Below are 70871 nucleotides of genomic sequence, written 5' to 3'. Positions count from 1 at the left end.
CACATCAGCTGAATGACCGAGACGCAAGGCTCTGCCGCCTCGTGTTCTAACTCGCGCCCAGTCCCGTTCACCCATCGCTGCTTGGCTTCGTTGGCCTATACCGGCGCCCAGTGCCAGCAATTCTAAAAACTCTCATCCTTCTTTTCCAACCCCTCACCCCTCCCTCACTCAGTGACATCCCTCCAACCCCCTCAATCCTCCCAAATTCCTCTGCTCCTCCAATTCCGGCCTCCTGCGCGCCCATCGCTCCACCATTGGGCGGCCGTGCCCTCAGCTGCCTGGGGGTATCCTAAGCTCTGGAATTCCCTCCCTAAACCTCTCCGCCTCTCTCCCATTCTTTGAGACGTTCCTTAAAACCGACCTCTTTGACCGAGCTTTTGGTCGCCTGTCCCTCATACCTCCTGATGTGGCTCAGGGTCAAAGCCTGTTGGATTACACCCCTTGAGATGCTTCATGACATTAACGGTGCGAGATGAAGGGCAGTTGCTGTAGCTGTTGCTGACAAGAAATTGGCCCACCATCTACAAGGCACAAGTCAGGAGTGTGATGGAATACTCCCCACTTGCCTGGATGAGTGCAGCTCCAACAACACTCAAGAAGCTCGACACCATCCAGGACAAAGCAGCCCCGCTTGATTGGCACCCCATCCACAAACATTCACTCCCTCCACCACCGACGCACAGTAGCAGCAGTGTGTGTACCATCTACAAGATGCACTGCAGCAACTCACCAAGGCTCCTTCCACAGCACCTTCCAAACCCACAACCTCTACCATCTAGAAGGACAAGGACAGCAGACACATGGGAACACCACCACCTGCAAGTTCCCCTCCGAGCCACTCACCGTCCTGACTTGGAAACATATCGGCCGTTCCTTCACTGTCGCTGGGTCAAAATCCTGGAACTCCCTCCCTAACAGCGCTGTGGGTGTACCTACACCACAGGGACTGCAGCAGCTCAAGAAGGCGGCTCACCCCCACCTTCTCAAGGGGGCAATTAGGGATGGGCAGCAAATGCTGGGCCTTAAGTGAGGCCCCACATCCCAGGTATAAAAAGCAGCCACTTGGGGATGTAAGTTACGGAGAAATAAAAGACAGACGGTGGGATTCAGCAGGACAGGCCTTCCGAAGGGCCAGCACAAGCCCAAGGGGCCGAAAGGCCTCCTTCTGCTCTGTAAGTCCCTATGATTGTGAGAAGGTGAGCGGGGATTAGAGGTGAGTGGCCTAGCGTGCTGGAGAAGGTCACAGGACACGCTTCATGCATCATAGTGTCCTTCCTGGACGCAGGTCCTGCTCCCTCACTGGGCCTAGGCTGAGGTCACGTGACATTGAGAAGCAGCATTAACAAAGACAATGGGCGGATTTGAGCTGTGGAGGCAGATTTTACAAGCTTTCGATTTGTTGTTAGATTCTCCAGCTCATCTCTGGCCCTAATGATCCAAGACCATCTATCCGACGTGTTGTTTTGTTACCATCGTTTGTGAACAAAATAGACGCAGTCTATCAATGAAGATGAAATCGTTTCATTTAATCAAAGATGCGCAACTCCAAGTGGGCACAGAGGCTGCAAATGAGGAACATTCTCGTTGGCCTGCGCAGCAGTTGTTTGTGGGGTAGGGGGTGGTCGGGGGATGGGGTAGGGCAGGTAAGGCAAACCCCCTGCTTATAAAGTGTGAGGTTCCGCGTGTGTAGTAACGATCGCGCCACACAAGTGCCAGGCAGTGACCATCTCCAACAAGAGAGAATCTAACCATCGCCCCTTGACATTCAACCATCGCTGAATCCCCCACTATCAACATCCTGGGGGGGTTACCATTGACCAGAAACAGAACTGGACCAGCCATATAAATACTGTGGTTACAAGAGCTGGTCAGAGGCTGGGAATCCTGTGGTGAGTAACTCACCTCCTGACTCCCCAAAGCCTGTCCACCATCTACAAGGCACAAGTCAGGAGTGTGATGGAATATTCCCCACTTGCCTGGATGAGTGCAGCTCCCACAACATTCAAGAAGCTCGACACCATCCAGGACAAAGCAGCCCCGTTTGATTGGTACCACATCCACAAACATTCACTCCCTCCACCACCGACGCACAGGGGCAGCAGTGTGTGTACCATCTACAAGATGCACTGCAGCAACTCACCAAGGCTCCTTCCACAGCACCTTCCAAACCCACGACCCCTACCATCTAGAAGGACAAGGGCAGCAGGCTCATGGGAACACCACCACCTGCAAGTTCCCCTCCAAGTCACTCATCGTCCTGACTTGGAAATATATCGGCCGTTCCTTCACTGTCGCTGGGTCAAAATCCTGGAACTCCCTCCCTAACAGCGCTGTGGGTGTACCTACACCACAGGGACTGCAGCGGTTCAAGAAGGCGGCTCACCACCACCTTCTCAAGGGGCAATTAGGGATGGGCAGCAAATGCTGGGCCCACCAACGACACCCACATCCCGTGAAAGTATATTAAAAAAATCATGCCATAGGGATTCTCGAGATGTCCTGAGTTAATAAATTGGACACAAAAAAAGGGCTGGATTTTCGGTTTGGGAAACTGGGTTTGGTGCTGTCTCCGGATCCCGGATGCACCCCTGGAGTGGACACGGCCAAGCCTTTGGGATTTTCACGGTTGTGCCCCCTTTAATTGTCACGGAAACAGGTTAAACTGCCCAAGTAAGGCTCTTGAAGCAGGAGGACCAATCAGAGGCCTTCGAGCTGGTGAGGAGCAGCAGCCTGCAGTACAGGGTAAGTAAGAGAGAGGGCGCTTCAAAATGGAGGCTGACCTTTGGCCGCACCCACACCCAGGCAGGCTGGGAGGGCCTGTTCAGTTGACCTGGAGTGCTGTCACCCGAGCCTGCCAGTTAAACTGTACCCCACCTCCCCCACCCCAACCCCAACCGGCCCCCCGGATCAGATCAGGAAAGTGGAGGCTGGCTAGAAAATCTCAGGTTGACGAGTCTTTTGAAAAGCCTAACTGAGTAGGCCGGACAGCCTCGAACCTACCTCGAAGAACAAAATGGCCGCCACCGGGACCTGGGTCGGGGAAGGGAAGTGACATGCCGGCCGTCGCCGGTATCCTCGGTCCTGACCCGCATATCCGATTCTCGACCTCGCGGGACCGGAAAATTCAGCCCGGAGAGTCTGACGTTTTGGGTTAGGGTTAACAACCAAACCCCGGTGCGGACAGTCCGCATTCGCCTTTGGCTGACCCCCCCCGCCTTGTCGGGTCAACGTGTCCCCGGCGGGAAGCGGGACTGGGTTGGGGGTTTTTCCCTCACGTTACGGCGGGGGGTAGGGGGTGGGGCTGAAATGGGAGAGCTCCCCGCTCCTCCGGTGCTGCTCCGGGGGAATGTTTAAGCATCCATCCCGAGGGAAAGGCGCGTGGGGGGCCTTGGTTTCGACGCCCTCGTCTGACAGGCGGTCCCGAGTCCCGCCCGAGCTGACTACTCGTCCCTCGCTGCCCTAGAGGAGGTGGCGGTGACACCTACTGCAGTTGAGCGGCCTGCTGAGTCTTCCATTTCGGAGGCCAGACGAGGGCCAGGAGTTACGCGTAGGCCAGACCGGCTCAGCACGGCAGATTTCCTTCCCTAAAGGACGTCGGCGAGTGTGATTTTTTTAACGGCAGTCCGGCAATGTTACGGTCCCCGTCACCGAGACTAACTTTTTTTTTAATTCCAGACTTACTGAACAATTTAACTCCCCCAGCTGCCCTGGTGCAATTTGAACTCATCTCTGTGAATCATCAGCCCCGTGCTCCTGGGTTACTCTCAAACAAAAGCTTGGTGGGTGGGGGGTGAGAGGTCAGCCATTCCCTGGTTCATTCCCCACGGCAATGTCTCGACCAATCGGAGTCGACCTGCCTGGCTTGAATTTAAACAAGAGCTTGGCGGTTCACTGTTCCCCTGGCGCATTCTCCATGGCAATGCCTCTACCGGGTCACAGAGTCCACTTGCCAACGAATCAGCACTCTCCTCCCAAGCGGTGCAAATTGTTGTTCCCTTTTACGATTGGTATATCTTGCGGGTAGTCCCGATGAGTGCAAGACCAAAAAAGCTTTGACAGCAAGTCTCTTTTCTTCGCAGTATTCAAATCCTGGACTACCAAATGACTATATTAACCTTGGCGGAGACCCAGGAAGGGCAAGGCACAGTTTATCCTGTAAACCCGGCTGGTCAGAATCATTTGTACGGCTTTTCTTATTTAAGCTGCAGGACCGCGTTTAGAAGTCAAACTCAGCACATCAAAGCAGCTGGAGCATCCTGTAAGACAGATGCTCTCTCCAAGGGGTTGGGGGGATGCTCCAGCTCGTCACATTCCTCTCGATGACAGCCACTGTCTGCAGCGCTCCCAATTGCTTTTGACTCCCACGGGAAAAGGGAGGTTAAGGATCAAACAGTGCCTGAGATTGCCCCGTCAATCCTCTTCCTCCGGGTGCTCTTTCCTTCATTCGATACCTTCCGTCGTTGCGTGACTGGGAGTCCCGCCGGATAAAGAAAGGCAGACTTGCATTCGCATAGCGCCTTCCGCGGCCTCCGGACGTCCCAAAGCTCTTCACAGAGACTTTTGTCACTGTTGTAATGTCGGGGACGCCGCAGCCAATTTGCCAACAGCAAGCTCGCGCAAACAGTAAGGATGGGCAGATCATCCGCTTTCAGTCTTGGGGGGAGAGAGGAATATGGCGGCCAGGTCAAAATGGTGGATTCCCTGCAAACCTTCATGCCGGGTCCGGTGATCCCATTCCCCCCATTGATGCTCTGCCGTCCTGTGTGGCATCAGTGGCTTCTCAAGGTCCAATCTGGCACTCAAAGTGTCAGTACCGAGGGAGTGCAGCACTGTCGGAGGGTCGGCACTGAGGGAGTGCTGCACTGTCGGAGGATCGGTACTGAGGGAGTGCTGCACTGTCGGAGGTTCCGAAATAAGGGAGTGCTGCAGAGTCGGGGGTCAGTACTGAGGGAGTGCTGCACTGCCGGAGAGTCAGTACTGAGGGAGTGCTGCACTGCCGGAGAGTCAGTACTGAGGGAGTGCTGCACTGCCGGAGAGTCAGTACTGAGGGAGTGCTGCACTGCCGGAGAGTCAGTACTGAGGGAGTGCTGCACTGCCGGAGAGTCAGTACTGAGGGAGTGCTGCACTGTTGGAGGGTCAGTACTGAGGGAGTGCTGCACTGTCGGAGGTTCTGTACTGAGGGTGTGCTGCACTGTTGGAGGTTCTGTACTGAGGGAGTGCTGCACTGTTGGAGGATCGGTACTGGGGAGAGCTGCAGAGTCGGGGGGTCAGTACTGAGGGAGTGCTGCACTGTTGGAGGGTCAGTACTGAGGGAGTGCTGCACTGCCGGAGGGTCAGCATTGAGGGAGCGCTGCACTGTCGGAGGGTCAGTGCTGAGGGAGCGCTGCACTGTCGGAGGGTCAGTACTGAGGGAGTGCTGCACTGTCGGAGGTGCTGTCTTTTGGTGCGAGGCTTTAAATCAAGGCCAGTTCTGCCCTCTCGGGTGGATGTAGAAGATCCCACAGCCACGATTGGAAGAAAAGTGGGGTGGGGGGGAGTTCTCCCCCGGTGTCCTGGGGCTAACATTTATCCCTCAACCAGCGTCCCGAAAAAACAGAGGGCGGGAATTTCCAGCCCCTCTGGCCGCCGGGATAGTCCGGTCTCGCTGATAGCCGCTGGACTTTTAGCTTGGCCTCCGGATCTCCTGCAGCGGCGCCTGTCAGAACAGGGGCTGGGGAACCACAGCCAGGATAACTGCTCATTACCACCTTGCTGTTAGCGGGATCTTGCTGTGCGCACAAACGGCGGCCGGGTTTCACAACCGCAAAGCTTCAAAAGCGCTTTCTTCGGCTGTAAAAATGCTCTGGGGCCTCCAGAGGATGTGAAAGTCGCTATCCAAATGCACCTCCTTTCTCTTGCTTCCTGATGGGGGGTTGGGGAGCGAGAGAGCCCTGTGATCTGCGAGGGGCGGGGGTAAAAGATTTGGCCCTGAGGTGATTCGAAAAGGCTTCCCAGGGTCGCCCGCCCACAGGGTCGTAAGATGTCCGGCACGGAGGGAGGCCATTCTGCCCGTCGTTTCCGGCCGTGGTGGTCATCCCGGCCTAATCCCGCTTCCCAACTCTTGCTCTGTTCCCCTGTAGGCTGTAGAATTCCCCTCGAATCCCCTCCAAACCTCTCACCCTCAGTCTCTGCCCTCTGGTTTGTGGACCCCCCCCTCAGCCAAGGGGAAATAGGGCGGCCTCCCTGTCCTCGCTATCCAGACCCCTCGTCATATTGTACACGTCAACGAGGTGACCGCCCCCCCACCCTCGGCCTCCAGAAAACGACCCCAGCCCATCCAATCTCTCCTCAGAACTCAAACCCTCCGGCCCTCGAATCCCCTCTCTCGTGCAGGCCTCTTGTCCGACGCGTAGGCCCGATGCAGCCCCCCCCACCGAAGCCATTCCCACGTTGACCCCTGAACCACCGCGGTTCAAAATGGCGGCCGGGCGGGTCGGTCAAATATCCTGCAAAGCGGCTGCTCGTCCAATCACAGGCCACTCCTCTCCAGGCGTTGGCTGCTGATGGGCTTGCAAGTGCGGGCACGTGTCCAATAGCGCGGTGACCACAGCGACGCGGAGCACGCTGCCCGCAGCCTAACGAGTGGTTGACGCAGTTCCAGTAGGTGTGGTTCCGCTGTGTACCCGGCATCTCGACAGAGAGTAAGCAGACAGCAGAAGTGCCCAGCTTTTTGTCATAATGGGGCTCACAGGTATGGAGCACTGAAAGTCTCACCAACAGTTGCGATCCAGGCTTCCATCATTTTAACTCCAGCTGATGATGTTACAGCGCTCTGGGAGTGATTGATGGGGACGGCGTAGAGGGAGCTTTACTCTGTATCTAACCCCGTGCTGTACCTGCCCTGGGAGTGTTTGATGGGGACAGTGTAGAGGGAGCTTTACTCTGTATCTAACCCCGTGCTGTACCTGTCCTGGGAGTGTTTGATGGGGACAGTGTAGAGGGAGCTTTACTCTGTATCTAACCCCGTGCTGTACCTGTCCTGGGAGTGTTTGATGCGGACAGTGTAGAGGGAGCTTTACCCTGTATCTAACCCCGTGCTGTACCTGTCCTGGGAGTGTTTGATGGGGACAGTGTAGAGGGAGCTTTACTCTGTATCTAACCCCGTGCTGTACCTGTCCTGGGAGTGTTTGATGCGGACAGTGTAGAGGGAGCTTTACCCTGTATCTAACCCCGTGCTGTACCTGTCCTGGGAGTGTTTGATGGGGACAGTGTAGAGGGAGCTTTACTCTGTATCTAACCCCGTGCTGTACCTGTCCTGGGAGTGTTTGATGGGGACAGTGTAGAGGGAGCTTTACTCTGTATCTAACCCCGTGCTGTACCTGTCCTGGGAGTGTTTGATGTGGACAGTGTAGAGGGAGCTTTACTCTGTATCTAACCCCGTGCTGTACCTGTCCTGGGGGTGTTTGATGGGGACAGTGTAGAGGGAGCTTTACTCTGTATCTAACCCCGTGCTGTACCTGTCCTGGGAGTGTTTGATGGGGACGGTGTAGAGGGAGCTTTACTCTGTATCTAACCCCGTGCTGGACCTGCCCTGGGAGTGTTTGATGGAGACGGTCGGATGTTGTATTGAAAGACGACCCAGCCCTCAAGGATCGACACCTGAGGGGGTGTATAAAACATCACTGGGCGGGCAGGTAACAAAAAAGGGACAGTTTTCTGACAACAAACGTTTCTCCCGCTGACCTTGCGTGCCATTGCTGATTCAAGTCCGCAATTGATTGATGAATCAACAACTTAACATCGTGTCAAAAATGCTAATGGCTCAGTAAGTGTTCTTCAGCTCAGACCTATTGATACGATCAAGAGTGTTTGGTCCTAATTGCCAGTTAAAATGTCGCACCGGTTCTAATTGGCACTTCTCTGTTCTAGCTTTTAGGTTTTATTAGCTGGTCATCACTGAGTGAAGGTGACACTCAAATCCCCTAAAGTGACACACTCCTTCCAGTCGCTCTTCATCTTCCTCGTAGCAAAGTGCCACAACTTACCTTTTTTTTCTCTCAGTTGGAGTACCCACGCAATGTATTATTCTGTTGCAAAAGGCAAAGCTGTGTTTACAGCTTGCGTGCCTATTAATAAGACATATCGTCGTTAACTGAGGCCTATTAGAGTTCAATTGGTGTCAACTGTGGGCAGCTAGAGTTGAATTGTTATTAGTTGAGGGCAATTAGAGTTCAACTGTTGTTAACTGTGGGTAGTTGGAATTGAATTGTTATTAACTGAGGGCAATTAGAGTTCAATTGGTGTTAACTGAGGATGGTTAGAGTTGAATTGTTATTAACTGAGGGCGCTTAATGTTCAACTATTGTTAGCTGAGGGTCGTTAGAGTTAAATTGTTGTTAACTGAGGGCAGTTAGAGTTGAATTGTTATTCACTGCAGGCAACTAGTGTTCAATTGTTGTTAACTGAGGGAAGTTAGAGTTCAATTGTTATTAACTAAGGGCAACTAGAGTTCAATTGCTGCTAACTGATGGCGGTTAGAGTTGAATTGTTATTAACTGAGGGCAATTAGAATTCAATTGTTGTTAACTGTGGACAGTTAGAGTTAAATTGTTATTAACTGAGGGCAATTACAGTTTAATTGTGAGGTGGGCAAGGAACTTTACAGATTGGAATGGACTTGCCAATTTCAGGAGCACTGAGCATTTTAAGATTGTAATACTATATAACTGAAGCAAAAACAAAGTAGTTACAGTACAGAAACACACCATTCAGCCCAACAGGGTGTTTATGTTCTACATGTGCCTCCTCCTGCTTTCGTCATCTCCCACCATCAATATATCCTTCTATTCCTTTCTCCCTCATGTGTTTATCCAGCTTCCCCCTTAAATGTATCTACACTATTCCCTGTGGGAGCGAGTTCCACATTCTCCCCACTCTCTGGGTAAAGAAGTTTCTCCTGGATTCCCCATTGGGTTTATTCGTGACTGTCGCATATTGTCGGCCCCCTAGTTCTGGTCTCCACCACAAGTGGAAACATCTTCTCCATGTCTACCCTTTCATATCCTTGAAGACCTCAACTGATGAATCAGTACCCCTCCATGTTGAATACCACTTGGGGGAAGAACTTCTGGTGGCAAGGGCACAGAATGAGGCATGGATTTCAATGTCCATCACCAAGAGTGACTCAGTGGCATCACTACTGACCAAGCTGGCCAAGTCCTGAAGAACATATCTGCCAGTCTGGGCCTGTGCCAGGTGATGAAGGGGCCAACAACAGAGAAAAACCTACTTGACCTTGCCCTCACCAATTTATCTGTCGCACATGCGTCTGTCCATGACAGTGTTGGTATGAATGACAACCGCACAGTCCTTGTGGAGACAAAGTCCTGTCTTCGCAATGAAGACACCCTCCATTGTGTTATGTGGCGCTACCACCGTGCTAAATGGGATATGTGCAGTACAGATCTAGCAACTCAAGACTGGGCATCCATGAGGCGCTGTGGGCCATCAGCAACAACAGAATTGTACTCGACTACAACCTGTAACCTCATGGACCGGCATATCCCCCACTCTACCATTACCAGGGGATCAACCCTGGTTCAAGGAAGAATGCAGGAGGGCATGCCAGGAGCAGCACCGGGCACATGCATATCTCATTGCCTTTGGTACTCAGCGTTCCTTGGGTTATAGATAGAGGACAATACTTTCCCCTAGACAGGCTCAGGTAGCTAGGGGCAAACTTAAAGGGTCCTATGAACAAACACAGGGGCACAACAGACGCTGCAGTTCTTGGAGCAAGTCTATAAATAATTTGCATTGATATAGCGCCTTTAACATAATAAAATGTAGTGCTGAAAAAAGAGACAGGCTGAAGCTTATCGCCTCGCACTCATCAGGACACTTTAGCAAGAACGCCCATGTAAGGGGAAAACAACAATTTACACCATACATGAAGAGAGTGCTGATCGGTCGGCGGGCGGACTCCGAATGGTGGAGGTGTTGCCGTTGGAGAATGCACCAGTGATGGTGGCTGGCAGTTAATTGCCAAGCATTCTGCATGGTAACGCCTCCACCAATCTGAGTCCACTTGCCAACCAATCAGCACTCTCTCCACGTGCGGTATAAATTGTTGTTTTCCCCCTTGTGTTGGGGTTCCTGCGAAGAGTCCTGATGAGTGCGAGGCAGAAAGCTTCGACATGTCTGTTTTTTTGCAGCAAGTTCGATACCGCCAAACGAAGTCTAACAAAATGTCCTCAGGCACTTCACGGGAGCGTTTTCAAATGAGCTTTGACCCCCCCAAGCCACATAAGGAGGTCATTGGACCATATGAACTAAAAGATCGGTCAAAGAGGTCGGTTTTAAGGAGCGTCTTAAAGGAGGAGAGAGAGAGAGAGAGAGGGAGGCGGAGAGGTTTAGGGAGGGAATTCCAGAGCTCAGGGCTGCCCCCTCCAGGCAGCTGAAGGCACGGCCGCCCAAGGTTGGGGCGGGGTGGGCGCTGAAATAAAAACAGAAAATGCCGGAAAGACTCAGCAGGTCTGGCAGCAGCTGTGGAGAGAGGAACAGAGTGAACTAGAGCGGAGCGATTAAAATCGGGGACGCTGGAGGGGACAGGGTCGGAGGGGCACAGAGATCTCGGAGGGGCTGAAGGGATTACAGAGAGAAAGTAGGGGGAGGTTTAATGACCCTCGTCATTGTAAAACCGCTCCGCTTAAACCTCCTCGGCTCGAAGGAGAATAATCCCAGTTTCTCTCGTCTCTCCGCACAGAGTAAATCCTCATCTCCGTCCCCTCCGATCTCTCAGTCCCGCAGCCTGACCTCCAACACGCCACTCCTTTTCCCCACCCCACCCCCACTCCGCCTGCGCCCTCCGCTGACCTCCAACACGCCTCGCGCTGTTTTCTGCCCCAACTCGCGCTCTCCAGAGCTCCCCCAAAAGCCCTCACCTCCCTTCCAACAGCTCCAAGAAGGAAAGAAAATCAACACCTCAGCCTTATTTGCTGGATCGTCCAACCCTGCCTGTACTTCTGCTGCCACCCTGTGGTTTAACGTGGTTTTGACGAGCATGGGTCTTTAACACCACCATTAACACTCCTTTTTTTGCCTTGTGTCCGTGACATCTCTGTCAATCTCTCCTGGGCTCCCACCTATCCCTGACCTTCTATCTTGCTCCACCTGCTCCACCCCCTCTTACAACAGTATAAAAGTTACGGGGAGAAGGCGGGAGAATGGGGTTGAGAAACTTATCAGCCATGGCTGAATGGCGGAGCAGACTCGATGGGCCGAATGGCCTAATTTCCGCTCCTACGTCTTATGGTCTTTTGGTCTTAAAGCCCATCACATTTCCATTTCCCTTTAGCCCTGAAGGAGAGTCATAGGGACTCGAAACGTTAACTCTGTTTCTCTCTCCACAGGTGCTGCGGGACCTGCTGAGTTTTTCCAGCATTTTCTGCTCTTATACCAGAGGACTTGCATTGCTATAGCGCCTTCCAGGATGCTCCACTTACAGCCAACGAAGCGCATTTTTTGGAGGTCCGGTTCCTGCTACAATGTGGGAAACGTGAATCGGTGCACAGCAAGATCCCGCAAACTGCAACGTGCTCACGACCAGATCATTTTTCTTTTGAAGTGATGTTGATCGATGGATAAATGTTGGCCCCAGGACACCGGGGATAACTACCCACCCCACCCCCCACGCCACCCACCCCTGCTTTGAAATAGCAGCCGTGGGATCTTTTACAAAGATGGTAACTTCAACTGGATGAACTGGATTTTTAGGGACACCAGTCATATAGCTATCCACACTTTGTGAATTGGGTAGGAAGGATTTGCAGATCTTAGGAGCATAGAAATTTACAGAATTTACAGCACAGAAGGAAGCCATTCGGCCCATCATGTCTGCACCGGGCAACAAGTAGCCATCCCGCCCAATCCCGCTCCCCAGCTCTTGTAAGGTAGCCTTGTCGGTCACAGCACTTCAAGTGCATTTTAAACGTGATGAGGATTTCTGCCTGTACCACCCTTTCAGGGAGTGAGTTCCAGACTTCCACCCCGCCCCCGCCCACCCCCTCAATCCCTCACGGGTGAAAAAATTCCCCTTGAAACTCCTTGAAACAGACGAACGTACGAATTAGGGGCAGGAGTGAGGCCACTCGGCCCCTCGAGCCTGCTCCGCCATTCAATAAGATTGTGGCTGACCTGATTGTAACCTCGACCCCACATTCCCGCCGACCCCCCCGATAACCTTTCACCCCCTTGTTAATCAAGAATCTATCCAGCTCTGCCTTAAAAATATTCAAAGGCTCTGCTTCCATTGCCTTTTGAGGAAGAGAGTTCCAAAGACTCACGACTCTCTAACAGAAAAGATTTCCCCTCATCTGTCTTAAATGGGTGACCCCTTATTTTTAAACAGTGACCCCTAGTTCTAGATTCTCCCACAAGAGGAAACATCCTCTCCACATCCACCCTGTCAAGACCCCTCAGGATCTGATATGTTACAATTAAGTCGCCTCTTACTCTTCTAAACTCCAGCGGATACAAGCCTAACCTGTCCAACCTTTCCTCATAAGATAACCTGCCCAAACCAGATATTACTTTAGTAAGCTTTTCTGAACTGCTTCCAATGCATTTATATCCTTCCTTAAATAAGGAGAGCAATACTGTGCACAGTGCTCCAGATGTGGTCTCCCTAGTGCCCCGTATAACTGAAGAATAACCTCCTTACTTTTGTATTCAATTCCCCTCACAGTAAATGATAACATTCTATTAGCTTTCCTAGTTACCTGCTGTATCTGCATACTAGCCTTTTGTGATTCATGCACTAGGACACCCAGATCCCTCTGAATCTCAGAGCTCTGCAATCTCTCACCACTTAGATAATATGCTTCTCTTTTTTATTTTTCCTACCAAAATGAACAATTTCATGCTTTCCCACATTTGCCAGATCTTTGCCCACTCACTGAACCTGTCTATACCCCTTTGCAGCCTCCTTATGTCCTCTTCGCAACTTACTTTCCTTCCAGTCTTTGTGTCATCAGCAAATTTAGCAACCATACCTTCGGTCCCTTCATTGAAACCATCTACGGCTTACCCTAAACCTATGCTCCCCCTTGTTATGGACCCCTCAACCAATAGGATCTTCTTATCCTTTATCTAGACCCTCATAATTTTAGAAACTGCAATTAAATCTCCCTTTGGCCTCCGCTGTTCCAAAGACAAAAACCCCTGACTATCTGATTTCGCCTCAGAACTAAATTTCTCCAGTCCAGGAGACATCCTCGTGAACCTCCTCTTAGCCTCTCTAGCGCAATCACATCTTTCCTACAGTACGATAACCAGGATTACACGGAGTACTCCACCTGTGGCCTACCTAGTGTTTTTGGAGTCACAGAACTGTTACCGCACAGAAGGAGGCCATTCGGCCCAACCTGTCAGCACCGGCTCTCCGAATGAGCAACTCCCTCAGTGCCGCTCCCCCACCTCCCCTCGTAACCCTGCACATTCTTCCTTTTCAGATAACAGCCGCATTCCCTTTCGAAAGCCTCGATTGAACCTGCCTCCGCCACGCTCTCGGGCAACGCATTCCAGATCCTAACCACTCGCTCCGGGAAGAAGTTTTTCCTCATGTCGCTTTTGCTTCTTTTGCCCAGTTACCTTAAACCTGTGCCCTCTCGTTCTCGATCCTTTCACAAGTGTGAACAATGTCTCCCTGTTTATTCTGTCCAGGCCCCTCGTGATTTTGAACACCTCTATCAAATCTCCTCTCAACCTTCTCCTCTCCAACCAAAACAGTCCCAACTTCTCCAGTCTATCTGCACAACTGAAGTTCCTCATCCCTGGAACCATTCCCCTGAATCTTTTCCGCACTCTCTCCAACGCCTTCACACCCTTCCTAAAGTGCGGCGCCCAGAATGGGACACAATACCCCAGCTGAGGCTGAACCAGTTATATCCAGTTCCACCACAAAACCACCAACCACCGCCCCCAGCCTACCCCGATTTTGCATTCTATGCCTCAGCTAATAAAGGCAAGTATCCTACATGCCTTCCTGACCACCTTATCCACCGCTCCAGCCACCTCCTAGGATCTGTGGACATGCACGTCAAGGCCCCTCTGTCCCTCTAGCTTCTTGGCGTTCTATCATTTATTGTGTTGTTCAAATTTAAATACAGCGTGGTTAAGAAGCATTGGAACATCAAATTCCTGAGGACACATGTCTTGCCCATCCTCCCTGCTCCCACGGGCATTGTCCCCGATAGTGTGGGGCTGATTCCAGTCAGGCCATTAGGACATGGATTGATTTGCCACTTGGGGCTACTGGGAGAGAGGCGAGGTTGTGAAGGAAGGGGTGTTCGAAAAGGAAGGAAACTGTTCGGACTGCGCCTGCTCTCGCTCTGCTGCAGCGGCGCTGGGTGCCGGAGCTTGGCGATGCCGCACTTCCCGGCCTGGGTCACGCTCCATTCCTGCCAGCTGCCATTCTCTCCTGGTGAGCCACCACGTTCCAAGCGGGAGCAACTTGCCTACATTTTGTCCAGCACGTCCCCGGGACAAGGGAAACGTTTCCTTTCTGCCGGGTTTTCCACACTCTACTCCCGCCCTGCTATTCTGCTGCTGCCATTGGCACCTCCTCTAGGACCCTCTTCTCTTTGTGTACCTGTGCCAACCTTCAGGTACCAGGCCTTAAGGGGGCGTTGGTGACCCCATGGCCCTCCATGTTAATCTAGCTCTGGAGGCGTGGATCAGCTTCGTTGGAGGTACATTCATCCAGTTTGTGAGGCTCTTTAGAAGGATGGTTCTGTGTCTACCCTCGATCTCTTTTACCATCAATCTTCCCCATCAGCATCAGACTTCTTCAATCGTGATATCTCGTTACGTGCCCAAGAAATCCCGACTGTCTCTTCCTGATCTTGGTTAGCAAAGTTATTTTGGTCTCAGGTAAGGCCGAAGCATTTGCAAACAATCTTCAGCCTGAAGCGCCGAGTGGATGATCCATCTCGGCCTCCTCCGGAGGTCCCCAGCATCACAGATGCCAGTCGTCAGCCAATTCAATTCACTCCACGTGACATCAAGAAATGGATGAAGGCACTGGAGACTGCAAAGACTATGGGCCCTGACAACATTCCAGAATTAGTACTGAAGACTTGTGTTCCAGAACTTGCCGTGCCCCCTAGCTAAGCTGTTCCAGTACAGCTACAACACTGACGCCTACCTGGCTATGTGGAAAATTGCCCAGGTATGTCCTGTACACAAAAAGCAGGACAAATCCAACCCAGCCAATTACCGTTCCATCTGTCTACCCTCAATCATCAGTAAAGTAATGGAAGGGGTCATCAACAGTGCTATCAAGTGGAACTTGCTTAGAAAAAACCTGCTCACTGACGCCAAGTTTGGGTTCCACCAGGGCCACTCAGCTCCTAACCTCATTACAGCCTTGGTCCAAACACAGACAAGAGCTGAACTCCCGAGGTGAGGTGACAGTGACTGCCCTTGACACCAAGGCAGCATTTGACCGAGTGTGGCATCAAGGAGCCCTAGCATGACTGGAGTCAATGGGAATCAGGGGGAAAACTCTCCGCTGGTTGGAGTCATACCTAGCACAAAGGAAGATGGTTGTGGTTGTTGGAGGTCAGTCATCTCAGCTCCAGGACATCTGCAGGAGTTCCTCAGGGTAGTGTCCTCGGCCCATCCATCTTCAGCTGCTTCATCAATGACCTTCCTTCCATCATAAGGTCAGAAACAGGGATGTTCGCTGATGATTGCACAATGTTCAGCACCATTCTTGACTCCTCAGATACTTAAGCAGTCCATGTTCAAATGCAGCAAGACCTGGACAAAGGCAGTTGGTGGAAATTCAGTGAATAAAATCTGGAATATAAAGATTATTTCAATAATTGTGACCATGAAACTATCATCAATTGTTGTAAAAACCCATCTGGTTCACCAATGTCCTTTAGGGAAGGAAACCTGCTGTCCTTACCCAGTCTGGCCTAAGCAATGTGGTTGACTCTTAACTGCCTAGCAAGCCATTCAGTTCAAGGGGCAATTAGGGGTGGGCAACAAATGCTGGCCTTGCCAACCATGCCAACACCCCATGAAAGAAAAAAAGAAATTGGAACATTTAAGGCACCAATTAAGGTTCCAACGCTTGTTACATTCGTTCCTGCCTAGTTACAAGGGTGGGGCCCTCTTGGAGTGTTTTGATAGGCCACCGCATCAGTTCAAGTGTCGGTGTGGAGCTTCTTGAGTGTTGTGGGAGCTGCACTCATCCAGGCGATTGGGGGGGGTATTACGTCACACTCCTGACTTGTGCCTTGTAGGTAATAAATTAATTAAATTGAACTTTTAACGAGTTTTTAAAAATTTAATGTAACGATAGCGGTGGGATTTTGAACCAGTGCCCTCCCCAGGGCATGAGCCTCCAGTACAGTCGCACTGCGCCACGTTGCCCTTTGGTATGACGGGGTGGAGGGAAATGGTGCAGGGCACGGAACCGGAAGTTGGCGGGCTTCCGGTCCAAGATGGCGGATGTGAAAGTGCCCTATTGCCGGCGGTCTCCAGGAAGTGACGTCAGTGCTATGGCCGGCCGCGATGTGGGGCTTCTTCTCCCGGGATCCGGTCAAGGATTTTCCCTTCGAGACCAGCGGGGCTGCCGAGGCCTCGCTCGGCCTCTGGCAGCTGCACCAGGGCAAGAAGAAGGTAACCTGATAACTGTCCCTCGGAGCCGGGGGGGGAGTCGGTCTGAATAATCCCGGGGGCGGAGCCGGGCTGCTCTAGGCCCCGCCTGAAGCCTCGGGCTCGCGTAGCGCCGCCAGCCGGCTCGGGAGGCCTCCTCCCCCCCTTCGGCCGCCGCCAGGAAAGACTGAGGACTGGAATTCAACCGCAGGCCTCGCTGGCGGCTGCATCTGTCTCCTCTGTAACCCTGAAACTAAAACTCAAATCAGTCGCCCTCCCCCCTTCCACAGCCTCACCCCCTCCCCACCCTCACCCCCTCCCCACCCTCACCCCCTCCCCACCCTCACCCCCTCCCCACCCTCACCCCCTCCCCACCCTCACCTCCTCCCCACCCTCACCCCCTCCCCACCCTCACCCCCTCCCCACCCTCACCCCCTCCCCACCCTCACCCCCTCCCCACCCTCACCTCCTCCCCACCCTCACGCCCTCCCCACCCTCACCCCCTCCCCACCCTCACCCCCTCCCCACCCTCACCTCCTCCCCACCCTCACCCCCTCCCCACCCTCACCTCCTCCCCACCCTCACCTCCTCCCCACCCTCACCTCCTCCCCACCCTCACCCCCTCCCCACCCTCACCCCCTTCCCCACCCTCACGCCCTTCCCCACCCTCACGCCCTTCCCCACCCTCACGCCCTTCCCCACCCTCACGCCCTTCCCCACCCTCACGCCCTTCCCCACCCTCACGCCCTTCCCCACCCTCACCCCCTCCCCACCCTCACCCCCTCCCCACCCTCACCCCCTCCCCACCCTCACCCCACCCCCTCCCTCCCCCCTCCTCTCCCCCCTCCTCTCCCCACCCTCCCTCCTCCTCTCCCCACCCTCACCCCTCCTCTCCCCACCCTCACCCCTCCTCTCCCCACCCTCACCCCTCCTCTCCCCACCCTCACCCCTCCTCTCCCACCCTCACCCCTCCTCTCCCCACCCTCACCCCTCCTCTCCCCACCCTCACCCCTCCTCTCCCCCACCCTCACCCCTCTCCCCACCCTCACCCCCCCCACCCTCACCTTCTTCCCCCTTCCTCTCCCCCTCTTCCCCCCCCCTTCCTCTCCCCCTCTTCCCCCCCCCCCCTTCCTCTCCCCCTCTTCCCCCCCCCCCTTCCTATCCCCCTCTTCCCCCCCCCTTCCTCTCCCCCTCTTCCCCCCCCCCTTCCTCTCCCCCTCTTCCCCCCTCTCCCCCCCCTTCCTCTCCCCCCCCTTCCTCTCCCCCCCCTTCCTCTCCCCCCCCCTTCCTCTCCCCCCCTTCCTCTCCCCCTCTTCCCCCCCTTCCTCTCCCCCTCTTCCCCCCCCTTCCTCTCCCCCTCTTCCCCCCCTTCCTCTCCCCCTCTTCCCCCCCTTCCTCTCCCCCTCTTCCCCCCCTTCCTCTCCCCCTCTTCCCCCCCCCCCTTCCTCTCCCCCTCTTCCCCCCCTCCCTCTCCCCCTCTTCCCCCCCTCCCTCTCCCCCTCTTCTCCCCCTCCCTCTCCCCCTCTTCCCCCCTCCCTCTCCCCCTCTTCCCCCCTCCCTCTCCCCCTCTTCCCCCCTCCCTCTCCCCCTCTTCCCCCCTTCCTCTTCCCCCCCTTCCTCTTCCCCCCCTTCCTCTTCCCCCCCTTCCTCTTCCCCCCCTTCCTCTTCCCCCCCTTCCTCTTCCCCCCCTTCCTCTTCCCCCCCTCCTCTCCTCCTCTCTCCTCTCCCCCCCCTTCATTCCCATACTCTTCGCCCCCCCCCATTCCTTTCGCCTCCCCCATTCCCCTCTCGCTCCCCATTCCCTTCACCCCCCCCCAAAACTCCCTTTCTCTCCCCCCCCCCCAAACTCCCTTTCTCCCCCCCCCCCCCAAAACTCCCTTTGCCCCCCCCCAAACTCCCTTTGCCCCCCCCCAACTCCCTTTGCCCCCCCCCAACTCCCTTTGCCCCGCCCCCCCCCACTCGTTGGCGTGCCCCCCCCCCAACTCCCTTTGCCCCCCCCCCCCCAAAACTCCCTTTCTCCCCCCCCAAAACTCCCTTTGCCCCCCAAAACTCCCTTTGCCCCCCAAAACTCCCTTTGCCCCCCCCCCCAACTCCCTTTGCCCCCCCCAACTCCCTTTGCCCCCCCCAACTCCCTTTGCCCCCCCCAACTCCCTTTGCCCCCCCAACTCCCTTTGCCCCCCCCCCCAACTCCCTTTGCCCCCCCCAACTCCCTTTGCCCCCCCCAACTCCCTTTGCCCCCCCCCAACTCCCTTTGCCCCCCCCCCCAACTCCCTTTGCCCCCCCCCCCAACTCCCTTTGCCCCCCCCCCCAACTCCCTTTGCCCCCCCCCCAACTCCCTTTGCCCCCCCCCAACTCCCTTTGCCCCCCCCAACTCCCTTTGCCCCCCCCAACTCCCTTTGCCCCCCCCAACTCCCTTTGCCCCCCCCAACTCCCTTTGCCCCCCCCAACTCCCTTTGCCCCCCCCAACTCCCTTTGCCCCCCCCAACTCCCTTTGCCCCCCCCAACTCCCTTTGCCCCCCCCCCAACTCCCTTTGCCCCCCCCAACTCCCTTTGCCCCCCCCAACTCCCTTTGCCCCCCCCCAACTCCCTTTGCCCCGCCCCCCCCACTCGTTGGCGTGGCCCCCCCCCCCCCCCCCAACTCCCTTTGCCCCCCCCCCCAACTCCCTTTGCCCCCCCCCCAACTCCACCGCGTGCCCCCCCCCCCACTCCCTTGGCGCCCCCATTCCCTACCTCATAGTTTCTGCCTGCTTGTCAAAGCCATGGATTCCTTCCCAATCTGACCTGCCACCTTCAAAGATTAGTGAGTGTAAGCCCCCCACATCTCTCTGTTCCTGTAGCTCCTTTTAAAATTGCTCCATTTTGTTTCCACAGTGCCTCATGTCTCCTCCACCTCACACTACACTGCGTTCAATTTATAGCCCAATAGCGACCCCTCCCAGGGCACAGCTGTCTCCAGTGCTTCCCTCCAATCTGAAAAACCACCGTTCACCCTCTGCTTTCTGTCCGTCCTTGGCTGTGTCTCCACGCAGCCAATGTCCTTTTCATCCTCCTTTGTCCCATTTTTCCAGCAAGCCTATTGACTTTTTGAAAGTTCTCATGCACAATATTGACCGCACTCCCCTCATCAATCTCCTTACTTCACCAAAGACCCCGATCGAGCTGGTCAAACACGATTCACCTTTGACAAATGGCTGTCATCCACTAACTCAAGTTCTCCCAATGGAAAAATTTAATTTTCTCCCAGGTTATCCTCAGCACAAATTTCCCCACCGTTGCTGTTCCACTGACTGGCCTTTACTTACTCGTTTAGCGAGTGTGACATTGGCAGCATCCTTTCCTCCAGTGAAGACAGGTGCAAAGTGCTCATTTTGTACCTCAGCCAGGTCCTCTGTCCGCACAAGGTGATCTGCTAGATTTGCCCCATCATTCCTTTGATTGTCCTTTTGCTATTTGTATGTCTTTTTTTAAATTACTGGTGCTCACTTGATGGTACTGGTATTTGTCAACTGCTCTGTTATTGATTAACTTTATGGGTCGCTCATATTATGAGTCCTCGCTGTCTGTTCTGTCTGGTGTTTACCAAGAGGGCTGCTGCCCTTTAAAGATTAAAGATCAGTCAGTAATATTTCAGTATTGCTGAAAAGAGAGACGTGTTGTCGAAGCTTTTCATCTTGCACTCATCAGGACAAATGCAAGAATGCCCAATTTCAAATGAATCACAACAATTTTTACTACAGGAGAAAAGGATGCAGATTGGTCGGCAATGTGACTGATTTGCTGTGGAGAAAGCAACAGGGTCCCCAAGCTCCTGGGTAATTCAGAAAAGGTGCAAAGGCTTGAACAGGTTCCTTTTGTTGCCAGAGAATGGAAATGTGTATGAATGCATATCACTTCTAGCAAGTGTAAATGAGCCACATTTGTGAGCTCAACTGATTATCTTAAATTGGTTGTTAGTGTAGCTATTAGCGCACTCAGGATAGTTCAGCAAGTACTGCCCAATCGGGGAATCACATCTAACAGTACACGTTCTGTTTTGGGTTTTGCAAACACGAGCTGGTTGAGTACAGTCTGTACTCGGCCCATTACGAACAATCGATGAATCAAACAGCATGTTTGTATAAACCAATCACTGGAACATACAGCCTAAGAACCTGGCATTACACCAGCACTGAAATCCATACACAACGTTGCTCACTTGTGTGGTGGGCAGCACGTCTTTATGGACCGACGGCAGCATCCTGTTGGTGGAAAATACCATTCGCTTCGCCACTGCGTAGGGGCAGCGTGAAACAGCTTGCTTAACCTGTTCAAATTTTTGAGTTATTTACTTTCCCAGGGTAATCTGAGGTAGACTGGACACTTTTCAGGTCTGAAAATAGTGGCCTTTGGTCCGTTTGTGAATGTTTGCGATATGCAGTGAACAATGAACAGATCACGATGGGCATTGTCCCGTGGGATAGTTTTGACGGGCTCTATTTCTGCACCAAGGATTATAAGGTGAGCCAATGGTTAGGGCCCTGATAAGGCCAGTCTTCAGCACATGAAGCTATATAAATCCCAGCGTCTGTATTGACTGGTGAAGGTAGGCTTGTGGTAGACAGTAGTGGAGAAACCATTAGCGGATTTCTCAACTAGCATAGCGAGGAAAGGAAAGTTAGACTGCTTTATCACAAAAGTGAATTTGAGTGAGGGATGGAACATATTAAGGTGTGTAAGGAAACCCTTGCACGTATCTGCAGCCTCAAAGAATGTGAACATATCATCTACATATCAGAACTATGTAAGTGGTAAGAGGTTAGGGCTCATTAAAAACATATTTCTTGTGAAAATGTTAGCGAGTGCTGGACCTAGAGGGGATCCCATCTATTTGGGCCGACACAGTGTCATTAATACTCAGTTCAACTGCAAGAGTTGCTAAGTTCATAAGTTCAATGAATACAGGTTCAGAAAATGGCGGCATGTCTATTGCCATGATATAACAATACGTCACACATCTTGTATTTTGGTTAAACCTGTTGAATACATGCCTGCTCCTGTCTTGTCCTGAAGCCACACTCTCTCATGGCTGACTGGATCCACAGGGAATGGGGACAGAGAACTTCCTGAGTGACCATCCTTTACCTGCAGGCACAAGCAACGAATGAATGCCCCAGACTATTTGACTATGGGGGCCTCAAGATATTCCAGCTTTCGCTGATCTCCAGGCTGCCACTGGTGACAGGAGTTAGAGTTGCAATAGGGGCCAGTTTTTGTCCCTCCTGAAAAGGGGGCGACATTTTAGTGATCTAAGTGGCGAGCACTGGGAGGTGAACGTCAATCAGCCATTGACTGTGGTGGGTGAGGGGGAGGCATCGCAGCCAAACCCAGTCCTGTGCTGGGTCAATACCCCTACATGCACACTGGACAAGGAGCAGGAGCCTTTGGAAAAACTTTCTCCCATCTCTCTACCTGATCCCGCAGTTGCTCTGGAAAGCTATGGAGTCCGGTCATCGTGACAAGCCAGGCCTCTGTCTAACATTCCTCCCTCCCTCCCAGGGCACCAGTGAGCCGGTCTCTGTATTCGTATATGATATCAAGCCCAACTCTGATGAGCAGACACAAGTGGCGAAGGCGGCATTTAAGCGGCTGAAGACTCTCCGACACCCGAACATCCTGTCCTTCTCTGATGGGTTAGAGGTAAGTGGTCACCGTTGTTTAGCTGCACGACATTTTGATGGGGGTAGTGGCTGGGGTATTGGGAGGACAAAAACAATACCTTGAATAGGCGGTGAGAACCAGACTGATCCCAAGTGTAACAGGGGTGTATGGTGTGAGGAAAAATAGGAACATACAGACTTAGGAGCAGGAGTAGGCCATTCAGCCCTTCGAGCCTCCTCCACCATTCAAGAAGATCAAGGCTGGCCTGGTTGTGGTCTCAACTCTACTTTCCTGCCTGTCTCCCCCCCCCTATAAACCTTGGAGCCCTTGTCTAACTCAGTCTAGAATATATTCAATGACCCAGCCTCCACTGCTCCCTGGGGAAGAGAATTCCACAGACCTTTGAGAGAAATAAAATTCGCCTCATCTCCGTCTTAAATGGTAGCCCTCTTATTCTCAAACTGTGCCCCCTGGTTCTAGTCTCTCCCACAAGTGGAAACAACCTCCCGGGAGCCACCCTATCAAATCTGAGAAACGTTAACTCTTTCTCTTTCCACAGATGCTGTTGAGTATTTCCGACGCTTTGTGTTTTAATTTGAGAAGGTTAAGCTTTTTATTTAGAGAGGAAGGATTGGATCAGGGCGATTTCGCTAGCGGGGGGTGGGGATAATTAAAAAAATAATAAACCGGAGATGTTGACCCATAACGTTACTGGAGAATTGGATTAACCTGTCTGACAGCTTAAAGAGCGAGAGACTTGAATCTATATAGTGTTACTATCTCTCTCTCAGAAGTCTCCCAAAGTGACTTGCGTAGGGACAGGAGGGGAGCCCATCAGCTCCTTGAGCCTGCTTCACCATTCAGCTACATTTAAGCTGATTTGTGGCTCTACTCCACTCTGCCCACTTTTGTGCCATATCCTACGATACTCTTACCCACTATATATTAAAAAAAAAGCTGTCCATCTTCTTTTCCAATGTCTGCAGCCTTTTTTTTTGGGGGGGGGTGGGGGCGTGGGAGAGAGAGAGGGGTCCTAATTTCCACCATTTGTGTGAAACTCTGAATTCAATGCCTCCGTATTGAATACTGCTCCCTCTCTCTCTTAAAAACATTGACTCTTAATGGGGCACAGTGGTAAGTGAACCTAAGCAGTGAGTAGAGAATGAGGTGGTCAACTGTGGAGAGCTTCGCAGCCACTCCCAGAACCACCCCCGTTCGGTATTCACTCACACGCTCTTTGCTATCGGGTTAACAACATCGGGGCTGACCAAAAGCAGGAATCCTGGCTGATTCCCTTTCTCCAGGTCCAACCCAGTGACACTGATGCTCAGCTGCTGTCCTACCTGAGAGAGTTAATCCAGCTGTGCTGCTGGTCGATTGGGCCTCATTGAAGCCTTGGGGAAATCTCAGTTTTTTTTTTAAAAAAAAGGTCCTTTTAAGAGTCGGGTTTGGCATCGCGAGGTTTTAACCGGTTTTGGTTGCCTTCTCGAACGTCGGTGTTAGGAGTAACCCTTTCTTGTTTTAAGGCCGAGAGATGCCTGTATATCGTGACGGAGCCGGTCACTCCGCTCGGCATCTACTTGAAAACAAAAGAGGCAGCAGGAGAACTGAACGAGCAAGAGATTTCGTGGGGGCTGCATCAGGTTGTGGTAAGATTGCCCAGCTCTGACATTCCGGAGGGTGACGGTGGTGGGGAACTTGGGGCGGCACTCCCACGGATCCTAGTTGGCAGCCAGCGGGATCTATGTAAACAGTCTACACGCTACAGCGAACATAACTCGTGACTAAAACGACAGCAAAGTCTCCTGAGCATGGCAGGATTATTTCTCCGATCAAAATGTAGTGAGGAAGGATAGCAAATCGATCCCAGTCCCTTATGGCAGGCGTGATCAATGGGGGGAATTACCCAAAAATCTGCATTCTGCCTGGGACTCGTACTTTCTCGATGGGCTGTCGTAATTTAACAGGAAGCTTGCACAGATATCATTCTAGTCAGCTTTTATCTTCCTCAAAACCTCATCTGTGCCTTTGTCAGCACTTGACTAGTCCAATGCACTCCAGACCAGCATCTCATGATCCGTCTCTGTAAACCTGAGCCCATCAAAAGCTCTTGTTTCCCTTGTCCTAACTCTCACCAAGCCCCAGTCATCCATCTCCCCTGTGCTCACTGACCTTGGTTCGTGGCTGAGCAACATCTCGATTTCAAAATTCTCATCCTTGTTTCCAAATTTAACCCTCCCTGAAGAAGCTCGATACCACTCGGCACAAAGCAGCCCCGCTTGACTGGCACCCCTTCCACAAACATTCACTCCCTCTATCACCGATGCACAGTGGCAGCAGCAGTGTGTACCATCTACAAGATGCACTACAGCAACTCACCAAGGCTCCTTCGACAGCACCTTCCAAACCCAGGACCTCTACCACCTAGAAGGACAAGGGCAGCAGATGCATGGGAACACCACCACCTGCAAGTTCCCCTCCAGGTCACTCAACATTCCTGATTTGGAACTATATCGCTATTGCTGGGTCAAAATCCTGGAATTCCCCCCTCCCTTAACAGCACTGTGGGTGTACCTACACCACATGGACTGCAGCGGTTCAAGAAGGCAGCTCACCACCACCTTCTCAAGAGGCAATTAGGGATGGGCAATAAATGCTGGGCCCAGCCAGCGATGCCCACATCCCATGAATGAATTTTAAAAATATATATATAAAAATGCAGGTTGCTGTTGTTGAAATGAGGCCGACTCTCTTGTGGTTCGCTTGCCTTGCAGAAAGCCCTAAGTTTCCTTGTGAACGACTGCAGCCTCATCCACAATAATGTCTGCATGGCGGCGGTTTTCGTGGACCGTGCGGGTGAGTGGAAGCTCGGCGGATTCGACTACATGTACGCGGCGCAGGGGGAGCCGCCGACCCCACCACCTTCAAAGGGTTTCCCCGAGCTTGATAAGTACGACCCACCGGAGAAAACAGACCCCAACGCCAGCAGAAGCGGAGTGGAGAAATGGTAATTATATGCCGGACACTCTGACATTTTTTGTACTCGCTGTAGGCACATTACACAACACGGTGCTTGGGGAATCCAGCTATAAATAAATGATGAGCTAAATTTGGCAGCCTTGTTTTATTCAGCATGGGAACAGACCAACACTGAGCTGTCAATTGACAGGGTGGGTGATGGAGACTATCATGAAAATATAATAATTCTCATAATATTGTGATTTATTGTAAAAGAAGGTTAATGGTGGCGTTTGGATAGTTTGTGTGTGGGGGTATGGGGAGATTTAATTGACTTGGAGACAGCTGGTCTGGAGGTTTTGACTCATCAAAAGAAGCTAGGTTTGAAATGCTAAATAGGTAAACATGGCTGAAACCTTGGCATGTGAGGTGAGGAGAATTTGCACTTTGAGATAAATCCGGGGCAGTTTGAATTTCAAAGAGTCGGTAGGACTAGCAAGAGAAGCTAGGCCGAGCAGTGTGTTTATTTTTCCCAAAGGTTACTGACAATATTAGCACCATGAAAAGATTTATATTGTGAGAAAGGTGAAATTGCAAAGACCTATGGGAACAATGGAATTAACATTAAAAGGGAGAAACGTATATAAAGGAGAATGAGGCTATGTGTCAGGGAAGGCGTTGTAAGATCTAACAGAAGTGTGAGAAGCCTCCAGTATTTGTGCGTTAAGTCTGCTGTCTACAGAAACTGAAGCCAGGAAAAGTCACTTTGATTTCCATTGTTCAGGGTATTGTGTTGACTTGCTTGGATCTGTTTAAAATCTTTTTTTTTTACTGTTTCCTTAACTGGGGTATAGCTGGAAGCCAGATTAAGTAGGGGTTTTAGGAATTATTATAGTAGTAACTTGTAGACCTATCTTTGTGCATGAAATCTTTTCTTTTGTTAATAAATGTTTAATTTAGTTTTCTAAAAAATCTCAAGTCTTGGTGGACTTTTATTTTATTCATTCATGGGATGTGGGCTTTGCTGGCTGGGCCAGCATTTATTGCCCATCCCTAGTTGCCCTTGAGAAGGTGGTGGTGAGCTGCCTTCTTGAACCGCTGCAGTCCGTGTGGTGTAGGTACACCCACAGTGCTGTTAGGGAGGGAGTTCCAGGATTTTGACCCAGCAACAGTGAAGGAACGGCCGATATATTTCCAAGTCAGGATGGTGAGTGACTTGGAGGGGAACTTCCAGGTGGTGGTGTTCCCATGTGTCTGCTGCCCTTGTCCTTCTAGGTGGTAGTGGTTGTGGGTTTGGAAGGTGCTGTCTAAGGAGCCTTGGTGAATTCCTTATTACTTCTGAATTCAGGACATGCATCTTGAAATAAATACAAATTGCAAAACCGTTGTGATAGCAGTGATCTAGTTTTCCCTGTGGATTTGATCTGCCCGGCACACATCATCTGCCTCATCATAAAGACAGAACATCACACTGGAGGAATACCACCCTCCCTCAGCTGATGAATCAGTGCTCCTCCATGTTGAACACCACTTGGAGGAAGCACTGAGAGTGGCAAGGGCACAGAATGTACTCTGGGTGAGGGCCTTCAATGTCCATCCCCAAGACTGGCTTGGTAGCACCACTACTGACCTAGCTGGCCGAGTCCTAGATGACATAGCTGCTAGACTGGGTCTGCAGCAGGTGATGAGGGAACCAACAAGAGGGAAAAACATACTTGACCTCATCCTCACCAACCTGCCTGCCGCAGATGCATCTGTCCATGACGGTATTGGTAGGAGTAACCCCTGCACAGTCTTTGTGGAGACGAAGTCCCACCTTCATATTGAAGATACCCCCCCATCGTGTTGTGTGGCACTACCACTATACTAAATGGGATAGATTTCGAACAGATCTAGCAACTAAAGACCGGGCATCCATGAGGCGCTGTGGGCCATCAGCTGAATTGTACTCAAGCACAACCTGTAACCTCATAGCCTGGCATATCCCCCACACTACCATTACCATCAAGCCAGGGGATTAACCCTGGTTCAATGAAGAGTGCAGGATATCATGCCAGGAGCAGCACCAGGCATAGCTAAAAATGAGGTGTCAACCTGGTGAAGCTACAACACAGGGATACTTGTGTGCCAAACAGCATAAGCAGCAAACAATGGACAGAACTAAGCGATACCACAACCAACAGATCAGATCTAAGCTCTGCAGTCATGTCACGTCCAGTTGTGAATGGTGGTGGACAATTAAACAACTCACTGGAGGAGAGGTTCCATAAATATCCCCATCCTCCATGATGGAGGAGCCCAGCACATCAGTGCAAAAGATAAGGCTGAAGCATTTGCTACAGTCTTCAACCAGAAGTGCCGAGTGGATGATCCATCTCGGCCTCCGGAAGTCCCCAGCATCACAGATGCCAGTCTTCAGCCAATTCGATTCACTCCACATGATATCAAGAAATGGCGATGGTACTGGATACTGCAAAGGCTATGGGCCCTGACAATATTCCAGCAATAGTACTGAAGACTTGTGCTCCAGAACTTGCCGCGCCCCTAGCCAAGCTGTTCCAGTACAGCTATAACATTGGCATCTACCCAGCTATGTGGAAAATTACCCAGGAATGTCCTGTACACAAAAAGCAGGACAAATCCAACCTGGCCGATTACCGCCCCATCAGTCTACTCTTGATTATCAGTAAAGTAATGAAAGGGGTCATCAACAGTGCTATTAAGTGGCACTTGCTTAGCAATAACCTCACACACCCAGTTTGGGTTCCGCCAGGGCCACTCCACTCCTGACCTCATTACAGTCTTGGTTCAAACATGGACAAAAGAGCTGATCTCCCGAGGTGAGGTGAGAGTGGCCACCCTTGATATCAAAGCCGCACTTGACTGTGGCATCAAGGAGCCCTAGCAAAACTCGAGTCAGTGGGAATCGGGGAAGACTCTCTGCTTTTTGGAGCCATACCTAGCACAAAGGAAGATGGTTGTGGTTGTTGGAGGTCAGTCATTTCAGCTCAAGGACATCACTGCAGGAGTTCCTCAGGATAGTGTCCTAGCCCTAACCATCTTCAGCTGCTTCATCAATGCTCTTCCTTCCATCATAAGGTCAGAAGTGGGGATGTTCACTGATGATTGCATGATGTTCACTGTTTGCAATTCCTCAGACACTGAAGCAGTCCATGTCCAAATGCAGCAAGACCTGAATAATATCCAGGCTTGGGCCAACAAGTTGGCAAGTAACATTCGTGCCACACAAGTGTCACGCAATGACCATCTCCACCAAGAGAGAATTCAACCGTCGCCCCTTGATGTTCAATGGCATTACCAACACTGAATCCCCCACTATCAACATCCTGGGGATGACTATTGACCAGAAACTGAACTGGACCAGCCATATAAATACTGTGGCTACAAGAGCAGGACAGAGGCTAGAAATCGTGCAATGAGTAACTCACTTCCTGACTCTCCAAAGCCTGTTCACCATCTACAAGGCGCAAGTCAGGAGTGTGATGGAATACTGCCCACTTGCCTGGATGAGTGCAGCTCCCACAACACTCAAGAAGCTCAACACCGTCCAGGACAAAGCAGCCCACTTGATTGGCACCCCATCCACAAACATTCACTCCCTCCACCACAGACGCACAGTAGGAGCAATGTGTGTACCATCTACAAGGTGCACTGCAGGAATTCACCAAGGCTCCTTCGACAGCACCTTCCAAACCCATGACCACAATCGTCTTGATGGACAAGGGCAGCAGACACATGGGAATACCACAGCCTAGAAGTTCCCCTCCAAGTCACTCACCATCCTGATTTGGGAATATATCGGCCATTCCTTCACTGTCACTGGGTCAAAACCCTGGAACTCCCTAACAGCACTGTGAGTGTACCTATATCACATGGACTGCAGCAGTTCAAGAAGGCAGCTCACCACCACCTTCTCAAGGGCAGTTAGGGATGGACAATAAATGCTGGGCCCAGCCAGCGCAGCCCACATCCCATGAATGAATAAGAAAAAAGTTATTCTGAGGCAGGGCCAAAGTTTGTTCCTTTTTCTAACTGCTGTACCTGTCCTGGGAGAGAGTTTGTTTGATGGGGGCAGTGTAGAGGGAGCTTTACTCTGTATCTAACCCCGTGCTGTACCTGTCCTGGGAGTGTTTGATGGGGACAGTGTAGAGGGAGCTTTACTCTGTATCTAACCCCGTGCTGTACCTGTCCTGGGAGTGTTTGATGGGGACAGTGCAGAGGGAGCTTTACCCTGTATCTAACCCCATACTGTACCTGCCCTGTTTGATGGGGACAGTGTAGAGGGAGTTTTAATGCCTGACCCACGTGTTACATTCTTAGGAAGCCCCATTTTGACTCTTGGTGCCTTTAATGGAAAGTGTTCTGTTCCCCATCGCTAAGATCCTTCAACTCGTCTCATGTCACGTTCTCCAGGTGGCAACTTGTTGGCCGTGTTTTTTGCCTGTTTGAATTGCTGCCTGATGTTTACAGTCTCGGCCTTCACCTCAGCACTGGAGTGTGGCTGAGCCTAGTGGAGCCGGACCCCAACACATTCAGCGTCTTCAGGCATGGAGGAAGATGGAACACATTCTCAAATAAAGATGTGGGGATTTGTGTGCGTGTTGTGTCGCGAGTTTTCAAAGTGCAGGCCGTTTCTGAATTAGAGGAAACCTCGTCGAGACTGACGACTTTCTCCTGTTGCAGGTCAGCGGACATGTGGCGCCTGGGCTGCCTGATCTGGGAAGTTTTCAATGGATCCCTGCACAGATCCTCCTCCCTCCGCTCCCTCGGAAAGGTCTGTTCTTGTCCTCCTCGTGCATGTGCGGGCGGGGCCTTTTGAGTGGACCTCCTCTGACCAACGGGGCTTTACGTAGCGGTGACCCGTGGAATGATTTACAGCTTGGCTCAGAGGGTAGCGCTGTCAGAAAGCCGTGGGTTCCAAGTCCCGCCCCCGCCGCTTGAGCCCATAATCTAGGCTGGCGCCCGTGCAGCACCCAGGGAGCCCTGCCCGACGTTAAAAGGTTCCGCAGCGTTTGGAAGCGCGGGAAGGGTGAGGTGAAAGCCGAAGGGAGGATAATCCTTCCGCCGACGCTGCCTGACCTCCTGAGTGTTTCCAGCATTTCCTGCTTTTTATCACCGAACGCAAAGCTCGCGGTGACCAGTCCCGTCGCTTTCGGATTGTAGCACGTCGCTAACTGCCGGGGTTTTGCTAAGAGGTGTTAAAGAGAGTTTGGAAGGAAGGTTCAGAGTTGGTCCTCCCACCACTCGATCACTGCTTCGCGAGCTGATCCTGATCTAAACAAAGGCCAAACCCCTAGAGTTCCTGCTGATCGCTAGTCACTTACTGCAAAGCGCGTGGGTCTTGGTCTTGGGTGAGGGTACAGCTGACCTGCTCCTGGTTAAACTCCAGCCTGGTGAGTTGGCGAAGGCCTGTTAGTGACCTTCAAGCTGAGCTGCAGCGAGGATGGGCATCAGGGCGTGGGGGAGGGGAATTTGCCGCCGGGAGTTTGAAATAAAGCAGCTAAGATTGGCTTCCTTTTCCGTTGTTTATAGGCTGCTGTTGCTCATTGTTCCTCTGCTTGTTTTCTGTTTTTCTAGATCCCGAAGTCTCTCGTGCCTCATTACTGTGAACTTGTTGGAGCTAATCCCAAAATCAGACCCAACCCGTCCAAGTTTCTGCAGAATTGCCGGGGACTTAATGGCTTCATGAGCAACAGGTTTATAGAAACCAACCTTTTCTTGGAAGAGATTCAGGTCAGTCCAGCCTTCGAGGCACACGCTTGTGGTAAGCCAGCTCTCGGTTTCCCGGGAGAATATTTCCGGTGCGATTGTGCTGCTCTAGTTCAAGGACTCTCGGCCCGGGGCTCTGCTCCTTGCTCCCTCCCGGCTCCTCGCTTGCTCTGCGGTGAGGGTTTCTCTGCCAGTTCCCCGCACCCTGTTTGAACTGCTGCGTAAGGGAGCTCCTCGTATTGCAGATCTGAAAAGAAAGACCTGCGTTTCGGTGGCATTGTTCACCACCTCCAGCTGCCTCAAAGCAACTTTACAGCCGCTGAATTACTTTCTGAACTCTTGTCACAGCTCTAACATAGGAAACGTGGCAGCTAATTTGTGCACAGCAAGCTCCCACTGATGATGCCCAGATAATCTGCTTTCTTTAAAATTTTGCAATGTTGCTCTCGAGGGGCCAGGACACCAAGGAGAACTCTGCCCCCCTCTCCCCCCCAACCTGGTGATCGCTAACACCACCCCCCTCCCAGGAGAGCCCTCAGAGAGACGGCATCTCCAACAGTGTAGCACTCCCCCGGGATGAAAGCAAAATACGGCAGATGCTGGAAATCTGAAATAAAAACGGAAAAATGCTGGAAAAGCTCGGCAGGTCTGGCAGCGTCTGTGGAACAGGGTTAACATTTCGACCCTTCTTCAGGGTGTGTGCGCGTGCGAGTGTGCTCTAACATTGATTATGTCGACCTCTCTCTCTCTCTCTCACGCATCTGCAGATCAAAGAGCCAGTCGAGCGGCAGAACTTCTTTCTGGAGCTGAGCTCACAGCTGGACGCCTTCCCTGAGAATTTCTGCAAGCACAAGGTCTTGCCGCAGCTGCTGACGGCTTTTGCGTTTGGCAGCGCCGGAGCCGTCATCCTCACTCCACTCTTCAAAGTAGGTCCCCACGCCTGTCTTGTGAATACCTGTGGGATGGGAGTCGAGTACCTGTAACAACAATGGTTCTAGTGCAAGGCGGGGGGCATGTATCCTAACACTGGCTGCCGTCGTTATGTGTGGGGAACAAAATTAGAAGGGCTGATTTGAATTGGGAACCAGTTATGTTTCGGTGCTGTCTCCACAGGTGGGGAAGTTCCTGAGTGCGGAGGAATACCAGCAAAAAATTATCCCTGTTGTGGTCAAAATGTTTTCCTCGACAGACAGAGCGATGAGGATTCGTCTGCTTCAGCAGGTCTGTGATTCTGCCTCAGTTTGAAACTTGCCTGTTCAGACCCTCCACGGCCTCCCATTCCCCTCCCGCCCGCCCTCCGATCTCTGTAACCCCCTCCAGCCCTGCAACGCTCCGTGATTTCTGCACTCCTCCGATTCTGGCTTCTCACTTGTCCCCGATTCCCTTCGCTCCGCCATTTGGCGGCCGTGCCTTCAGCACCCTCGACCAAGCTTTTAATCATCTGCCCTAACATCACGCGTCAATCGTTGGTTTGATTGTTGCCCCTGTGATGCACCTTTGAGGCGTTTCACTAGCTCGAAGGAGATGATGAGCCTTTTAATTGCCAGCTGATGTTAACTGCGGCCGATTTAAATGCACAACAAAATAATCGTTTCAGTCAATGTTACCATTTAGGCGTATCTTCACAGCGCTGAGGCCAGGCCTGTTTAGAGCACCAGTTGGCCTTGCTGCCATCGCTCGTGGTTAAGTCGGAGGTTGCACAGTGTTTTAATCACTCTGCGAAATGTGTGTTTTTAATCATTCTGGGAATGTGTGTCAGCAGAACTGTCCTTTTAAGGTGTGAAAAAAGAATTACTGGAAATAAACGTGATTTAAGGTCCATTGAAGTACTTAGGGGCAGGAGGAGGCCATTCAGCCCCTCAAGCCTGCTGCGGCACCACATTGAGACCGTGGCCGATCTGCAACCCAACTCCGTACCCCCGTCTTTGCCCCATGTCCATCTATACCTTTGGCCAGCAAATATCTATCCATCTCCGATTTAGAATTAACAATCGACCCAGTATCACTTGCCGTTTGCGGGAGAGAGTTTCCAAACTTCTCCCACCCTGTGTGTGAGGAAGTGTTTCCTGATCTCACTCCTGAAAGGCCTGGCCCTCATTTTTAGACTCTGCCCCCTCTTCCTAGACTCCCACAACCAGCAGGAATAGTTTCTCCTGATCAGTTTCCCTTAATCTCCTGTTCTCTTTGGGTTGGTAGAAGCTTGTTAACCACCTTGCCCCCCACCCCTCACCCAAACGTCAGAAGGAGCCGGCAATAAATGAACAGCTTTCTGGCTTCTTTCTAGTCTGACGCGCGAGCTGTCATCCTGCGAATGGGGTGTGATGTAAGCCCAGCTAAAAGCCATCGGAGTTGTATTGTCGTTTGGTCGGGGAATTGTGCGTCATTGGAATGTTCTCATCGTTTTCAGGCTGAGCTTGGCATTCTCTTTCTTTCCCCCCACCCCTCGGCCTCCCTCCCACCATGATCTCTTCGTTTGTGCAACATTTTATAAAATCGCTTGGGCTTCCCAAAATGGCTGCCTCTAAGAAGGGTGGAAGAACCTGCATTTATATAGCGCCGTTTATACCCGAAACTGCTTGACAGCAAATGAGTGGCTTTCGAACTGTAGTCGCTGATGTTGTGCAGGAAGTTAGAGCCACCAGTGTTTACAGAGCAAAGCAATCTTCTACATCCCAGCCTAGCACGAATCTTGAGTTAGGAATATAAGGACAGAGAAGGGAGGCCATTCAGCCCCACCGGCCTGTTCCACCATTCAATTAGATCATAGCTGATCTGTATCTATCTTAACTGGGGGAGATGGTGGTGTAGTGTTAATGTCACCGGACTGGTAATCCAGAGGCCCAGGCTAATGTTGTGGGGTCAGGGGTTCGAATCCCACCAACTGCCTTTAAACTTAAATTCAATTAATAATCTGGAATTGAAAAGCTAGTCTCGGTACTGGTGACGCCGAAACCATTGTCGATTGTCGGGAAAATCCCATCTGGTTCACTCGTGTCACTTTAGGGAAGGAAATCTGCCGTCCTTACCTGGTCTGGCCTACATGTGACTCCAGACCCACAGTAATGTGGGTTTAAACTGCCCCTCTGAAATGCCCCTAGCGAGCCACTCAGTTCAAGGGTAATTAGGGATGGGCAACAAATAACTGGCCTTGCCAGTGGCGCCCACATCCCATGAAAGAATAAATTACTCTATGTACGTGCCTTAAATCCAAAACCCTTAATCCCCTTACCCAACAAAAAACATCAATCACAGTTTTATGGTTTTTAATTGATCCCTCAGCCTCGACAGCCTTTTGGGGGAGAGAGAAGTGCTTCCTGACATCATCCCCGGCTCTAATTTTAAGGCCCTGTCACGCTGTTCTCTCTTTTCCTCCCTCCCCCTCCCCCTGCCTCTCCCACCCCAAAGGAAATAGCTTCTCTCTAACGACCCGATCGAAACCTTTAATCATCTTAAAACGCCTCAGTTGGATCGCCCCTTAATCTTCAGTGTTCCAGAGAGCGCACGTCTAGATGATGCAACCTGCCTTTCGTAATTTAACTGTTTTAACCCCAGCTTCATTGGAAGAATAGCCCCTGCGACAGTGCAGCACCCGCTCAGCACTGCGCCGGAGTGACGGCGGGGGTGGGTGGGGTTATGGCCCCAGGTCCCGGACTGAGCCTGTGACCCTCCTGGCTCGAGCGGTTGCTGTTAATTAACGGGGAAGGCAGTCATCGTAGGCAAAATAAGGCAGCGGGCGTTTTGCGCACAGCAGGATCCCACGAGCGGCAGCGAGGCGAATGATTTGCGTGCGCTGTTGTTTCAGATGGAGCAGTTCATCCAGTACCTGAATGAAGCGACGGTGAACGGCCAGATTTTCCCTCACGTCGTCCAAGGCTTCATGGACACGAACCCCGCCATCAGGGAGCAAACCGTGAAGGTCAGTGCTGTCGGCCAACTCCCGCACGGCAAGGGCAGGGGCTGCGGGAGAGAGGAGAGCCCCTTTGGTGGCCGGGACTTCCAGGGCGGTGGCGGAGACGGGGAATCGGGTCAACCCTCGGCGGCCGCCTGTAGTCGGGCGGCAAGGCAGGCGGCTCCACTGCACTGCAGGGCTCTGGTGCTGATTGACCAGCCAACAAGGGGGACTTGGAGGGGATGGGCAGGTAACTGTGGGCCACTGGCCACATGGGGTTAATTGGCTGAACACCCGGAGCACCCCCACCCTCGCTGAATCCTCTGCTTATTTCCGATTCCAGTCGATGCTGCTGCTCGCCCCGAAGCTCAACGATAGCAACCTGAACGTCGAGCTGATGAAACACTTTGCGCGGCTGCAGGCGAAGGATGATCAGGGCCCCATTCGCTGCAACACCACCGTCTGCCTGGGCAAAATCTCCTCCTATCTCAACGCCAACGTAAGTGCGACGCTTTCGAATGAGCTGGGTTTCGCCGCTCCCCTGCTGAAGCTGCATTCTGCTGGAGGAGCGGCCTCCGCTAAGAGAGAGAGAGACATTTTTCGCGTGGAGGCCTTAGACCATGAGCCTTGGTGGGGCCATGCAACCATGGGGTGACTCATCAAAGCCAATCTGAACCCTCTGCCCACACTGGAATCGGGCGTTCCACTGGTGGAGGGCGTGGTAAGGCAGCAGCCAGGAGCATGAGACTTGGCTGAGTGTCCCGCCTGCAGCCTAAGTACTGCCTGGCTGAAATGAGCTACCTGGGGCCCTCCAGTTCAATATTTAGAGGGTAATCTCGAGAGTGTGTCAGGATTTGTAGCGGGAATTCCCCAGGAAATGCGTCCGGATTTTTGGGTTGTTCTCCGGGAAGTGTGTCAATATTTGTAGGGGATCCCCTAGGAAGTGTGCCGTATTGGTAGGGAATTGACTGGGAATTTGTCAATACTTGTCGGGGATTCTCTGGGAAGTGTCAGAATTTGTCAGGGATTCTCTGGGAAGTGCGTCAGAATTTGTCAGTGATTCTCTGGGAAGTGTCAGTATTTGTCGGGGATTCCCTGGGAAGTGCGTCAGTATTTGTCGGGGATTCTCTGGGAAGTGTGTCAGTATTTGTCGGGGATTCCCTGGGAAGTGTGTCAGTATTTGTCGGGGATTCCCTGGGAAGTGTGTCAGTATTTGTCGGGGATTCCCTGGGAAGTGCGTCAGTATTTGTCGGGGATTCCCTGGGAAGTGTGTCAGTATTTGTCGGGGATTCCCTGGGAAGTGTGTCAGTATTTGTCGGGGATTCCCTGGGAAGTGTGTCAGTATTTGTCGGGGATTCCCTGGGAAGTGTGTCAGTATTTGTCGGGGATTCCCTGGGAAGTGTGTCAGTATTTGTCGGGGATTCCCTGGGAAGTGTGTCAGTATTTGTCGGGGATTCCCTGGGAAGTGCGTCAGTATTTGTCGGGGATTCCCTGGGAAGTGCGTCAGTATTTGTCGGGGATTCCCTGGGAAGTGTGTCAGTATTTGTCGGGGATTCCCTGGGAAGTGTGTCAGTATTTGTCGGGGATTCCCTGGGAAGTGTGTCAGTATTTGTCGGGGATTCCCTGGGAAGTGGGGCTGTATTTGTCGGAGATTTATTGGGAAGTGCGTCAGTAAGCATTCCTCGTGCAGGTTACCCGAGCTACTGCGTGGTTTAACATCGACCTATCCAGCCACACATTCAGATTTCAGGTTTTTTTTTTTCCTTCTTTCCTTACAGACCCGGCACAGAGTTCTCATCTCCGCCTTCTCCCGGGCAACCAAAGATCCGTTTGCTCCCTCCAGGGCAGCTGGTGTCCTGGGTTTTGCCGCCACCCACAATTACTATTCAGTCAGCGACTGTGCTTATAAAATCCTTCAGGTGCTCTGCCCCCTGACGGCGGACCCTGACAAGAATGTTCGCGATCAGGTACGTGGGATGACTGAACTCTACGAGAGATCGAGCAGACTGGGCTTTATATTCTCTGGCGCTTAGAAGAATGAGAGGCGATCTCGTCGAAACATATAAAATTGCGAGTAGATGCTGAGAGGCCGTTTGCTGCTGTTTGGAGGGTCTAGAACGTTGTGGGGGGGTAGCCACAGGCTCAGGAGAAAGGGGTCGGCCATTTTGGACTGAGATGAAGAGAAATTTCTTCGCTCCGAGGGTGGTGAACCTTCAGGAATTCCCCACCCCAGAGAGCAGTCGTTGAGTATATTTAAGAGATTCTTTGGACACTGGCCAGGGTTTTCTGGCCCTGTCGTAGGTGGGGCCCACCGGGGTGGGGTGAGGTGGTGCCCCAGCCAGGAGGCCATTGACTTGCGGCGGGACTGGAGGATCGCGGGCGGTGGGCGGGTGTGGAAAATCCCACCAACTGAGGGAATCGAGGGGTGGGGTGGGAAACCTTACTGAACAGCGGAGCACGGGACGTAACCCTCGTGTTCTTCTTAGGAGAAGTGAGGTCTCGCGCTGGGCGAAAATGGGCCGGGGAGGTGTTATTGAGGCATCTTGGGCTGGACTCCCAGCTATCGCCACCAGCAGCCCAGGCAGCTGAATCCAGTCTGCTCTCATCTCCCTCCCTCATTGGCACCTCCTGTTGGAGCGCTGGGGGCCTGGAAGGGGGCTGTTCTTGGCACCGTTACTGGATAAACCCAGTCATCGGGATCTACTCGTATCAACGACCGGAGGGAATCGGGGAAGTTCAGGGGAACCGGGATCGGGGAAACTGGCAGTGCGGAAGTGGGGGAGGCCCACTGTCCCTGCGCAGGATGTAAACTTTGCACGTGGGTACACATGAACGGAGCCCCAAAGGCTGGGACGCCTAGTCTAAAGGGTGGACAGTCTCTCACCGATAAACGACTGAGCAAAAGCCACATGGCAAGGTGAGAGCTTAAGTGGCAAGAAATGGATCACTTGAGTCACACGGCAGCACAGTCACTGACACGGATACCCTGCAAAATATCCCCTTTGTCCAAATCACAAGCCCTCACAAGAGGGAGGCAGGCAGCCGGGAGAGGGAGCTCGGGATTTCCACCTGCAGTGAGGCTGGGCGACTATATGGAACAGGCTCATTCAGCCATCTAGAGGGGGTGGGTTGGATGGAGGAAATGCCCGAAACGAGCGTGTGGCGGGTGGGCGCTGGCACTGCCCGGCGGCTTCTGCAGTCGGCTTTTACACTCCTCCTTCCCCCGACCCATTTTTCTCCCATGTCCTTTCAGGCCTTTAAAGCGGTGCGGAGTTTCCTGGCGAAGCTGGAGATGGTGTCGGAGGATCCATCCAAACTCCCCGAAGTAGGTAAGTGGAAACGTTGGCCTGGTTTGGGGCCGGGGGGAGGGGTTTGAGAGAAGGGGTGTCATAGGCAAAACGACAACCACTTGATCTTTGTATCCTTCTCCCCCCCACCCACCCCACACCCCTGCCAGCACCTCACTTTCCGTCAATACCCGACTGCTTTTGAGACCCCCCACCCCGAGCTTGGCTGGATCCACAGAAAAGCGCCTGAAGTTTCCCTGGCCGCCATCAAAGAGGCCCCTCAGCACTTGAGTCCAAGTGAACTGCGCGTCCACAACACGCTTCTCCCGCTCATACCCAAGTAATGCAATCGGGAGACCTAAGAGCCAGCGTCAGGCACGGCCAGGTTGTGTGCAGGCGCTGGCTGTGCCTCTGGCTAGCGCTCTCACATCTCAGTCAGAGGCTTATGAGTCTATAAGGCCCCACTCCAGCATATAACCAGGCTGACACTGCAGGAATGAGGGGGTGCTGCACTGTCAGAGGGGCCGTCTCTCATACCGCACCCCGCCAGCCCCTCAAAACAGCATAAAACATTAACTGACCATTTACTTTATTGCTGTCTCTGGGACCGTGCACAAGGATCCCGAGTTTTTGCGAGCGTTTGCTACCTCGGCTAAGCACTTGTGTTCCTGTTTTGTAGAGAGCGATGTCAACTCTGCTTCGTCAAGTCCCACGGCTGCCCTGACTGGGAGCTGGGCTGGGTGGGCCGTCACCGGCGTCTCCACTCTCACATCGAAGCTTATCCGAGGAAACCCGGTGACAGGAGGGCAGCCAGCAGGAGGACAGCCCACTGCAGTACCAGCCGCTGAAGCTACCCCTGCAACAAGAGAAGGTACACTTCTTTCTGGCTGTGGATTCCCGCTACATCTTGCTGTCTGTGCCTGACTTTGTTCAATCGTTTTTATATATCTATATGTATGCACGCACACAGGCACGCGCGTGTGCAGGTATAAACCCTCTCGCTCTCTCTCTCTCGCGCTCGCTCTCACTCCCGCGCTCGCTCTCACTCCCGCGCTCGCTCTCTCTCTCCCGCGCTCGCTCTCTCTCTCCCGCGCTCGCTCTCTCTCTCCCGCGCTCGCTCTCTCTCTCCCGCGCTCGCTCTCTCTCTCCCGCGCTCGCTCTCTCTCTCCCGCGCTCGCTCTCTCTCTCCCGCGCTCGCTCTCTCTCTCCCGCGCTCGCTCTCTCTCTCCCGCGCTCGCTCTCTCTCTCCCGCGCTCGCTCTCTCTCTCCCGCGCTCGCTCTCTCTCTCCCGCGCTCGCTCTCTCTCTCCCGCGCTCGCTCTCTCTCTCCCGCGCTCGCTCTCTCTCTCCCGCGCTCGCTCTCTCTCTCCCGCGCTCGCTCTCTCTCTCCCGCGCTCGCTCTCTCTCTCCCGCGCTCGCTCTCTCTCTCCCGCGCTCGCTCTCTCTCTCCCGCGCTCGCTCTCTCTCTCCCGCGCTCGCTCTCTCTCTCCCGCGCTCGCTCTCTCTCTCCCGCGCTCGCTCTCTCTCTCCCGCGCTCGCTCTCTCTCTCCCGCGCTCGCTCTCTCTTTCCCGCGCTCGCTCTCTCTTTCCCGCGCTCGCTCTCTCTTTCCCGCGCTCGCTCTCTCTTTCCCGCGCTCGCTCTCTCTTTCCCGCGCTCGCTCTCTCTTTCCCGCGCTCGCTCTCTCTTTCCCGCGCTCGCTCTCTCTTTCCCGCGCTCGCTCTCTCTTTCCCGCGCTCGCTCTCTCTTTCCCGCGCTCGCTCTCTCTCTCTGGCGCTCGCTCGCTCTCTCTCTCTCTCTCTCTGGCGCTCGCTCGCTCTCTCTCTCTCTCTCTCTGGCGCTCGCTCGCTCTCTCTCGCTCTGTCTCTCTGGCGCTCGCTCTGTCTCTCTCGCTCTGTCTCTCTGGCGCTCGCTCTGTCTCTCTGGCGCTCGCTCTGTCTCTCTGGCGCTCGCTCTGTCTCTCTGGCGCTCGCTCTGTCTCTCTGGCGCCCCCTCTGGCGCTCGCTCTGTCCCCCTCTGGCGCTCGCTCTGTCCCCCTCTGGCGCTCGCTCTGGCCCCCTCTGGCGCTCGCTCTGGCCCTCCCTCTCTCTCTCTCTCCCCCCCCCCCCCCCCCCCCCCCCCCCCAGGCGCTCGCTCTGGCCCCCTCCCTCACGCTCGCTCTGGCCCCCTCCCTCGCGCTCGCTCTGGCCCCCTCCCTCGCGCTCGCTCTGGCCCCCTCCCTCGCGCTCGCTCTGGCCCCCTCCCTCGCCCTCGCTCTGGCCCCCTCCCTCGCGCTCGCTCTGGCCCCCTCCCTCGCCCTCGCTCTGGCCCCCTCCCTCGCCCTCGCTCTGGCCCCCTCCCTCGCCCTCGCTCTGGCCCCCTCCCTCGCCCTCGCTCTGGCCCCCTCCCTCGCCCTCGCTCTGGCCCCCTCCCTCGCGCTCGCTCTGGCCCCCTCCCTCGCGCTCGCTCTGGCCCTCGCCCTCGCTCTGGCCCCCTCCCTCGCCCTCGCTCTGGCCCCCTCCCTCGCCCTCGCTCTGGCCTCCTCCCTCGCTCTGGCCCCCTCCCTCACTCTGGCCCCCTCCCTCACTCTGGCCCCCTCCCTCACTCTGGCCCCCTCCCTCACTCTGGCCCCCTCCCTCGCCCTCGCTCTGGCCCCCGCCCTCGCCCTGGCCCTCGCCCTGGCCCCCTCCCTCGCCCTCGCCCTGGCCCTCGCCCTCGCCCTGGCCCCCTCCCTCGCCCTCGCCCTGGCCCCCTCCCTCGCCCTCGCCCTGGCCCCCGCCCTCGCTCTGGCCCCCTCCCTCGCCCTCGCTCTGGCCCCCTCCCTCGCCCTCGCTCTGGCCCCCTCCCTCGCCCTCGTTCTGGCCCTCGCCCTCGCTCTGGCCCTCGCTCTGGCCCCCTCCCTCGCCCTCGTTCTGGCCCTCGCCCTCGCTCTGGCCCTCGCCCTCGCTCTGGCCCCCTCCCTCGCTCTGGCCCTCGCTCTGGCCCCCTCCCTCGCCCTCGCTCTGGCCCTCGCCCTCGCTCTGGCCCTCGCCCTCGCTCTGGCCCTCGCCCTCGCTCTGGCCCTCGCCCTCGCTCTGGCCCTCGCCCTCGCTCTGGCCCTCGCCCTCGCTCTGGCCCTCGCCCTCGCTCTGGCCCCCTCCCTCGCCCTCGCTCTGGCCCCCTCCCTCGCCCTCGCTCTGGCCCTCGCCCTCGCTCTGGCCCTCGCCCTCGCTCTGGCCCTCGCCCTCGCTCTGGCCCTCGCCCTCGCTCTGGCCCCCTCCCTCGCTCTGGCCCTCGCTCTGGCCCCCTCCCTCGCCCTCGCTCTGGCCCCCTCCCTCGCCCTCGCTCTGGCCCCCTCCCTCGCCCTCGCTCTGGCCCCCTCCCTCGCCCTCGCTCTGGCCCCCTCCCTCGCCCTCGCTCTGGCCCCCTCCCTCGCCCTCGCTCTGGCCCCCTCCCTCGCCCTCGCTCTGGCCCCCTCCCTCGCCCTCGCTCTGGCCCCCTCCCTCGCCCTCGCTCTGGCCCCCTCCCTCGCCCTCGCTCTGGCCCCCTCCCTCGCCCTCGCTCTGGCCCCCTCCCTCGCCCTCGCTCTGGCCCCCTCCCTCGCCCTCGCTCTGGCCCCCTCCCTCGCCCTCGCTCTGGCCCCCTCCCTCGCGCTCGCTCTGGCCCTCGCCCTCGCTCTGGCCCCCTCCCTCGCCCTCGCTCTGGCCCCCTCCCTCGCCCTCGCTCTGGCCCCCTCCCTCGCCCTCGCTCTGGCCCCCTCCCTCGCCCTCGCTCTGGCCCCCTCCCTCGCCCTCGCTCTGGCCCCCTCCCTCGCCCTCGCTCTGGCCCCCTCCCTCGCCCTCGCTCTGGCCCCCTCCCTCGCCCTCGCTCTGGCCCCCTCCCTCGCCCTCGCTCTGGCCCCCTCCCTCGCCCTCGCTCTGGCCCCCTCCCTCGCCCTCGCTCTGGCCCCCTCCCTCGCCCTCGCTCTGGCCCCCTCCCTCGCCCTCGCTCTGGCCCCCTCCCTCGCCCTCGCTCTGGCCCCCTCCCTCGCCCTCGCTCTGGCCCCCTCCCTCGCCCTCGCTCTGGCCCCCTCCCTCGCCCTCGCTCTGGCCCCCTCCCTCGCCCTCGCTCTGGCCCCCTCCCTCGCCCTCGCTCTGGCCCTCGCCCTCGCTCTGGCCCCCTCCCTCGCCCTCGCTCTGGCCCCCTCCCTCGCCCTCGCTCTGGCCCCCTCCCTCGCCCTCGCTCTGGCCCCCTCCCTCGCCCTCGCTCTGGCCCCCTCCCTCGCCCTCGCGCGTGCGCTCACGAGGGACAGAAAGAGTGCTTCTCAATCACGGGCACACACTCACACAACACAGACAAACTCTGCCTCCAGATTATAGATACTATGTAGAGCCCCTGCAGGAAGTACAAAACAAAATTACTGGAAAGACATTAGAACTGCGAGATTAACCCCATCGGGAAAGGTCGAACAGACTTCAGGCCTCTTTCTCTAGAAACAAGGAGTGACCTGCGAGAGGCCTTCCAAATTCTTATGAAAGGGTTTGATGGGGTGGCGATAGAGAAGATGTTTCCACTTGCGGGTGAGACAATTCAGGGCCATCGATATCGGACACTCGCTAACAAATCCAGGTGGGAATTCGGCAAAACCCCCTCTGCCCCGAGAGTGGGGGGAATGTGGAACTCGTCACCACAGGGGGGGAAGCGCATGAGCACGATATTGATGGGGTTGTATGAAGCTGGGTGAGACGTGGCTTTTGTGGACCTGTTGGTCTGAGTGGTCTGTTACTGAGCTGTAAATACCTTTCTGTAATGCTTTGTACTGTGTACAATCTTGAATTGGCAGAGGACAGACACAGCCCTGCAGCCACGCCTGTAGCACCAGCTCCCACTAAAGAGGCAGCCGATAAGGATGAACCGGCAGACAGGTGGGACGATGAAGACTGGGGCAGCCTGGAGGTGAGTACGTCAGCGCTGCTGGGGTCGTACCCCTCGGCCCGGGCGCGAGCACAGGGCGGGGGCCACAAGCAGCACGTGCGCTGCCGGTAGGTGAGGGCGGCACTGCACCGAGGTCGATCGATGTTGCCCTGCCCCCTGGGAAGCCCTCGCGCAGAACCTGCAGCCATGCGTCTGCCACAGTCGGTGTGACTGTTCACCTGCAGTGAGACCGGCTGTGTGCATGAGGAACAGAGTGACGGGGCTGGAGGCGGGGTGGGGAGAGCCTCGCAGAGCTGATCTCTCCTGCCCCTTGGGGTGACCGGCTGCCCCTGCATTAGGGGGTTAGGCTTGGAAAGAGCGGCTGTCTGTGACCGAGGTGCGGTTTGCCTCCTGTGACCATTGTGTGACCAGCTGCCCTCGTGATTTGATTGAAAACAGGAGACGGAGCAATCGGAGGGACATGACGGGAAGGAGGACTGGAGCAGTGCTGCTGAATGGTCACTGGGTGTAAACAGCAAGAGAAAGACCCGTGAGAGAACGGTGAGTGCCTCTGTCCTTGCGCCTGGGGTTGGTTGAGTGGGGCAGTCGCGCAAAAGGAGGCCATTCAGCTTATGGAGGCTGCACCAGCTCTTAGCAGAAGCTGTCCCAGTGAGACCCGCTTCCCTGTTGTTGTTGTTTTCGATGATGCTTCTGCGAGGCGCCTTGGCACCTGGGTGAAAGGCGCTACGTGAATGCAAGTTGCCAATGCTGGCGGCTAATAAATCCCAACGGGAATTCGGGAGAAACTCCTTTACCCGGAGAGCGGGGAGAATGTGGGACTCACCCCCACAGGGAGTGAGTGAGGTCAATCCTATAGATAGATTTAAGGGGGAAGCTGGATAAACACACGAGGGAGAGAGGAATAGAAGGATATGTTGATGGGGTGAGATGAAGAGGGGGTTAGGAGGAGGCCAGTGTGGAGCATTGACACCAGCACAGAGCTGATGGCCTGAGTGGTGTCTCCCTGAGCTGGACGGACTGTGTGATATAGCCCTGCAATTTGTTCAGCTATAAGTAGTGATTCAGTTTCATTTGGAAAGCCCCTATTGAATCTGCTTCCGCCTCCCTTTCAGGCAGCGCCTTCCAGATCACAGCAACTCGCTGTGTAAAAAAAAAAAAAACATTCTCCTCATCTCCCCCTCTGGTTCTTTAACCGATTCTCTTCAATCTGTGTCCCCTCTGGTTACCGACCCTCCCCTCACTGGAAACACTTTCCCCTGATTTACTCTATCCAAACCCCTCATGGTTTCGAACGCCTCGATTAAATCGCCCCCTTAACCTTCTCCGCTCTAAGGAGAACAATCCCAGCTTTTTATATGTAACAGTGGTATGAGGGAAAAGTGGAACCGGAAGCAAGTCTGACAGTTGCAGGAGCTGCTTGCTCTCTGCAAGACCTTTAGTAGCAGTGGTATTACACTGATTGTGCTCTTCCACAGCAGAGAGCAAGCGACACAGCAACTGCGCGCCATACGTAAGCAAGGTGTTTTTAATACACTTACCCATTTTCAGAATATCTCCACCGCTGAAAACAAAGAGCCAAGTCCCATAGCTCCTGAGTGGGACAGCGCTGGCTGGGGCCTGGAGGACAACTGGGAACCCAGGGCTGAAGCAGCTCCGGATCAGACGTCCACTGGCGACGACAACTGGAACACGGACTGGGACAATGAACTTACACTGAGTCAGAGCCATACCCTGAAGGTCAAAGCTTCGGCAAACCAGCAGGAGGTGCGGCTCGCAAGTGAATACAACTGGGATGGAGCGAGCAGCACCGGCAGACAAGAGGACTTCTTTACCACGGCCGTTCAGGCACCTGCTACAAACCAGGTAAAATGTAGGACACTGTCTGATCAAAAACTCCTAGGACAGGTACAGCACGGGGTTAGATACAGAGTAAAGCTCCCTCTACACTGTCCCCATCAAACACTCCCAGGGCAGGTACAGCACGGGGTTAGATACAGAGTAAAGCTCCCTCTACACTGTCCCAATCAAACACTCCCAGGGCAGGTACAGCACGGGGTTAGATACAGAGTGAAGCTCCCTCTACACTGTCCCCATCAAACACTCCCAGGGCAGGTACAGCACGGGGTTAGATACAGAGTAAAGCACCCTCTACACTGTCCCCATCAAACACTCCCAGGACAGGTACAGCACGGGGTTAGATACAGAGTAAAGCTCCCTCTACACTGTCCCCATCAAACACTCCCAGGGCAGGTACAGCACGGGGTTAGATACAGAGTAAAGCTCCCTCTACACTGTCCCCATCAAACACTCCCAGGACAGGTACAGCACGGGGTTAGATACAGAGTAAAGCTCCCTCTACACTGTCCCCATCAAACACTCCCAGGACAGGTACAGCACGGGGTTAGATACAGAGTAAAGCTCCGTCTACACCGCCCCCATCAAACACTCCCAGGACAGGTACAGCACGGGGTTAGATACAGAGTAAAGCTCCCTCTACACTGTCCCCATCAAACACTCCCAGGACAGGTACAGCACGGGGTTAGATACAGAGTAAAGCTCTGTCTACACTGTCCCCATCAAACATTCCCAGGGCAGGCACGGTGTCAGTAAAAGATAACTGGCCACTAGGAGAGATTGAGCAGAATGGACCTGTATTCCCTGGAGTTTAGAAGAATGAGGGGTGATCTCATTGAAAGGTATAACATTTTTCAAGGGCTTGGCAGGCTAGATTCTGGGACACTGTAGGAATTGAGGAATATGACTTTCTTTATTCTTTCATGGGATGTGGGCATCGCTGGCGAGGCCCAGCATTTGTTGCCCATCCCTAATTGCCCTTGAACTGAGTGTCTCGCTTGGCCATTTCAAAGGGCAGTTAAGAGTCAACCACATTCGTTGTGGGGTCTGGAGTCACATGTAGACCCAGACCGGGTAAGGACGGCAAATTTCCTTCCCTAAAGGGGATATTAGTGAACCAGATGGGTTTTTATAACAATCGATGATAGTTGTCATGGTCACTGTGACTGAGACTGACATATTGAATGGCAGAGCAGGCTCGAGGTGCCATATGGTCTGGTCTTGCTCCTGTGTCTTATGTTGGTGGCCTCACCCCTTTCTGCCTCTAAAACCTCCTCCCGCCTTCCAACATCTCTCCAGCCCTCCAGCACCAGAATCTTGTGCAGCCATGCATGCCTTCGCCCCCATCATTTGCTGCCACGACTTGTAAGTCGTGTAGAACCCTCACTCCAGAATTCTCTACCGAAACCCCCTCGGACTCCACCTTTCCCCTGTCAGACCCTCCTCAAAAGCACCCTCCTGGTCAGCGTCCCTTCTTCCCCTTTCATCTGTCGCCTCAGCATCCATTTTGTCTGATTTACACGTCTGTGGAGCATCTTGGGACCCCTGTCTCTGTTTGAAGTGCTTTATAAACAGCAGTCGTGACAAGTTCTGACACAACATAACACTGCGTTTGATAACCATCCCAGTGGTTGCGAAGTAAGTGCCCTGAGGATGTGACGGAACAGTGCCCTGTAGAGCCCAGCTTTTTTTTTTTCAATCTGAAAATAAAGACCTCACAAAGGGCAAAGACAATTTTGCGCGTTATTGTCCATCCCTCTCGTGCCGTTTATTCCTCATGAAAGCCTATCTGCGCTTAACCAAACCACATCGTTGTTGGGAAGGTTTGCGTTCCCCTCGCAATAATTAGGTGGATTTGGGAACCTTACTCGCACTCTGGCCCAGTTAAATTAAATATCAGCTCTTGGCTCACGTGGTTGTTGGGTTCAAGGCCCCACCCCCCCCCACCCCGAACACCCCTTCCAGAGACTTGAGCGCACAATTTATGGCCTTACTCCTGTGTGTCAAAGGTGCCATCATTCAGGTGAGACTAGAGGAGTTCTTCTCTCTCTCCTTCACCGCCCCCCCCAACCCTCACAAAGTGTCCTGGAGCCAATATGTATACCTCAACCAATGTAACTTAAAAACGAAGCTGATCTGGGTCATCTGTTTGTGGGATCCTGCTGTGCGCAAACTGACTGCTGTGTTTCCGACATCACAACAGAGACTATACCCTCCATAAAGCATGGCATTGGCTGTAAAGCGCTCCGAGGCGATGAAGCGAGCATTGTATTGAAAGGTGCCTCACAGTTTGAGATGAGTTTGTATCACCTGTTGTGACTTCCCCACAGAAGAACGAGGATGCGTGGAATGCTGAAGCCACTGCCGGCTGGGACACGGAGGACAACTGGGAGTCGGTGGAAGCTGAGCCAGGTCAGTTTGGTCTTTGTGGAGGGGAACGTGGAGAATTGAGCTTTTGTAGTTTGTCCGTTGATAGACTATCACGCCCGAGAAATTCTGTGACTGATGCTCCAGGTAGCTTGCAGTTTTAAAGTGATCACACGAGTCAGTTCCGAGGATTCCAGGGTCCTCAAAGCCCCTGATACAGGTCCGCACCTTGTGAAAATCGAAATTCACCCCCCCCCCCCCCACCCGATGAAAGTTTCATGAGGTGGGTGTGTGACTGTGCAGCAGCACGAAATCATGTTTAAAATATCCCCAGGCTCCTGAAACCGGGCCATCCTGGACAAGGTCACTTCATGTCCCAGCCCAGAGGTTAGCTACTGCAGCATCGACTGGCTCCCCCACCACCCCAATCCGAAAGAAGGTTCTCGCTTCTTTGTGAGATTCATCATAGGAGGTTGGGTTACAAAATAAAACCAGATCTAGAACTGAACTGGACCAGCCATTTAAATACTGTGGCTACAAGAGCAGGTCAGAGGCTGGGAATCCTGCGGAGAGTAACTCATCTCCTGACTCCCCAAAGCCTGTCCACCATCTACAAGGCACAAGTCACAAGTGTGATGGAATACTCCCCACTTGCCTGGATGAGTGCAGCTCCCACAACACTCAAGAAGCTCGACACCGTCCAGGACAAAGCAGCCCCACTTGATTGGCACCCCTTCCACAAACATTCACTCCCTCCACCACCGACGCACAGTAGCAGCAGCGTGTGTACCATCTACAAGATGCACTGCAGCAACTCACCAAGGCTCCTTCAACAGCACCTTCCAAACCCACAACTAGTACCATCTGGATGGACAAGGGCAGCAGACACATGGGGAACACCACCACCTGCAAGTTCCCCTCCAAGTCACTCACCATCCCGACTTGGAAATATATCGGCCGTTCCTTCACTGTCACTGGGTCAAAATCCTGGAACTCCCTCCCTAACAGCGCTGTGGGTGTACCTACACCACAGGGACTGCAGCGGTTCAAGAAGGTGGCTCACCCCCACCTTCTCAGGGGGCAATTAGGGATGGGCAATGAATGCTAGGCCCAGCCAGTGATGCCCACGTCCCGTGAATGAATTAAAAAAAAGTTGATCTGTCATGATCTGGACGCATTTTCCTTCTCTGGTCCCTGCTTCCAGCTATATACTGTTCCACCTTAAATCCAGCAACAAAGCACGGTATTGACATGGAGAAAGCTGGCTTAATGCCTGAATGCAGGCTTCGAGGCTGACCCATCTTGCTGCCTTGCGAGCGGCCTGGCCTCCCAGTCCCAGAGTAGTGAGGCGCAGGGAGGGTGAAGTGCTGGACATCAAGTTACTGGCTGCCTCCCTGGCACCAGGGTTTCGTCGCCTGCTGCCTTGAGATTAGCGACGGTGCGTGAAACCGCTCAAAGCACGGGACCCTTTTCACTGGGAGACAAGTAACACACTGCTGGGAGTTACTGAGGTACCAGTGCCTTTGTCTTGGTGCGGGTCAGTTATAGTGGAATAAAGGGGTTAGGTCAGTTTGGAAGATTACCCTAAATTTGAGGCCAATCTCAGTTGGACTGTGCAGGTCATTAGGCGCAATCTGACCTGAGAGTTATCTCGCTGTGACTTATTGATGGCACTCAGGGTTACCATTAAAGCTGATCAGAGGGAGGGAGCTGCGTTCAATGAAGCTTGACTCAATTGATTCTTGCCCTGTGAGGTGAGATTAAGCAGACTTGGTCTATATTTTCTGCACTTTAGAAGAACGAGAGGTGATCTCAATGAAGTCTAAAGGGCTCCAGGTCCAATCTTGGTCAGGGCAGCATCTGTGATGCTGCAGTGTTTCTGCACCCCTTGGCTCGGGACAGGGAAGGATCAGTCACCCTTGGTTGTGTTGTGGAGATAAGGATGGGATCAGGATTTAGAATAGTCATTCGGCGAGGTGATGGCTTGTGTCAGCCAGTTGAAACCGGTGACTTCGGAGGACAGGGGGAGTTGGGCCCAGTTTGTCGGGAATGTTTGGCTGCAGCCCGTGGTTTACCAAACTTTTGATTTCCCGCTTTTCTCCCAGGATTAAGTAAATCAGAAATCGCCAGAAAAAAGCGGGAGGAGCGCAAGAGAGAAATAGAAGCAAAGCGAGCTGAGAGGAAAGCGGCCAAAGGACCACTGAAGCTCGGTGTCCGAAAATTTGACTGAATAAAGCGGCGAATTCCAGACTGGTCATTCTACAACAGTGCAGCTACGTGCATTCCGTCATTCCCTTGAATAGGCCAGATCCCCCTCATCTGGACGTTGCAAGGAGCCTGGTGCACTTCTGTCGAACTCAAAACTTCTTTTCTCTTCAACAGTCTTCTTGAGCTGATCTGTTTTCTTCTGGAGCCCCTACTCGCAACTGAATCCTGTGCTATGCCATACGTTAAGGGATGATGAGGAAGGAAAAATTGCACCCGACAGGACACGAAAGTACTGTGACAAGTGCGTTCTGCGTATATCACTGCAGTTGCTGGTTTCATGATATATAGCTGGCTCTTCAGAAACCTGGGACCTTAAAATGACAAGATCGTGCCCTGATGTTAGAATGTTCATTGTGAGATTATAGTGCAATTACATGGCTGTGTATTAAGAGAAATCTTTTATTTGGCTAACCGAGGGTGGTGAGACGTTTCACTTTTATGTATTTTACTGTTGGAAGCTGGATATGTGATTGCAGGAAAATACATTCATGTACATACTGTGTCATATTACGTTGACATTATCAACCGTGTATAATTTTCTGGGGGGGGGGGGTGGGTACAGGTTGCTAACTCCGCTTTCTCCCCCTCAACACTGAAGCAGCCAGAATAGGCCTGCCTCTCTACCACACCCACACACACAAACCGAGAACCGCAATTGAGGAAGAACATGTTGTGATATCAGCGGTCATTTGGATAAAATGCCAACTTAGCTAGGAGCGGCTTGTTTTTTTTTTAAATTAAAGGTACCTTCAGACAAAACGCTTATGCCGCATTGTTCCTGGTGTCCTGGATAGGATTGTCTTTATGCAGTCAGTCGCATGTTTAGAGAGATGTACGTGATCCGACCTTGTGATATTTTGAAAGCACAAACCATTCTGATGTGAAAGTGGGAGTTGTCCCTTCTGACTAAAACAATGGATGTTCTCAAAATAATAGTTTAGATCATAGATTTATTAAGCATTCAGTATATTACACACAATGCCAGCCTAAGGGTTAGGGATTTCAGTTGATGCAGATTACAGAAAGTGGGGTAACAAAATGCTGCAAAAATTCAGGTCAGCACCTGGGGAGAGAAACGGGAATTAACATTTCATATCAATAGGCTACTTTCCAGGATTTGGGCACAGTCGAGGTATATATTACATCAAAAGGGAAAGGTAGGGCAAACAAAAGACATAGGAATTATGAAAAAGAGTGCAGATGTCCGGTAGAAACTGCGATTGGAAACCATGCTGACTGCAGAAGGTTCAGAGGGGAGGTGAAACAAAGAGGGAGTATGAAAGAGACTGGCAGCTCACAATGAGGGACCAGAAAGGGAATTCACACGTGGAATTGGCCGAGTGACCTTGATTAACAATCAATGCTGTTAATGGCTGAGGTTTTAATTGTATACTTTGCATCTGTCTTTACCAAGGAAGACAAGGTGATGCTACCCAAGCCATGATATAAGGGTTTATATTGAAATGGTGGTGATATTGGATAGGTTAACTGTACCTAAAAGTTGATAAGGTATCAGGACCAAATGACATGCATGCAAGGAAATGGCGAGTGGAAATTGCAGAGGTGGTGCCAGCAGACTGGAGAACTGCAAATGTTCTGACCATAAGGATAAGCCCAACGACTACTGGCCAAAGTTAAGTCACATAGACAAATGAGACTTAATTAAGGAAAACCAGCATGGATTTCTTATGGGAAAACGTTGGTAACAGAGGGCAATGTTGTTACATGGACCTCTAAAAGGTGTTTGAGAGCTCTGCACAAGAGTTGAGCAAAGTTATAGCTCATGGAATAAAATGGACAGTAGCAACATGGAGACAGAATTAGCCAGGTAACAGTAATGAATTTTTTTGGGCTGAGACCCTTGCTTTTCCCAATATATGTTCATGACCTTGGTGTACAGGGTGCAATTTCAAGTTTTGTAGATAGAAAACTCAAGCGTTGTGAACTGAGGAACTAAGTCTTAATTTACAACCTGAAAAAGGCAGGTGGAAGTTCAAGGCAGAGCAATGTGAAGTGATTCACTTTGGTAGAAAAAAACATGACAGTAGTAAAGTGGGGGTGTAACTCTAAAGGGGTGCAGGAATAGGGGGCCTGGGTGGGTGTATATGTGTACAATTCATTGGAGGTGGCAGGATAGGATGAGACCAGTTAAAGCATACAGTATCCTGGGCTCCATTAATAGGGGCATAGAGTACAAGAGCAAGGTCATGCTGAACTTGATTAAGACACTAGATGGACCTCAGCTAGAGTATTGCATCCCGTTCTAGGCACCGCACTTTAGGAAGGAGTGCAGAGAAGCTTCGAGAATGGTTCCAAGGATGAGGAACTTCAGCTCTTGACCCTTGAGTCTAGAAATCTATTTCCTTAAATACACCTCCACAGGTTCACTACCTTGAGGGAACAATTTTCTCATTTCAGTCCTAAATGGATATCCTGAGACTGTGATCCCTTCTTCTACACCACACACCCACCAAGGGAGAGGAAATACCGTCAGCATATTATACATTTCAATGAGATCCCAACTCAATTCTTCTAAACTCCAGTGAATACAGGCCTAGTCGACGCAATCTCTCCTCATATGACAATTGTGCCTTCCCAGGAATCAGTCTGGTGAACCTTCACTGCACTCCTTCTATGGCAAGTATATCCTATCTTAGGTAAGGAGACCAAAACTGCACACAATACTCCAGGTATGGTCTCACCAAGGTCCTGTATAGCAAGACATCCTTGCTCTTGTATTCAAACCCTCTCACAATGAAGGCCAACATATCATTTGCCTTCCTGCTTGCTGTGGCTGCATGCTAGTTTTCACTGACTGGTGTACAAGGACACTGAAGCAGTCCATGTCCAAATGCAGCAGGACCAGGACAATATCCAGGTTTGGGCTGACAAGTGGCAACGAACATCCATGTCACACAAGTGCCAGACAATGACCATCTCCAACAAGAGAGAATCCAACCATCTCCCCATGACATTCGATGGAATTACAATCGCTGAATTCCCCCACTCTCAGCATCCTGGGTGGGTTACCATTGACCAGAAACTGGACTATCCATATAAATACTGTGACTACAAGAGGTCAGAGGCTGGGAATTCTGTGGCGAGTAACTCACCTCCTGACTCCCCAAAGCCTGTCAACCATCTACAAGGCACAAGGTCAGGAGTGTGATGGGATACTCTGACTTGCCTGGATGAGTGCAGCTCCAACACAAGCTAGACACCATCCAGGTCAAAGCAGCCCGCTTGATTAGCACCGCTTCCACAAACATTCACTCCCTCCACCAGTGACAGCAGTGTGTATCATCTGCAGCAGCTCACCAAGGCTCCTTCAACAGCACCTTCCAAATCTGCAACCTCTACCACCTAGGAAAAGGGCAGCAGATGCATGGGAACACCACCACCTGGAAGCTCCCCTCCAAGCCACTCACTATCCCGACTTGGAAATATATCACTGTTCCTTCGATGTCACTGGGTCAAAATCCTGGAACTCCCTAACAGCACTGTGGGTGTACCTACACCAGAGAGTGCAGCTATTGAAGGTAGCAGCTCACCACCTTCTCAAAAGCAATTGGGGATAGGCAATAAATGCTGGCAAAATGCCCACATACTGTAAATGAATAAACAAACATTTCCCACCCTCCAATCTGCCAGGACTGTTCCAAGAATCAATAGAACATGGGAAGATGACAACCAACACATCCACAATTTCCACGGCCACCTCCTTTTGTACCCTGGGATGTACATTATCAGGCCCTGGGGATTTATCAGCCTTCTGTCACAGCTCACTGGTGCACAAGTATCACGCCCCACTGTTCCCCAATCCACAACAAATGTGAAAAGCCAAACCACCAGATTGCCCCAATTTTACCCGTTTAATTTAGGTCAACAGAACACACACACACACCAGGTTTGTAAAAGTCATATAAATAACTTTATTGAACAAAGTGTATTAACTCGTGCCAAAAGAAATATGAACTGCTAACTTCCAACTCAATAACAAAGCTCTATCCCTTCTTAAACCCTTATTACACAAACACAAAACATGGGTTTTAAGGCTGAAACAGAAGTTCAATAACAAGGTTAGATGTGTTGGTTTTGATTGATGTCTTCCAGATCCCTTGCAGTTTGTTGTTGATGAGACAAGGAGGTTCCCAGCACTTTCAGCCTGTGGTTCACCAGGAAAATACCAGGAACTTGGTCTTGTGACCTCTCCATGCCATATCTTTGGCCCCTCAGATTTTCCTGTAATTATGGGCGAAACTATAACCTTCACTCCTGCCAAATCATTCCCCAGGAGTGAACCAACTCCATCCATGGGTAATCTCTTAACCACTCCTACAACCACCAATCCAGATAATTTAAATTTAACCTAGCACCAGGTTTGTAAACTTAATTGTTTATTGAACAAATTGTCTTTAAATAGTGGCAAAAGGAATATGAACTTCTAACGCAATAACTTAACTCTACCCCTTTAAACCCCTGTACATAAAACGCAGACACAAAACATGGATTTTAAGGGTGAGATAAAACAGTTCAATAGCACCAATCTGTACCAGATTAGACAGGCTGATTTTGATTGATATCTTCCAAATTCCTTGTAGCGTTGTTATGAGACAAGGTGTCCCAACACTTCGTCTGTGATTCACTGGTTGAAAAACTTGCTTTTCATGTCTTTACTGGCGATTTTTCCTCTTGACAGGGGTTTTCAGAGAAAGCAGGTTAGAGATGTGAGGGATAGCCAGCTATTATGGTAGAATTGCTGGAATCTTAAACACAGGAGGGGGGTGGTTTCAGGTCTTCCCTCTTTGCAGGCTAGGAGCTGTTCTGCCTGCACTGTTACCACCCAAAACCCTGGTCAGCTGGTCAAGAGACAATTAAAATGCTGTCATCAGGCAGTCCTCCTTAGTCCAGAACCCTTTTGCAGCACCATCCTGTTCTCCTATAGCACCCTATTGTTCCAGGATAGCAACACTGTATTCCTCACCCTGCTCCAGTGAACATGTCTTTCAAATGTAGACATGGTAGTTTTAAGCCACATTCCAAGAAAAATAAAAAAATAGGTTCTTTAAACTTCAGTCCCAATAATTTCAGAATTTTTTTTAAACTTTAATTTCCTTCAATTCTTCATGAAACCCTTGATTCCCTAGTATTTATGGGAAGTTATTTGTCTTCCTAAAAGTAGAACTAAAGTAGTTAATTGCTCTGCCATTTCCTTGTTCCCCCATTATAAATTCTCCTGTTTTTGGACTAAGGGCCCTACATTTGTCTTCACTAACTTTTTTTTAAACATTAGTTTTGGAAGCTTTTACAGTCCACTTTTATGTTCCTTACAAGTGTACTCTCATACTCTACTTTTCCACTCTTAATCAATCTCTTGGTCCTCCTTTGCTGAATTCTAAATTGCTCCCAATCCTCAAGCTCGCTACCTTTTCTAGCAACTTCATATTAGGACCCTAGTTCCAATTGGACTACTTCACTTTGCATCCTAATGTAGAATTCTGTCATGTTATGGTCATTACTCCCTAAAGGACCCCACATAAGATTATTAATGAACACCTCCTCATTGCACACCACCAAATTCTGGATAGCCTGTTCCCTAGTTGTTCCAACGTACTGGTTTAAAAAACCACCTCACACACCAGGAATTCATCCACCATAGTATTGCTAATTTGGTTTGAAGTCACCCATGATTACTGTAGTACCCTTGTTACATGCATCTCAATTTCCTGTAATGCCATCCCCTTACCAGTACTGTTTGGAGGCCTATGGACAACTCCCATTGTTTTCAACCTTGTTGCTTCTTAGCTTCATCCAGACTGATTCTACGCCAAGATTTTGAACCAATACCCTTTCTCACTATTGCACTGATCTTATCCTTAACTAAATCCACTCCACCTCTTCTTTTGCCTGTCCTTCCCAAGTATCAAATATTCAGTTCCCAGCCTTGGTCAATCTGCAGCCATGTCTCCATAATCACAATCATATTGCACTCGTTCACATCTATTTGTGCTGTTAATTCATTGTACTATGGTTCCATTTGCTGCTAGCCCTCATTTCCTCCACCTACCACTTTTGCTTTCTATTTGTCTTTTTTGCTTCCCTTTATGTCTCCCAGCTCAGGTTCCCATCCCCCTGCCACTAGTTGACGCCCTCCCCCACAGCACTAGCAAATATCCCTGTGAGGATATTGGTCCAATCAGTCCCAATGCCTCAGGAATCTAAATCCCTCCCTCACCATCTCCAGCCATGCATTCATCTGGTCTGTTCTCCTATTCCTGATTGCTAGCACATGACACGGAGTAATTCTGAGATTACTACCTTTGAGGTCCTGTTTAATTTATTTCCTAGTTTCTTATATTCTGCTTTCAGAACCTCATCCCTTTTTTTACCCACGTTGTTGGTGCCAATATGTACCATGACCCTCTGGCTGTTCACTCTCCCTTCAGAATGCCGTGCAGCTGCTCAGTGACATCCTTAACCCAGGGAGGCAACATACCATTCTGGTGTCACGTCTGCCGCCGCAGAAACATGTTCCCCTTACAATTCCTCCCATCACTATTGCTCTCCCAGCCGTACAGCTGAGCCACTCGGTGCCATGGACTTGGTTTCTCACCGCAGTGTGGCAAGAACCATCTCCCCAGCAGTATCCAAAACAGAAAATCTGTTAGAGAGAGGGAGATAGAAGACCCAGGGGGCTCCTGCACTACCTGCCTAATGTTTTTACTGTCTGGCAGTCACCCATCCCCTTTTCGTCTGTGCACCGTATCAACGGAATGAGCACCTCGCTGTACATGCTATGCACAAAGATCTCAGCCTTGTTGACGCTCCACAGCGACTCCATCTGCAGCTCAAACACAAACGCACTACTTGCACACGTGGTCACCCTGGGCACTGCAAGTATGCCTGACTTCCCACATTGCACAGGAGTAAGCTGCCCTGCCTTACCCTTAAATTACTCCCTTGACTTTTACCACTAGTTTAAACTGCAGCTTTCAGTTACATACTAACTACAAACAAAACTAAGACTCCTTACCATCCACCAGCATCCAATCCTAGGTAGAACTATCCAGAATCGTGAGGCAGATTTAAAGTAATTAAGAAAATTTGCAGACCTATGGAGGGGAAAAACTAGCGCTTGCAAAGAGTTGGCACAGGCACAATAGGCTCAATGTAAAAACACAGGAAACCACTTTGTATAAATGCCTGCAATGTAATATGTGCATTTACTAAATAATGGAAAAAAATTAGGACAACCCAATTTGACTTGTTCAAAAAGATGCAGGCATTGTTGATTCTTCACCTTTTATAATCACCTCAGCCAGCTCCGATACTAAACTTTTTTCTTTTGCTAAGTGTCAGCAATGTGGTTAACTCAAGTGCTCTCCATGTCCTAACAAGCCACTCAGTTGAATCAGTCAATAAGGCCCAAAAAGCACTGTGGATGTACCTATACCTGACCAATAATTATTCCCTTACCATCACTGAACACAGATGATCTGATTATTGTCACTCTGCAGAGCTAATAGGGTACTTGGAAATGTAGTCACGGTTACAAGATGATTGAGGTGTCCAGTGGTCATACTGGACTCAAAAAAACTATTCCTCTGCACAGATGCTGCCAGACCTGATTTTTTCTGTCATTTCTCTTTCAAATTTATCTTGAGACCCTTAGGAAGATAGATCCCAGTGAGGACCCCCAATATGCTGGTGCCCATATTTACCCCTCAGTCAACATCACTTGGGAGTCCTACATTATGACAACTTCCAAATAATACTTAATTGGCTGCACATCTAAAGCAGGTTCCAGAACTGTCATGATGTATTCCACTGCATGGGCAAAAATGACTGAATGATTTGAGAAGGACCTGGTTGCAAAAAAGCAAATACTGCAGGGATTTGAACCCCATCCTGGAAACCAGGAGTGCCAACCACCAGCATCTTTTGCTTTTTTGGGGTCAAACTTTTAAGGCAAAAGCAAAACCTGAGAAAACAACATTTGTTCTCCCAGTAAAAGAAAACCCAGCTGCTGCCTAAATGAACTCCAAACTCTGTATCCAGGATCACCCAAGTCAGATGATAGAATTCCGTCCCAGTGCACTGTATTCAAACAATAAATTCTGCCTTGAAGAACCTGAAAAATCTCAAACAATAGTTCCAATCCCAAAATCTGGGCCTTTAAGCCAACATCAATCACTGAACATGTCGATGATGGAACTACACATCCCTCTATGTAATCCATTTATTGTATTCAATTTCGAAGTGTTTTTTTTTGATCTTTGCAATGCCCTAAATTGAACAGAAACAAACAAAAAACCACACCAAAACACACTGAACACAAACAGACCTCAAAGTGAATTCCTTACAGTTTACAATAAGCAGGCAATTAGTGAGCCTCTAAACATACAAAATGCTGTCACCCTCAAGTTTTATTTAAATACTAGATTGCTACCTCATTCATACACAATATGCTTACACAATGATGGCTTACAGATATGCAGCTGTAGAAAGGGGCTTGAATTCTGAGAATTATGTTGCTGGACTCGAGCATCAGGATTCAGATCTGAAAAAACTAAACACAAACCATTTGCCCACCCCAGAAAACCCCAATGAATTTTTCTTAATTGTATGTTTCAGCACCTGTCGATGACTGTCATTTCCACTTCAGCAGTAAGGACTGGAGACCTGAAAAACTAAGAACAATAATGTTCCCCACCCTAAATCCTACTGAAATTATTGAAATGGAATGAGATGGAGCACTTATGTACAGACATGTTCCATGTGTCTAAGCAACAGACTTAAAACTTAATATTGCTCCCTATCCTAAATCCCCTTGAAATGGCTGGAATGAGAATGAGCAGCTGTGTATGCATGTTCCATTTGTCTTGAACAGCAAGGGACTGGAGACCTGAAAAACTAAAGAAAAATATTGTTGCCGCCCCAAACCCTTTAGAATTAGGTCATGAGAATCAGCACCTGCGTTTGGCTAGGTTCCATGCGTCTAAGCAGCAAACTTGAGACCTGAAAAACTAAGAACAATGTTGTTCCCCACCCTAAACCCTTCTGAAATGGTTTTAAATAGAAAATGAGATTCTGCACCTGTCCAGTAGGTCCAATGTACAGGTATGTTCCACGTGTCTAAGCAGTGTAAACTTGAGACCTGAAAAACTAAGAATAAATACAATGTTGTCCCCCACCCTAAACCCTTTTGAAAATGTTACCATGAAATTTAGCACCTGATAGGGAATACGATCCATCTGTCTCAAGGAGCAAGGACTGGAGATCTGAAAAACTAAGAACAATGTTGTTCCCCACCCTAAACCCTTCTGAAATGGTTTTAAATAGAAAATGAGATTCTGCACCTGTCCAGTAGGTCCAAAGTACAGCTATGTTCCACATGTCTAAGCAGTGTAAACTTGAGACCTGAAAAACTAAGAATAAATACAATGTTGTCCCCCACCCTAAACCCTTTTGAAAATGTTACCATGAAATTTAGCACCTGATAGGGAATACGATCCATCTGTCTCAAGGAGCAAGGACTGGAGATCTGAAAAACTAAGAACAATGTTGTTCCCCACCCTAAACCCTTCTGAATTGGTTTTAAATAGAAAATGAGATTCTGCACCTGTCCAGTAGGTCCAAAGTACAGCTATGTTCCACATGTCTAAGCAGTGTAAACTTGAGACCTGAAAAACTAAGAATAAATACAATGTTGTCCCCCACCCTAAACCCTTTTGAAAATGTTACCATGAAATTTAGCACCTGATAGGGAATACGATCCATCTGTCTCAAGGAGCAAGGACTGGAGATCTGAAAAACTAAAAACAACATTGTTCCCCACCCTAAACCCTTCTGAATTGGTTTTAAATAGAAAATGAGATTCTGCACCTGTCCAGTAGGTCCAAAGTACAGCTATGTTCCACATGTCTAAGCAGTGTAAACTTGAGACCTGAAAAACTAAGAATAAATACAACGTTGTCCCCCACCCTAAACCCTTTTGAAAATATTATGAAATTTAGCACCTGTGTTTGGGAATATGGTCCATCTGTCTCAAGGAGCAAGGACTGGAGATCTGAAAAACTAAGAACAATACAATGTTGTTCCCCACCCTAAACCCTTTTGAAATGAGTCTTACATTATGAAATGATTCTGCACCTGCCCAGTAAATCCAGTGTATGGTTATGTTCCGCTTGTCCAAGTACAAACACAAGGCCTGAAAAAACTAAAAGCAATATTTCCCACCCTAAACCCTCTGAAATAATGAAATTCAGCATTTGTGTAAGATTATACTCCCTTGTCTAAGCAGCACGAACTTGAATCTTAAATATTGCCTACCCTTGAAATGGTTTAAAATGGGAATGAGATTCAGCACCTTCTGGAAGGCTGTCCAACGCAGTATATCCACACGGAGCAAAGGTTGGATACCTGAAAAACTAAGGCTGCTCCCCATCCTAAACCTCAATGCAACGTTTCAAGAATGCATCAAGTGTCCAGTTCCACTTGAGTCGCAACAGCTTATCTGGAAAAAAAAACTAAGAATGCCATTTCACAGCCCTAACCCCATACCATTATACCAATGAGGTCCCCAATTTAGTCCCTAATATGCATTGAATTAAATAGTTAAATATGCATTAATTACTTAGGGATATTAATATTTCATGGGTTTTGGAAAATGTAATCTCAATTTAAAGTTAAACAGGTTAGATATTTTAAAACTGTTGACAAAGATTCAGTTTGCTTACCGGACTGATTGTGTCATTACTTTGGTAGCTCACTCAAACATTCAAGTAATGTGGCTTCTCCCAAATTTTCATTATCAGTTGACGGACTACCATCTCTATAGCACAGCTGTATTACACACTGCTTGCAAATATGACCTACTGCAGTTAGTGAGGGTACCTGGATCAGATGTATGTGCTAGAATTCCAAGCAGTTTTTAATTTGTTTCTTTATGTATCTGGAAAAGAAAATCTCAAAAGGAAAGACATTCTTCCCCCCCAACCCCCAATTTGAAATGAATTTCATTTAGCAGCTGAATAGCAAACTAAAAATCTCAAATTTGCAACTTATCTATTAGATGGACTTCAGAGCCCACCCAATGTTCGGAGGGATTGGAGTTCCTAGGGCTTTAACAGGCTAGGAGAATCTGGAATAGAGGTTGAAGAATCCAAGATACAGTCACATGAACAGTTCCCAGCTCCCAAGTTCACCGTTCATCCTTTTACATCTTGAGGTTACCGGCTGTCTTGTGTAAAACACCTGCAAAAGTCTTAAGGAAAATATCTGACCCCTGCCCGCCCCAATATCATTTCAGGACTGAGTATTAAGTATCAATACAAAGTGATCATGGAAACTAATGCTTACTAAAATGCCTCACTTTTTGCCAAATTTAATTCTGGCAATTTACTTGATTAATACATGTTTTAATCATTACCAAATATTCATGCAAGGGTGGTTCTAGCTAGTCTCCCATGCATCTGTTAAAGCAGCTATCTAGCTAGCAAATTAAAATCCAAAATTCATGAGCAGGTACATGGGAACACCAAGAACTGACACATTCAATCCATCCTACAAAGGTGTGAAAATATATAATGAAAGGATTAGGGGGCTCACAGTACCCAGATATAGCCAATTAGAAGCCATTCCCATGCAATTGACTCCATTGTAAGTAGAATTGAAGTGGCTTTTCCCAGCTAAGTAGATTTAACAAGTTACAAATAGGTTAGTGACTACACAAATTGTAGTTGGACACTGTTTTCAACAGCACTTCACTTCTCAACTGAGTATCTGAAAAATGTTTCAAAAATACCAATTCCATAGCATCTTATGCAGTTACCTTGAGCACAGCAAAGAATAAACCCTCCCGTGTTTTGAACCACTTGTTTGTGTTTTATTAAAACAAATTGTGCTGTATTACTTGCCGATTTTGTAGACACCTTTAAAAGAGCGCACCTGGAAAATAAAAACTGGGACAAAGTTTCCTGTTCTATCCCCCAAATCCCCAATTCAAGAAATATGAACAAATTCCTGAACAGAATATTTATTGTTAAGTATAATTACAGATTATTACAAGTACATTAACCCTACCAAGCATTCCAACAAGTACTAGTAGCCTATATAAAGCAATATTAATTAATGCACTTGCATATCAGTCCTATGGACTCTGAACAGGGCTGGAATTCAAGCTTGTGAATGACACAAGACAGAATACCAACTCAGATTGGAATTCTCCCATGCAAATGTAGAATTTCCAGTGCTACAGCAATACCAACCCAGGCAGTATTCATGTACTGCTTTGGTAAGCTAATTTTGCCACGAGTGCTACACACTACCACAGCACAATTCCAAACACGCAACATTACTTGGTTGACTTATCTTCGGGACTGCAATAAGACTCCATCATTCCTAGGTACTTCTGGTCTTATGACACTGAAAGGATCGTTAAGACCCTGGGCTGCAGCAGAGTTCTGTGCTTGCCACTTATTACAGCTCAATCCTCACCATTCTTTTTGATGCCGTGTGGAAGATATATACTTCATTGAAGGGTTGCAGGTGTCTCTCCCTGGATGCCTGCAAAAAGTCTCAACAGCACTTGTACGACCCTAACAATTTGCTCAAATTGAACTAGATATTGCAAATTTTATTGCTCAAGTATAAGATGTGTTCTAATGCATGTATGCTTATTGCTTTAAATAAATCAATGTTGTCTCAGCACAAGCAATCTCTAGTCTACAGATCTGAGAAAGGGGGCTCAGGCATGCAAAGCTTTTGTTAAGCTCACTTGAGCATAAAGTAGAACAGTTACCTTAGCTAGACAGACTTAAACTGACGAGATGTGATTAAGGACATATCAGCAATTTTAGCCAGAAAGGAAAACTGGGCTCCTGCTAATGAAGGCTCCAACATTCACACTCCAATGGCTTTTACTGGACATTCAAGATTAACTGCCATCTCCATGGTCCTGAAGGGTTAACTTCTTGCAGCCAGTCTGTTAGTGGTCTATAGCATCTGTAAGAAAAGTCTAGGAAAAACTTGTTGTACCCCACCCAGCATACAATGGAATTATTTGTGTATTCATTTATTAAGTTACTTGAATGGGAATAGCTAATGGGAAAACTGAATGATTTATGACTTTCAGCATTTTACACAAATAGCGTTTACATTGTGAGTGACGTTTAGAAACATTGCTCACACTTAACTGAAGTCAGTCCTGGTGTCTTGATGAAAAGCAGGAAGTGTTCAAGGGGCTAGATGCTGCCTAAAATAGTTCCTGTAAGTAACCAAATTATGATAGAGGCGATGGCCCAAGCTGGAATGAATCTTCAGATGAGCAATTTCAATCTTGTGTTCCTGGTTAGTGACATTATGGTCTGTTTAGCCTGAAAAATAAAACTAGAAACCATTTTGCCAACCCTTGAAGCCACCCCACAAACCACTGATTCCATACTGTTTCTGAACTCCAGGCATAAAGCCCACGTTTCAGTTCATCCTCCAGGCATAAAGCCCGAGTTTCAACCCTGTCCCGCAGGAATAAAGCCCAAGTTTCAACCCCGTCCCTCAGGAATAAAGCCCGAGTTTCAACCCCGTCCCTCAGGCATAAAGCCCGAGTTTCAACCCCGTCCTCCAGGCATAAAGCCCGAGTTTCAACCCCGTCCTCCAGGCATAAAGCCCGAGTTTCAACCCCGTCCTCCAGGCATTAAGCCCGAGTTTCAACCCCGTCCTCCAGGCATAAAGCCCAAGTTTCAACCCCGTCCTCCAGGCATAAAGCCCGAGTTTCAACCCCGTCCTCCAGGCATAAAAGCCCAAGTTTCAACCCCGTCCTCCAGGCATAAAGCCCGAGTTTCAACCCCGTCCTCCAGGCATAAAGCCCGAGCTTCAACCCCGTCCTCCAGGCATAAAGCCCGAGCTTCAACCCTGTCCTCCAGGCATAAAGCCCATATGAAAGAAAATGTTGAAACTGAAACCCCACCTTAGTGAGAATACTCTCTGCATTGCAGGCATAAAACCCAGACAGTAATATCAGTGTACTGTATCATTCCCTTCAGATTAATTGGTAACTCAAGGCATAAAGCCCAGCTACACGTATTAACAGCATAAAGCTGTGTCAAAGTGCAACAATTTACATCATCCCTGATCTGAATAACGTGTAAATCCCCAGGCAGGGCAGTGAATGTAGGCTTAAAGCCCAAAATAATCTGATGTTAATTCTTCAAGTCTGAACTATAGTCAGTTATCATCTCACCCACAAGCTTAACAGAATTTAAAAAGTGAAGTAGTAGCAGGCTTGAAGGCAAGCTGAGTTCACTGTCATTATTAACCTCTGCAACTGAACGTAGATTTGACCCAAAGTCAAGATGCCAGTTGAATAAAAGAGTCCTGGTAAATTCATTAAGTTCAAGCAAGCACTTAGCTGTTATGAAGTGAGCTTTAGTTGGTGCCACGATCTCCTGAATAGACTTGCACGCAAGGACATTGAACCTCAACCTATTTGGATAAGATATAGAAAATACGAAGAGCAAAGCAACATTTTTCCGGTATGAAGCTGCACATCAGCACTCTAGAAAGTATGGTATAGCCATGTCATCTTGCTGCAGAAAGCTTGTATTACTGGAACTGCTTACACAATCAGATGCCTGAAAGATAAAAAACTAGACAACATTGCCCACCCAGGTAGACCCTTGCAGGTAAAATTACAGCCACAGCCAGCTCAAATTAACCAATGTTTCAAATTTGCAAGTTTAGTATTAAGTTACAGGCCTCAACATACAAACCAGCCTTGCTGTTCCTCTTCCTTTTTTTCTTATCTGACTTGTTCCAGAAGACTTCAACCCCCAAAAGCAGATTCTCTTCAACGATACTGCAACTGACTCATCAGACCCCTGCTCTGAACTTCTGCCATTGCACCTCAGGAACTCTTCATCTGTTCTGTACTGGCTACCTCATCCTGGTGCTGTTTTAGTGATTTCTTCCTATCCAAACCCCTTCCTTCTGTGGATCTTCAATCTTAACCTGCCTGTTAAGATAGCCGCGTTGTTTCATTTGTCAGTTCATTCTGGTCGACCTCACGCCAGTCCACTACAGGTCAGTCCTTCATAATTGCACTCGATACATTCAATCTTTAAACTGGACACCACACCTTCTGAACAACCACAGTTCCTCACAATCTCCGGTCACCATTTACATCTAATGATTTAAGTGGTCCAATGCCAGCAGCTTTTTTATTCTGCGTCTAATTATAACAATTAGCTTCGCAGATATAAAAATTTGAACACTTCAGGTCTGGTCACCCTTATGCAGACATGGTCACACATCTTCAGCCTTCCACAAATCATGGTAATAATTTAAAACCTTCACATCTTCAGGGTTTTAACAAGACACGTTAAGCAAACCCTCAACTTAACAATCAGACGTTAGAGAAACTTTTTTCTTTAAACTTCACATCAGCCCGTCTCATCTGACTTGGATCAACATGTGGGAGAAATTTATGTTCAGCTAAAACTCATTCCACTTTTCAATTCCTGACCAGCCAGTGTATTACAGCTCAAAGGGAAACTAACCCCCGGCTACTGCGACAAACTTTTGACCTCCTGAAGGCTTCCTGTTGAACTAAACCCAGAGCCATCCACCCATTAAACCTGGCCCTCAAGGAGCTGTCCCAACGCTTTTTAAAACACCAGCACTAGATGTTAAGAATCCCACAAAATACAGTAGCAGCCCCGCCCCCCCCCCCCCTCTTTTCTCATTTCCCAGCCACACAAAGTGGCAACGGAACAGAATGACCACCCTAACCCCGCCACTCTTGGCGGACCTCACAAAATGGCGGCCCTCCCCGACCTGCACAAAATGGCGGCCCAGCGGGAATCCTCCAGGGACCTTCACAAGATGGCGGACCAAAAGACGCCGGCGGAGGGACCCGCCCCTCCCTCCCTTCACAACATGGCGTACCAACCCCCCCCCCCCCCCCTTCTCACAAAATCACGGTCTAAACGGCTTTGGAGCCTCCGCGACCCGACCGAGACCAACGCCCAACCGCCGGCCCCTCGAACGCGAAGCGAACGCCCGTCTGCTCCAAAAGCCCCACCACCCATCCCGACTCTCTCTTTACCCACACCCACCCCCACACCAACTTCGCGATTCGCACCGCCGCCAAAATCGCCCTCCGCCACAAACCACCCCGTAAACCGACGCGTCTTCGTCTAACTTTCTACCCACACGGCCGTCGAGAACGCTTTTTCTAACTGCGCCCGACTGTTTGGTCCTAAACCTCCTAACTTCACCTCACCGTTCACCAACCAACCACCACCCGCCCCCCACCTTTTCAACTTTCCTCAGAGATTGATAAACAACAGCTTTGTCCGCCCTCTGCCTCTCCCCAGCCTCACTGCCACCCTCCCGCCGCTCCGCTCCGATGCTAACTGCGCAACAATGCCCGAGCGCCTGCTTTTATACCCTCGGCGACGCCGCCCCCACCACCCTCAGGGAGATCACTCCGCCCCAAAATAATCCCGCCAAACAACCCCACCCTTCGCCTGGAATTAGCCCGCCAATTCGCCCCAGACGAAGTTTGAGCTGCCTCCCTCGCGCTTACCGATGAATTACATCGAGGAATCCCCCCTGGAGAAAAGCTATTTTTTTTTTCCCCCTCTGCTGCGCCATGAGACGGGTGATAAGGTCGGCGGAGGGAGTGGTGGGGGGAGAAGCAGTGAGGCGTCAAAACGGCTGGGGCCGGCTCACTGCGGCTGCGCAGATTCAAATGTCGCAGTGGCTCACTGCGCCTGCGTGGGGCCGCCTATGACGCAATGGGGGGGATGATTGACAGGAGCAGAATCCCCAGACATGACTCAGCTTGCAAAAGCAGCAACAAGCAGACTCCATGGAGAATGGGCGGCTGGTCACGTACTTTTGCACCATAGTGCCATGACAATTAAATGCAAACATGATGATTCAGGCCCACGGGACCCGAGTGCATAGGTGATTCATTTAATGCTCTATCAAATGCCCCAGGGAGCAGGTAGCTTGTTGTCCTGGCTGCCTGCCAATCATGAAAATGCCTCATTTATAAACTGCCAAGTTATAAAATTTTCCATTGAAATGAAAGAAAGCACTGCGGATGCTGGAGGTCTGAAATAAAAACAGAAAGTGCTAGAAAAGGACAAGGGCAGCAGATGCATAGGAGGACCACCTCCCCTCCAGTTCCACCTCCCCTGCAAGTTCCCCTCCAGGACAAAGCAGCCCTGCTTTCATTGGCACCCCATCCACCACATTCACTCCCCCCACCACCGACGCACAGCAGCAGCAGAGTGTGTACCATCGACTGCAACTGCACTGCACTGCAGCAATTCGCCAAGGCTGCTTCGACAACACCTTCCAAACCCGTGACCTCTACCGCCCAGAAGGACAAGGGCAGCAGATACATGGGAACCTGCAAGTTCCCCTCCAAGCCACTGACTTGGAAACATATCGGCCATTCCTTCACTGTCGCTGGGTCAAAATCCTGGAACTCCCTCCCTAACAGCGCTGGGTGTACCTACACCACAGGGACTGCAGCGGCTCAAGAGGGCGACTCACCCCCACCTTCTCAAGGGGCAATTATGGGTGGGCAATAAATGCTGGTCCCAGCCAGCAACGTCCACATCCCTGTGAAAGAATTTTAAAAGCTCAGCAGCTCTGGCAGCAACAAAGTAAACATTTCAAGGCCAATATGGAGTCATAGTGGACTCGAAACATTGACTCTTGTTTCTCCCTCCACAGATGCTACCAGACCTGCTGAGCTTTGCCAGCATTTTCTGTTTAAAATTTTACATGCCTTCCCTGAGTGACCTTGAGTTTTTTACAATTTGATGTGTGTTAATGTTTGCAACATCTTCAGTGACTGTCCAGGGTCAAAATCACTGTTACTCTGCTACACCATTTTTATTTCATTTTTTAAATTAGTTTAGCTCTCAAGAGTGTGGTGTTTGACTTTTTAAGGACGGGTGTGGGCCGGGGCACACAATGGTTTTACCTTGCTGGTGCTGACCCACTTAAATCAGGAAAACCAATTTCACTTTGTTAAGGGGAAGTCATGTCTGACCAAATTGATTGAATTTTTCGAAGAGGTGACCAGGTGTGTAGACGAGGTCAATGCATTTGACGTAGTCTACTTGGACTTCAGCAAGGCTTTTGATAAGGTCCCACATAGGAGGCTGATAACGAAGGTAAGAGCCCATGGGATCCAAGGCAATTTGGCAAATTGGATCCAGAATTGGCTGAGTGGCAGGAAGCAGAGGGTGATGGTCGAGGTGTTTTTGTGACTGGATGCCTGTGTCCAGTGGGATCGGTGTTGGGTCCCTTGCTGTTTGTGGTATATATAAACGATTTAGACTTGAATGTAGGAGGGTTGGTCAGTAAGTTCGCAGATGACACGATAATTGGTGGGGTGGTAAATAGTGAGGAGGATAGACACAAAGATTGGCCGGGTGGTTAACAGTAAGGTTGAGTGTCTTGGGCTACAGGAAGATATAGACGGGATGGTCAAATGGGCAGATAAGTGGCAGATGGAATTTAACCCTGAAAAGTGTGAGGTGATACACTTTGGAAGGAGTAATTTGACAAGGAAGTATTCAATGAACGGCATGACACTAGGAAGTTCTGAGGAACAAAGGGACCTTGGTGTGTGTGTCCATAGATCTCTGAAGGCAGAGGGGCATGTTAGTGAGGTGGTGAAAAAGGCATATGGGACACTTGCCTTTATCAATCGAGGCATAGATTACAAAAGTAGGGAGGCCATGTTGGAGTTGTATAGAACCTTGGTGAGGCCACAGCTGGAGCACTGTGTGCAGTTCTGGTCGCCACATTATAGGAAGGATGTGATTGCACTGGAGGGGGTGCAGAGGAGATTCACCAGGATGTTGCCTGGGATGAAACATTTAAGTTATGAAGAGAGGTAGTGGGACAGGTAGATAAGATGGTTAAGAAGGCATATGGGATACTTGCCTTTATTAGCCGAGGCTTGGAATATAAGAGCAGGGAGGCTATGCTGGAACTGTATAAAACGCTGGTTAAGCCACAACTGGAGTACTGCATGCAATTCTGGTCACCACATTATAGGAAGGATGTGATTGCACTAGAGAGAGTGCAGAGGAGATTTACCAGGATGCAGCCTGGGCTGGAGAGTTTTAGTTATGAGGAGAGATTGGATATACTGGGGTTATTTTCCCTGGAGCAGAGGAGATTGAGGGGGGACATGATTGAGGTGTATAAAATTATATGGGGCATAGATAGGGTAAACAGGAAGGAACTTGTCCCCTTGGTGGAGGGATCAATAACCATGGGGCATAGATTTAAGGTAAGGGGCAGGAGGTTTAGAGGGGATGTGAGGAATAATTTTTTCACCCAGAGGGTGGCGGGGATCTGGAACTCACTGCCTGAAAGGGTGGCAGAGGCAGAAACCCTCATAACATTTAAGGAGTATTTGGATTTGCACTTGCGATGCCATGGCATACAAGGCTATGGGCCTAGTGCTGGAAAATGGGATTAGAATAGTTAGGTACTTGTTTGACTGGCGCAGACTCGATGGGCCGAGGGGCCTTTTTCTGTGCTGTAGACTCTATGACTTCGGCTGGTTTTATAGTGTCCGTCTCAATGCTACTAATGTAGCAACCCATTGTTTCTTTGAGTGAAAACATCTTGAGCCACTCAGTTTGATCCTGTCCACAACCTTTTAGCTTCAGTGAAGCAATCATGGAACAAAAATAAAAATAGCTGGAAAAACTCAGCAGGTCTGACAGCATCTGCGGAGAGGAACACAGTTGACGTTTCGAGTCTGAATAACTCTTCATTAGAACTGAGGAAATATAGAAATGAGGTGAAATATAAGCTGGTTTGGGGTAGGGGGTGGGACAGGTAGAGCTGGATAGAGGGCCAGTGATAGGTGGAGGCAAAGGAGAGATTGCCAAAGATGTCGTAGACAAAAGGACAAAGGGGTGTTGATGGTGGTGACATTAGCTGAGGAATGTGCTAATGGTGACATTAAGGATAGAAAGCAGGACGAGCAAGGGACAGATAGCCCTAGTGGGGGTGGGGTGGTGGGGAAGAGATCGAAATAGGCTAAAAGTTGGAGATAAAACAATGGATGAAAATACATTTTAAAATAATGAAAATAGGTGGGAAAAGAAAAATATATTTTAAAAATTATAAATTAGTGGAAAAAGGGGGGATCGGAAAGGGGGTGGGGATGGAGGAGCGAGTTCATGATCTAAAATTGTTGAACTCAATATTCAGTCCGGAAGGCTGTAAAGTGTCTAGTCGGAAGATGAGGTGCTGTTCCTCCAGTTTGCGTTGAGCTTCACTGGAACATTGCAGCAGGCCAAGGACAGACATGTGGGCATGAGAGCAGGGTGGAGTGTTGAAATGGTAAGCGACAGGGAAGTCTGGGTCATGCTTGCGGACAGACCGAAGGTGTTCCGCAAAGCGGTCACCCAGTCTGCGTTTGCTCTTTTGAGCCATGTGCTGGCTTGCAAGGCCCTTTCAGAGGGGCAGTTAAGAGTCAATCACGTTTGCTGTGGGTCTGGAGTCGCATGTAGGCCGGACCGGGTAAGGGTGGCAGATTTCCTGCCCTAAAGGGCTCTGCAAGAGCAACTCAGCCTGTACTTGCCCCGTACGTAGCCCTGCAAATGTTTTCCATTCAGGGGCTTATCCAGTTGAGAGCCGTGGTTAAAGCTGCCTCTGCCACCCTCTCGGGCAGTACGGGGATCAAAGGTTACGGGGAGAAGGCGGGAGAATGGGGTTGAGAAACTTATCAGCCATGATTGAATGGCGGAGCAGACTCGATGGGCCGAATGGCCTAATTTCTGCTCCTATGTCTTATGGTCTTATTATTCCGGATCCTATCCGTCGGCTGCATTCACAAAGGCTTCTCCTCGTAGCTCGTGGATTCAATGCCGTAAATATGGCCTTAATAGCCTTCCCAAAGGGACCGAGTGGCCAACAGATTGACGTGACAGCTCAGGCAGGCAGAGAGTGTCAACAGGTCGTCTGACCATGGGGCCAAACAAAGCAACAGCCGTACATGAGTAACATACACAACAAGGAAGCAGACAAGTGGACAAAAAGAGTTCCGAAGAAGAGCCATATATTGGACAACCGTGTGCAGTTTTGGTCTCCTTATTTAAGGAAGGATGTAAATGCGTTGGAGGCGGGTTCAGAGGAGGTTTACTAGATTGATACCTGGAATGAGTGGGTTGTCTTATGAGGAAAGGTTGGACAGACTGGGCTTGTTTCCACTGGAGTTTAGAAGAGTGAGGGGGTGATTTGATTGACGTGTACAAGATCCTGAACGGCCTTGACAAGGTGGACGTGGAAAGGGTGTTTCCTCTTGTGGGTGAGTC

At 50.9% G+C, this 70871-nt stretch overlaps 1 protein-coding gene and 1 long non-coding RNA gene across 5 annotated transcripts; one reads left to right on the top strand and one right to left on the bottom strand.

The window, feature by feature from the left end:
* Positions 1-16524: 16524 nt before the first annotated feature.
* On the top strand, positions 16525-50016 carry scyl1 (SCY1-like, kinase-like 1). Of its 4 annotated transcripts, none has more exons than XM_078532900.1 (18): positions 16525-16671; positions 22183-22323; positions 23811-23933; positions 25059-25291; positions 29947-30037; positions 30841-30996; positions 31740-31898; positions 32086-32193; positions 34775-34888; positions 35205-35360; positions 36640-36828; positions 38115-38190; positions 38828-39019; positions 42926-43038; positions 43456-43557; positions 44566-44880; positions 47205-47283; positions 49344-50016. In XM_078532900.1, exons 1-18 carry the CDS (start codon positions 16564-16566, stop codon positions 49466-49468), a joined length of 2580 nt encoding a protein of 859 aa, XP_078389026.1. In that variant the 5' UTR covers positions 16525-16563; the 3' UTR covers positions 49469-50016. The 4 variants fall into 4 exon arrangements, with proteins under 4 accessions (XP_078389026.1, XP_078389025.1, XP_078389027.1 ...); XM_078532899.1 differs by having other exon boundaries at positions 47202-47283; XM_078532901.1 differs by lacking the exon at positions 43456-43557 and having other exon boundaries at positions 47202-47283.
* Positions 50017-53414: 3398 nt separating this feature from the next.
* LOC144670326 (uncharacterized) lies at positions 53415-65914 on the bottom strand. The gene is made up of 2 exons (XR_013573858.1): positions 54867-65914; positions 53415-54477 (listed from the first exon to the last, which is right to left on the bottom strand). It is a non-coding gene; the product is annotated as an uncharacterized LOC144670326 (long non-coding RNA).
* Positions 65915-70871: the final 4957 nt, after the last annotated feature.

Source organism: Cetorhinus maximus, chromosome 31 (assembly GCF_964194155.1).
Source record: "Cetorhinus maximus chromosome 31, sCetMax3.hap1.1, whole genome shotgun sequence".
NCBI classification, from domain to species: domain Eukaryota; kingdom Metazoa; phylum Chordata; class Chondrichthyes; order Lamniformes; family Cetorhinidae; genus Cetorhinus; species Cetorhinus maximus.
Note: the sequence above shows the minus strand (reverse complement) of the source record. Positions and strands in the feature narration are given on the sequence as shown.

Coding starts and splice junctions, on each gene's coding strand:
- scyl1 (XM_078532899.1), top strand. CDS start 16,564: ATGTGGGGCTTCTTCTCCCGGGATCCGGTCAAGGATTTTCCCTTCGAG. Junction 30,997..31,739: donor TTTTCTTGGAAGAGATTCAG/GTCAGTCCAGCC, acceptor ACGCATCTGCAG/ATCAAAGAGCCAGTCGAGCG. Junction 47,284..49,343: donor GTCGGTGGAAGCTGAGCCAG/GTCAGTTTGGTC, acceptor CTTTTCTCCCAG/GATTAAGTAAATCAGAAATC.